This window comes from Pagrus major, chromosome 11, assembly GCF_040436345.1.
Source record: "Pagrus major chromosome 11, Pma_NU_1.0".
Classification (NCBI taxonomy): domain Eukaryota; kingdom Metazoa; phylum Chordata; class Actinopteri; order Spariformes; family Sparidae; genus Pagrus; species Pagrus major.
This window is the reverse complement of record NC_133225.1, coordinates 7,148,889-7,205,416: the sequence shown is the minus strand read 5'-3', so window position 1 is coordinate 7,205,416 and position 56,528 is coordinate 7,148,889. Positions and strand designations below refer to the sequence as shown.

General features: G+C 41.2%; 1 protein-coding gene across 2 annotated transcripts; it reads left to right on the top strand.

The window, feature by feature from the left end:
• The first annotated feature begins 389 nt into the window (after positions 1–389).
• oca2 (oculocutaneous albinism II) lies at positions 390–41,864 on the top strand. 2 transcript variants are annotated; one of them, XM_073476983.1, is made up of 23 exons: positions 390–631; positions 3,248–3,343; positions 4,302–4,499; positions 4,773–4,830; positions 5,652–5,724; positions 6,021–6,178; positions 6,281–6,363; positions 7,382–7,535; positions 10,231–10,302; positions 11,513–11,578; positions 12,362–12,418; positions 13,882–14,006; positions 15,082–15,220; positions 20,075–20,207; positions 22,177–22,324; positions 23,362–23,419; positions 23,560–23,668; positions 26,835–26,962; positions 27,763–27,822; positions 28,598–28,702; positions 30,266–30,359; positions 31,648–31,741; positions 41,642–41,864. In XM_073476983.1, the coding sequence occupies exons 1-23, from the start codon at positions 390–392 to the stop codon at positions 41,727–41,729; spliced, it is 2,538 nt and encodes an 845-aa protein (XP_073333084.1). In that variant the 3' UTR covers positions 41,730–41,864. The 2 variants fall into 2 exon arrangements, with proteins under 2 accessions (XP_073333084.1, XP_073333083.1); XM_073476982.1 differs by having other exon boundaries at positions 3,242–3,343.
• The last annotated feature ends 14,664 nt before the right edge of the window (positions 41,865–56,528 follow it).

Sequence of the window (56,528 nt, the reverse complement as noted above, 5' to 3'; positions counted from 1 at the left end):
CCAATTTGACCTAGAAACCCGGATCTCAGTGTTAAAAGACAAAACACACGGGGTGTAATCAAACGGTAGTGTTAGCTAGGAAGCAGCTGAATGCTAATGTTAGCTAATGTTGTTTTACCTTGATATATAGCCAGTGTCCCTCTAGATTTGGTCAGATTTGCTGCATTCATAGGACTTGCAACCTGGAACACAGCAACATAACAATATCCCAGCATTCGAGCTTCCTACCCTGAGCTTGACGTTGGAGGAATACGGTCTACTACCGCCAGTTTAAAAGATGATAATGTCAGTGATGTTGCTGCCCCCGAGTGGCCGTACCTGTTGAATTAACCTATTTTAAGATATCCACTGAACCCAAACCCTGCTTCCCTCCACCCTCCAGTCCCACCATGTATCTGGAGAACAAAAACAACCTGGAGATGGAGATGTCTCAGGCGTCAGCCCAAGGCCATCAGGGGAGGAGCAGCCTGAGGTCACCAGAGGCCGTCGCGGGGAACTTTGGGGAGCTGCGTCTCCTGCAGGGCATCTCAGAGAGGAGAGACACCCAGAAGCTGCAGCAGTCGGCAGTTCTGCCCTCGGGACAGTGCGTCATCCACGCTGAGGGCTTCGTCCCTGTGCGACAAGAGGATGGGTACGACTGTTTCCGCTCTCTCGTGTTGGTTTATTGACAAGATATGTTGTTAATTGTTTTATTAGTTACAAGAAGATGCTGTGGAGGCTCGATTTGGTTGAGTTCAATGTCAATGAACTGAATCAAAAGCTAGTGGCATCCTTGAAAAACCAAAGAAGGAACTGTGGCCAAAAACTAAATAAACAGGTGTCTAAAAGGGACAGTTCACCCTAAAATCCTCCTAATGTTATTTATCTATTTTAAAGATATTGGCCACAGAGATGTCCGCCTGTTGACCGACTGTTTTCTTTACACTGAACTAGTTCTAGTTCAGAGAGAGATTAACACTCGTTCTCTCTCCTCACTGTGCGTCTGGAGGTCCAGTCAGTCACACGACAGTTTGAAGTATCTGAACCAACACATGCACACGTTACACATGGCCTGTCGGTTAAACCTTCCAGGGGATCTATGAACATACGTGGAAAAGACTGGAATTTACTTGTAGTTAAAGTTAAAACACACACAGACACACAGACACACACACACACTGAGACTGAAGTGTGTGTGTGTGTGGGTGTGTCTCTCAGTCACTCAGGGGGGTGCTAATCTCAAGCCTGTGGTTGTGACGTTATCGGGATTAAAGGGGGGATTTTTTTTGCTTCATGAACTAATGAAGTCAAAGTTGCACATGATGCACACGACTACAGCTGATGCTTATGTGTCTCCTGTATACGCCTGCGGCAGCCAGGTCTGGTTGGCTGTATTATATTTGAGCTTATTGCGTTGCGTAGACTCGGGCATTATGGACTAGAGTGTTATACAGGGGCTTGGGCCAAATTTACTGAAGTTATACAATAGGTGGTTAAACACTAATGAAAGCATAATCATGAATATAATATTCCACTTCTGACCCCAAATCCCCTCCAATCATACACATCAGACCTTTAAAGCTGCTGTTATATAATAATTTGTTAATAACAATAGACCACCTGGCTTTGTGTAATGTAAAAGAAGTCGCTTGTAGTGACCAACCCACAGAAAATGATCACCCGTAAGATCTACAGAGACTTTAAGCTCAGGGTTTCACTCTCACCTTTCATTGTCGGCACCATTTTGGGGGAAAGAGTGACAAACCTGCTGTATCAAACAGCAAACAGTCCACACCTACAGAAGCTCCTCTCTCCCACAGAAAACACTGCTCCTGAAACGCCTCGTCAGGAGTCCCATCTTTAATTCAGTGACTTTGTGACATCACACTACATCACAATGTCACACATTTATGCCTAGCAGCTAGTTCGGCATGTAAGAATTGATTCAGCACAGCAGCTCTGTTGTTGTTAGCGGTGCTGGCTCAGGCGTGTGTGAGCTGACCAATCAGAGCAGACTGGGTATTCAGGAGGGGGGCCCTTAAAGAGACAGGAGCTGAAACATGTGGCTGCTGCCCCCATGTGGCCAAAAAGGGGAATAAACTGGTAAGAATCTCAAAAAGATTTAAATTAATATCCTGTCAGGAGCAGGAACTATTTCTGCAGGACATTAAATAGTAAAGTGGTATTTATATTAAAAATAAATCAGTATAAATGAAGAAAAACTACTAAAATATGACCTATTTTCCATTGGTATCCATTTTTTCCCCCCCAATATCCTTTAAAGACGTCTCTTTAAAGTGCGACCGTGCGATCTCTCCCTCACATCGAGGGGACAGGATCAGGGGGAAAAGGAGAGGGGAGAAAACATTTGTAGACGTGCAGTAAATCTCTTTATAGTTGTATAAGAGTATGTAAGAGGATTAATGCGACAGACTTCTGTAATGTAATCTACTCCTTTATCTAACACCCTCGACACATCCAGCTGATTCAAAGCACCCGACTGTCTGGAGCGTGTGTTTGGTAACGCCTGCCAGACTTGTGAGACAACAAGGGAATTACCTCCCCGATACAAACAGAAAGTTAATCACAAAACTAACCATTCAAACACAATTTACTTATAATAAACTAACAATAAACAAAATGCTTGCTGCTGTGGGATGAAGTGCCACAGACTGTGTTTAAGAACACAACCACTTTTGACAGGCAGAGGGTAAAAAAAAAACCCTTCAAGATTATGAGATTAGCCGAGGGAGACCTTTAATTTTCAGAAAGATTTCCATCCAACAGTTTTGGCTCAGTGGGTCGGTGTTCTGTTACATAACGACTCGCATGACGTCTCTGCTGTTGTCAGACTAATTGCTGAGAGGACGTTGATAATGCTTCTTCAGCACTTTTAACATTAAGTGAAGGTGTGAGTTTGTTTAGCATTGAAAGAAAGAGATGAAGACGGATATAGAGTGTATGTGTGTGTGTGTGTGGATGTGATTTCCTGTTGGGACCCAGCTGTGATGGTCCTGAGGGCGTCCGCCTGCAGGAGCCTCTGGGATACAGCGCAGCAGCAGGGTGACAAAAGAGACTTTAATGATCTCCTCGGGTGGAGAGTCACCAGCTGCTCACCCACCTTTCCGCCACCCCTGGTGTTACACCGGGGCTGGAAAAGCTGCTCAAACCAGTGACTGACAACTGTGTTGTGATCAAAGGTCACAAAAATGCTGTTTTTTGAAAGCATTATAACTTTTTATTTCTCATCACGCTCATTTTTCTTCAGGCACAGTTTCAGCGTGGTTAATTTTCTCCGAGGAAAAACAAATTCGGCCAACCTCACAGAGAGGTCGCCTCTGCTGAGATTCTCCCAAGATGACAGGTGAGTCATTCTGATGATGGAGATGGTATCAATCAAAAAATAAATCAAACACAGAAGAAAATGAATGTGTTCGATATTTAAAATGAAACCAATCATTTGTGTAATGTATAAATAATCCATCAGAATTGAGCCCATTATGTTGAAATGTGACTTATTCTTATTTTCATGGACACAAAGTTTAATACAGCCCTTTTTTTTTAAATTTTCATGTTTCTTTGTCACTGTGGTAACCAGTCACCGTCTTCGCCTACATAACACGTCCCTGGCCTCTCTTAAGATAGCGAGTTACTTACCTCTCTTTCTATTTAGCTCTCAAAGGCTGACCTACTTAGCCGCCCCTAGCTGAATGCTACTCAATCGTCCAAATTGAGAAGACAGTGCAGCAGGTAGCAGGTTAATTCAGAGATAAGATATCCTCCTAAGTAAGACACAAATTGCTGGGAGAAATAAGTAAAAATGGTAGTTGGTGGACCTGGTGAGGGCTCGAGGATTCGAGACAACTGCAACATCACTAAAAGTGACATAAAAAGCAACATTATGAAATAAAATGTCAAATAATAAGATGAGTTATAGAAATTTCCTTTCTCCTCCATAATCTGGAAGTGTGTTACAGGTTGTTGTTTGACTGAATTCACTTTTTTCAACAACATAATGTTCGTTTTTGCTTCTCATATTTCAGGCAGTCAGGATGTCATTTAAGGAAATATCTAAACTTATTACATCATTGAACAAGACCTCTGACATTGATTCAATTCAAAGTGGTGTACAGCACCAGTAATGAAATTGTGATTACATGATACAGACATGTTTCTGCTGCTCAGTATTAGAAACATTTTTTCAATTTAAGAGCTGACATCCACAGCTGGTGTCCTTAAATGCCAACGTAGTGTTTATTTCTGTCACTGAAGCTGCAGCGTTCGATGCCCAGAGGACTGACAGCGATCATTTTTGTCCCCAGTATTACCTACATGACCCTACACGACCCCGGCTTTGTTGGAGGGGAAGAGCCCTGGGACAACAGCTCCCTGGACTTTGAGAGGAGGTACCGGCTGGGCAGCGAGGTCACCAGCCTGTCCCTGTCTCGATCCAGCTCCTCGGAGAAGAGCGACCCTCTGGACAACCTCAACCTCAGCTTCAGACTCACCAGCAGTATGAGGTGAGACGCCTCAGGATGTCAGCACAGCGTTTATACTGCTGCTTCCCAACCTTCTTCACTTTTTTAGTAAAAAGTCATGTATAAGTCTTCTTTCAGAGCATTTCAAAGAGAGAATTTTCCTTTTAAGAGGTCAAAAAATAAATAAATTGCACTTTATAAAGACGGATTTATGTTTTGGGACACGATAGATTCATCCAGACCTGCAGGCCTTGGTTTTATAAGTGCTGTTTTATTTCATTCTGTCTTCTTCAATCTACGTCTTTGTCTTTTCAGATGTTGCTTCAGAGCCTCCAAAGTTGCCACCATCTTCACCATCGTTGTTCTCTGCAGTGTAAGTGGATGTGTCCTTTGAAAATAGCAAGGCTAATGCTAATGCTATCAGTTACTTATTTACTAACTTATCCTGATTACTTCTGGCAAAACATTTTACACATGTATGGAGCTCGACTTAGCTTAAGCTAAGCATAAAAATTGGAAGCGTGGTGAAACAGCTAGCTGCTAGCAGCTAGCTAGCTGTGTTTGAAGTTCAGAAATACACTTACTGGCACCTTTAAAACCTCTAAATGAGAAATAGGAATGAGAAAAGATGAATTTGTGGTTTTATAGCGTTTTACGTGCTCTTGAAAAACAAGAGTTTAGGCTATCGCGCAGCCTAGTAGCTAGCCTATGCCTCTCTAGCGTCTCTGGCTGGTTTGCTAGCAACCTCATTGTAAACAAACAAACAAACAAAACCCCACGAATTGTTGTTTTTACATTTTTGTTTGTGTACACATTAAACAGACAAGATACAAAGTGTTAAGAATTGAGATTTTAAAGTGCTGGTGGCCATTTTGTGAAGCTTACAGATAGCCTAGCTGTTTCCCTTCGCTTTCAATCTTAATGCTAACCAAGCTAATCGCCTCCTGACTTTATGTCTGTATGTCACACACAAGTTTCCCAAAATGTTGAACTCATGACACTGATCCTATTGACTAGTCTAACTGGGCTAAAGGCAGAAACCCACTCAGTTAGCACTCTCTCATAGACGTTCACTAAAATTGCCTTTACATAATGTGACTTTCACACATTTAATTGTTTTCTCCGTATTTCTTTGCTACAAACTGTTTGGACTGAGTGAATAATATATTGACGACTGTATTCTGGTGGTTTCAGCTGTTCTTCAGCATGTATCCAGACCGAGACAACCCCTGGAGGATGTTGGCAGTCTCTTCAACTGAGAGTTTCTGTATCCTTTCATCGATGTCGCTGCACATGGTATTTTTATGTAGGCCCAGCCAACCATTAATCAACAAGAAGAGAGGTGGAGCACGGGTGGAAATGTTTTACTAGACACAGGAGAAGAAAAACAACGATTTTGACAGATTTAAAAAAAAAAAAAAAAGTGTTTAATCCACAAGGATCTCCATCCTGTTTTAATCAGAGTAGATGCTGCAGGAGAAGATAAGAGGGAGGTCAGAGGGAGTGGTGAACACACATTCAACATATACCACATGTTTCTCTTTGACGGTCCGCGTCCCGCAGCAATGAACCTGACAGATTTTCGAGACAACGCTTTGCTGAAGCTCCAGGTGGGGGGGCCTTTCACGGGAGGGATGATCGACCTCACCAACCAGGAGTACGTTCTGATCCAGGTGGAGCAGACGGAGCAGCTGGGACAGAGGAGGAGGAGGACTCAGCAGGTGAGCGCGTCAGTGTGATGCATTTTGCTTCTTTTCTGTATCATCTGTGAAGTATTGCCGAGCGAAAGGTGAACTCATTTATCTTCTGCTGTGTGTGAACAGGTGATCCATAATTGGACCATTCCTCTACACAGTGAACGCAGTGACCAGATACTGCTGACAAAAACATTTGAGATGCTCAGCAGGTACTCGAGACTCTGTGTGACACTGTTGATTTGAACAGTTGGATTTTTCTACTTTCACACTGGCTGCTGTGAACAGTCGTCTGAGGGACTGTATGAATGTTAGCGGGGGTCAGAAAAGTGGGAGGGTTATGTAATTTTTGTTTGTGCTGGACAGTAGTCTGACTTTTCTTGAGAGAACAGGGGGGAAACTTTATTCACATCTTCTGCATCACGGACGGTGTTTTCATACAGTATTTTCTGGTTTCATTTTTAAAGGTGCAATATGTAAGAATTAGCCACATCAGAGTGATCGCTAACTGCTGCTAACTGAAGCTGGTGTTAGCTAGTTAGCCTAGTTAACCATGCAGGTAGCAGTCATATTAGCAGATTCTGCCCACACCTGGAGCTTGGAGCACCAGAGAAGTGTTGGTGGTGTTTACTATCAGTCTATCACTCTACAGAGTGGCTAGGGGCTAGCTGGTTAGCATGCTAACTTCAACATATTTTACATAATTTCAAAACAAAACAAACAAAAATTCTTACATATCGCACCTTTAAAGGGGCATTACGTAGTTTTGGAAAAGATATTTAATCTCAGAATTTTAATATTCATAATATTAATAAGGTAATAATACAAACTCAGAAACATTTATTTTTTTCCATAAGTGAATAAACAAGCTGTTCTCAGAGGAAAATAAGGTCCCCAGAACACTGTTTATATGTGGCGGACCCTGCCACCTTTCTAGCTTCAAACAAAGTAAAAGAGTATGAAACTGTGTTGATCCGTTGCAGTCAGAAAAACAAACACAAGTTTATTTATTTAACTGTTTAGGTATAGGAAGATCTTTCTCTGCTGATTAAAATTTCTTCCCCAGAACTACATAATGCTCCTTTAATGCCACGGTTCTTTTTTAATTAAACGTCTGGCAATAGTTGAATTCCTGTCACATAGCATCATATAGTGTCCCATTATTTTATGAGTATGTGGTGCCGTTTTCTCATGTAACAACAACATGTGCTGCTTTCCTTTCTCGCTCAGTGACCCCATCGTCATCACAGTCCAGGCCTTCCTGCAGGATAATGAGGTGGTGCCGCTGTCCATGACCCACCAGTCGCTCTACGTCAATGTGGAGACACAGGTGGCCATCGCTGGGATCATCCTGGCTGGCGTCTACGTTCTCATCATCTTCGAGGTAAAAGGCCTCTGATTCTCAGGCTCCTCTACGGATGATGGATGAGTTTGTTTTTTTAATGCAGTATCTGCTCCTTTGTTGGGAATGTGTAACACGTACAGCAGGTTCAACGAAGACACTTTGACATGTGACAGTAGGAGAATCACAGGTGTTTATAATAATACGATTATTAATGGTTGATATCCATATGGCTGCTTCAGTTCCAGGGTCCTGATATGATACCTGCGTGATGACTCACCGTCACAGCTTACTACAGAGCAGAGACATTGTTAGTGCGATTAGTAACACCTGTGAGTTTATTACAAAGACAAGTCAAAATATCTGGGAAACTGCATTTATTTCTGAGATCTCTGCTATTTGCAACTCGGGGCTTAAAGGGGCACTCCTGTGACTTAGTGTTGGACTTACATGAGACTTTATGATGAGACGAACTGAAGCCGGGGTTGATGAGACTGTAGAAAACCAGCAAAAGCAAGCTAAAGTTTGAAAGTTTCCCACTGAAAAAACTTCACCTCCTCCCTTCAGAGCCAGCTGAGGAAACTCTCTCAAGCAATAAATAGTATACATTTTCAAGTATTCATAATTTATCAATGTTTGATCGTTTGCCTGCCGGCCCATCGTGTGTTCAAGGCTATTTGTTCATTTAACAAGGTCTAATAGAACAAATACCCCCCAGAACCCCCAAAGCTCTGCAGCAGGCGCAGGTTTAGAGAGGTTCAAAGCTTCAAAAACACTGGATCCTACATTTCCCATGATGCAATTTGATAGCATTATCCATTAGACTCTTCCAGCTAATAAACGTCCACGTCTTTCAGACCCAAATGTAGTTTATGTTCTGTCATTGTCAAACATTTTCAATGCATAATTTTTAATTTTTATTGTTTTGAACTCTCTCGTACGACCTGGTGATGTTTGATCATGTGTTTTTTTTCCTCTTCCGTCTCCATCCTTCACATTCCTATGTGAATGTGTCAAACTCATTCAAAATACTAATTAGTAATAATTAGTAGCTGTATAATTACTTTAGATTGACTCATTATCATTTAATTTATAGTTTCGTCATGAAAATGCATCACCTCGTAAATTAAAAATGATGATATATCATTATAATATTCACTGGAAATGTAATTATGAACGTAATTTATTAACATACACGCAACAAGTCATTGATTGATTATCAGTCAGTTGATATTTAAGGATTCAGCGATAATTAATGAGCGTTTAGATATGAAATAATTACTAGTTTCCCACATATTAGCCGTCATTACTCGGATGTGTTGCTCATTAGCTTCTCACTTTACTCACACTTGTTTGGATTTCGAGCTCCGTGAATATACATCTGTGATTTCCCGTCAGTTTTTGGGTTTTAATTAGACAAGCTAATCTCCCCCCCGAGCGGCGACGAGGTGTGAGCTCACTAAGCTGCTCCAGCGGGGGCAATACTACGGTGTGAGAGTCAGCAGCCGGCTGTGAGAGATGACAGCACAGTTACACTCTGCACACACTCTCATGTGTCATCTCTGTTACTGACAGGTCCGCTTGCAGAGGCTGTAATTGAAAGTGCGAGGGATTGTCTGGAAAGTAGACGCGGCTACTCAGACATCAGCAAGACGTCATCTGACAGCAGCTCTCGTCAGGTGTCACTCGCCTGCTAGTTTTTTTTCTCCATCGGACTTTTACTCTAATGAGTAATCACATAATCTAGTCTCTCACATTTAGGATAATGGGAATTTTCTGAACAAGTTCAAACGAAGGGATCTCTCTTTGTGTTGGTAATTGGACACAAATTTTCTTTATTTTTTAATGGGCACTTCAGGGAAATGTCCTTGCTTTGGTCACGTTCGAGGCAGGAATAAAGGAGGTTTTTGTTCTCCTTCATCTTCCATCTGAAAAGATGTGTTCAGACAAAGAGACGTCTTTGAAAGTCTGAAGCCCGCCTGATCAAGGCCAGTATACAGTGAAGACGATGACTGTTGTTCACACCAGACATCCTTCTTTAACGTGCAATAAACGTCCCTTTCAGCGGAATAAGCCTGCCGATAAAACTGCCTCACAAAAAAGAAAAAGAGTTGTGTTTTTTTTTTACATTTTTTTAATAAGCTAGTTTTCCATTTAGGTCAAGACAAAGGCCACAGATCTCTTATCAGGAACAGCCTCTGCATTTGCCAATATTCATAATGAGTGACCTACTTTCCTGCAATTTATTGCGATGGTATGAATGTCAGAGGAGCAGCTCTGATGTCTGATAACACATCCATGCTCATCACCTCAATTTTTAATAATGGGATGCATCATCATACATGAGAGCAGTGATGGAGTGGAGGAGGGCGGCTCGGCATCATGGAGACGGCCGTAAGAGCTTCTTGAAGTTCAGCACGTCTTGATATATTTTACTCAGAAGAAAATGACGGACCATCATGTGCTAATGGAAAACAAGCACCAGCAGCATTTTCTGAGAATAACTGGGCTTTTTTGAGCATGCAATTACAGTTCAAAGTTTGAGATGCAGTATGTGGCGACAGGATTATATACAAAAAAGTGGAATAAAACACTGGTATGAGATACATGCATTAAAATTAGGGTGAGGCGAGGGATGTTTAGCTCGTTGCAACCGTTGAACATTGATATTTAAACATCTTAACATCGAATATCTTCTTCGATTAAGAGGCGTCTGTGTGTCCTTTTGAATTTTCAGATTGTACATCGCACTCTGGCCGCCATGTTGGGATCTTTGGGAGCCTTAGCCGCTCTGGCTGTCATCGGTGATGTAAGTCTGTTTTCACCTTTTCTGTTTCAGTGAGCTGTAAAATAAATATTTGAGTAATGCCGAGGAATACTCAGCTTAAAGAAACACTTCACTTCAAAATGTCAGTTGGTGTTTTGCCGGTAGTTGAAGGGGACAATAACAACAACTTTAAATTAGCAAGAAAGTTAGTTTGCTAAGCTAACGTAGCGGGGCATACGGGCAAAGTTATGCTATCATTTCTGTGAAAATATCCCTTAATGTGCTAAAATAAACTAATTTGCTTCTTATACGTCTTTTTCAGTCGGCAGTATGATGATATAGCCTGACATTATGGGCATGTTGGCCAACGCTACTTCTTCCTGTTGCAGTTTCCCAATAAAGGGATTCAAAATGGCTGCCGTGCAAATTGGACAAATTAGATTTACTTCCTGTTAACAGACGAATCTTTAGTCAGCGGTTTTTATTATGCTCCTCCTCACATACAAGTGTTTTCCCTATGTGGCAGGGGGGTTTCCTTCCCGAAGAAATGTTCACTTTTTAAAATAAATAGTCTTGATTTCAGACCGTGACCATATCTGAGTACAACAACAGGTTGAACAGATAAAAGAAAAACTAGATAATAAACTCGCTAAAGAAGTCCAGTGGATGAACTATCATTAAATCTGGTCTCCGTTGAGCGACTGATTTAACATTCATTTGGCTCGTGTGGTGCTCAAAATGACTTGGCTGCTGCACATGAATCTTATCAGGGGAAACACTTTGCAGACACGTACTTAACACGTTTTTAAGTCAGATAAGTTATTTTAACAGTATTCATAATCTTCTGCAACAAAATATTCAGAAAAAGAAAGGCAGTAAATGCAGAAGGGCTTTTATAGTCCAAAGATCAGTGACTCAAAACCTGGAAAGTAGTTTTCAAAGCTCAGACGTATGCAGGGATCACACACGTGTAATTAATAACACTAATTACAGGTTCCAGTTTGCAGGTATTGAGCCCGTGCAGCTCACTGGGACACTTCTGTGGAACAGAGCCATCATTAGTGTCACGAGCTCCACCTGTGCTTTCCTGCTATAGCAAGTCATAATGGGCTGCTGCGGAAAAGAGTCCGATAGCATCCAAACGCAGGACCGGTGCTACTGTACTGAAAATAACAGTGAATAAGGATGAATGTATCTGAATCTTTCCTTTTTTCCTTCTTTCTTCTAATTATTTTCTTTGTCTCGTCCACAGCGGCCCAGTCTGGTTACTGTGGTGGAGTGGATCGACTACGAGACGCTGGCTCTTCTGTTTGGCATGGTTAGACCTACAGTATTAATCAAAGATGTTACTTATTCACCCAATCTCCTTTTGGACAGTCTGCGCTGTAAGATTTTATACAGAAAAAAAACTAATTGTATTCTGTTATTTTATATCACCACATTTCCTGTCAGCTTCAGCACAACACTGACCTGCGAGTCTGAAGAGCTTCTATGAAGGCTGATTACATTCGTCAGACACATTGTAACTTTATAGAAGAATCCATCTTTGACAAAACATTCAACTCTCATTATTCACATGAAATAAAACATAACTCTGGCGGATCAGTGATGTCTGAATTTCATATCGATGCACGGCCACAGATGGGAGCTTCCTGTTGGACAACTTCCACTGTCAACAGCTGCCACTGAAAACTCATCTCATTCTGTGAAATGCAGCAGAGGGACTTTCTGAAAAGAGTCCAAGACGCTGTGTATTTATATCTTTTGAAATACATTTTATAAAAGGCAATTGTGTTGGACTGTCCTTGTGTGATATACGTTCAGGTTTATGAACAATTGCTTGCCGTCTCCTTAAAAGACACATTTTTTGGACCGTGTTCTCGGCCTTGGCATTCGTTTTCGCTGTCATAACCGACTGCAATTGGTGTAATAATAGAGTAAAAGAAAGTCCTTCAGTACTGAGAGTGGAGCTCAGTGGAGATATCGGTCTTACTGACCACCATCTCTTACATGAGCACCATCTTATTGTCTGTGGGTGACTGTTTTCAGGGTGACAGGGTGTTTTTGTTTTTTAAAGAAAAATGTTCTGTGTTTCTTCCAGATGGTGCTGGTGGCCATTTTTTCAGAGACCGGCTTCTTTGATTATTGTGCTGTGAAGGTGAGTGAAGATAATACTGATGGGTACGGTGGCCCTGAAGTGCAAATCACAATGGCAAGTAAAAAAAAAAACACAACCACAAGAGCAGAAAAGCACAATAATATTAAATTGTACCAGAAAAGGTGTTTTTTTGGTGCAATTTATGATCTGTTCGGTTGTTTTTTCCTATTTGCGGATGTTTTTTATCTTATTTGCCATTGTCACCTGCACTTAAAGGTCCCATCACTAGCACAGAAAATAACAAAATCATTACAATCGATCGAGAGAGGCTGACATTTTGAACATGAAGGTGAGCAGTACCATGGCCACGATTGTAGATTTTATATCCCAGTATTACACCACAGAGCTGTCGATGAAAATAGCTGCCCAGTGGTATTTTAGAGTTTTCTTAAAGGTGACAGGCTTTGAGCTATTCCTGAAATTATCACTGATAACATGACAAGCGTGTAGTTTTTATGTTGACTTATTTGACATAACGGAGATCTGTGAGGACCTTTGTGACGTAAGATGACCGAACAAGTTTTGATGCCTATCTTTACATTCTGACTCGAAGGTACGGCGCTATAACAGGCTGATAGGAGTGACATTTGCTTTGTTTTGCGGGGAAGATCAGAGAAATAGGTCGCTACTGTCTATTCAAACGAATGAATCTTGCTGCAACTGCGCTCAGTTTGAACTGTTTGAAGGAAATGACCTTTAAACTGGTTATTTCTAAAATTAGAGTTGTATGTTCAGACATTTCAGTAAATTGAGTGTGAACTGAATGCTACTGAATGCAGATCTGCGTGTTTCCTACAAATTAAAACATCTACCATTAAAACAAACAGCTACATTAGTCTGTTACTCTACAGTGGAAGATAAGACTTTCATCCTCTAGAAGGTCAAGGTTTCCTCCCATCAGAAAATCAGCTCGTTGTTTCTCTCAGCAGCTCTGTGAAGCTCAGTTTTTAATCCTGAATATTCTGTGTAGATGGTGAAGGAGGGCGAACGCCTTTGTCCTTCAGGTACTGTAGCACCTGGAGAACAGAGGGATCATGCAGGCTCATGAATTTTAAGTGTGAGTCGGACAAGAGCGTGCACTCCAAATTAAAATACCTTCTCTGAGAGCAGCTCAGCTCTGACACATCCTGCTATTACATAGAAAAGATGGCCATCCTGAGTCATTCCCTGCTGGGTTAGGGCTGATATATGAGCATTATTGAGTGTGACTCTGTGTGTAATTCATTATTATATGGCTATATTTGGATATATGAGTACACTACTTTTTGGAGTGCTACTACTCACGATGAAAATGTAAGAAGAGATTATTTGTGACGTGTCGCTGCGATATTCTTGATGCTCTCAGCGACACCGCTCCGTCATTACGGTCCTGGTAATGTACAGTGAATGAATCAAGACGTCCACTTCATTTGGTCCTAAGCACCATTAACACTGACTCACCGTCATGTTAAATCTTTCTGCAGGCTTACCAATTATCCAGAGGAAGAGTTTGGCCAATGATCATCATCCTCTGTCTCATCGCTGCCATTCTCTCTGCTTTCCTGGACAATGTGACCACCATGATGCTCTTCACCCCCGTCACCATAAGGTACAGTGTGGCTGTCCATCCGTCCTTTCTCTATACCTGCTTATCCTGAGGTAAGAGGAGGAGCACACATAGAGACAGACAGCTGTGCACTCACATTCACAGCTATGGGTAATTCTACAGACTCCAAAAATTAATTAATAAATTAACCTGCATGTTTTTGGACCCCAACATTTTGTATTCTGTTGTAGAAACAGCTGCAAAATGTCTTCCACCACCCCTGATGTGACCAGCTGCACTACCTTACTCAGTAGTTCACTCATCCGCAACATCTGCACAATGTTGTGGCCCCGATCACGCCTAGATTTGTCGCTACATTTTAAAAAATGCCTTAGAAAAGCTTATAGGCAGCACGGCATGGTCCGCCTGTTGTCAAAGCTGACTGTTTTAACTTTTATGCACGTCTACAAATCACTAGAAAGACCCCACAAGAGAGGACTACAAGCCATGCACGCTGTATGCAAACGTTTTGCTGGCGATACACTTCTAGCGACATGTTTTGCTGTGATCGGATGCTTAAGCTATCGGACATATTACAAGTATTCTTAGCTTTTATCTCAAAGTTTTTCTTTCTGATCAGTAATTCAAACCAGTAGCCCTCCAGTATTTTCTTTTAAATAGTCACATCAGTTGTTAGATCATTATCTCCTCTCTGAAACACCTTCCCAAAAACAGAACTTACTACACAGGAGGTACAGTTGACTCTACTGTAGTCTCACACATGTGTGTGCTCCCCGCCTCTACTGTATCTCGCACTTGTTGTTAATGTCTCTATTTTCTGCCTTTGAACTGAGTCCATACGATAAACCATTACTAAGTTCTGGCTTTTTCTGCCTGAAGGTCAGAGCAAAGATAATATTTGACCGACACCCGACAAACATGACAGATCGGGGCAAAACTCTGCTCCAATTTGTTACCAAGCCAGCAGGGTGAAGTCTTGTAAAGCCTCAGTGTTAAAGGACCAATGCTTTTTATCTTCCAATATCCTCTTTTTTTTTTATTCCTGTATTTATTTCTCTCTACTCGTCGCAATCTAATCAGGGCTAAAGGGCTTTTCTGTCTCTATCTGATTTTGCAGGTTGTGTGAGGTGCTTAATCTAGACCCCAGACATGTCCTGATTGCAGAAGTAATCTTCACCAACATTGGAGGGGCTGCCACAGCTGTCGGAGATCCACCCAATGTGATTATAGTATCAAATCAGGACCTGCGCAAAGAAGTAGGCACTTTTACAGCTCTCTCCCTAAATTTTGCACGTATACACAGATTTGTCACAGATCAGCTCGGTGTAGTCCGACACGTGAACCTCAGTAAAAAGACTGTACAGTACTGTACTGTACAGTGAATGACAAAATTACCTAAAATGGATTCATGTCACTTCTCGCCCCTTTATTTATCTTTTGATCAGCTGTTCTAGAGGTCAGTAGTTTTTGAATTGAAGCAGCAATATAAGTTTGATTCAAGGACTTCGTAGATTACATTTGAGTGTCACTGAGGTCATGATCAAAAGATGAATTATTAAGACTTTTCCGTATTAAGTTATTGTGTCCTTATTGATTGATTGATTGTGTTTGCTCGCCCTCTAGGCAGTGAAGGATTTGTACTCAAAAAGTAATCAATTATATCACAAAGAAACACTCAGTATACACACGAGCATACACATACACACACACATATATATATATAAGAACAGCTTTGGCAGCGCGGGTGGCACTTTACTCCTCTATAATGAGTGCAGTGCTGTTTTGGAAATCCCATCATATGACAAGGTGTTTGGTAATTAGGAAAGGGGCATCACTGTGATGGCAGTAATAAATGCACATGGAGAAAAGAGGCTGACAGTTACATTTCCAAACAACTCTGCAGCGACAGAAAGGGACAACAGCACCACTAAGAAGCTCCATTAAGCATCTTTTTGATATTAACATTGATTCAAACGACTCAATGTAATGTGAAAGGGATTGTGATGCTGCCAGTCCCGTTAAAATTCAACATTCAACTCTTAAGCTTTATAAAGCATTTAGCTGCTCTTAGCTCACTGTTTCGAATAGTTAGTCCAGACTTACATTTGACAGGAGGCAGTAAAGAGGACTCCAGTGGGAGGGCGAGATTGTCTGCCAAGAATTACAGATTGTTGTTGCGAGTCTTTTCAGGATACGACCACATCAGGCAGGTTCAGTCAACAAACAATCAAACAAACAAGCGTTTATGAACTTTTTGCAACTCACTCTGTTTTCTCTTATTCCCAAATGTCCAGTAGATCCATTTTATGTATGCTTTTATATACTTTTATTGCTCAAAAACATCCATTACGCTCCATGGCGTCATTATTTTTTTATTATTATTATACACCAGCAACTGTTTGACTGACGCATCGTGTAGCCAATTATATTTCAAAAACTTAGATAAGAAAACCATGTTTGTACTCATCCTGCAACAGCTTTGAATTAACTTTGCAACCGTGTTTTAGGAGAAACTTACATTAATTTTCAGGAATGATAAGGTTTCAACGTTAGCGTGGGTAAGTGTCATAACAATCTGTACCCAACACATATATTAGATGATAATTTTAAGTGCTTTTCAAAATATTCAACCGTTACAGTCCATACACATTTATTTTCTAGGCTACATTCAGACATGTATCTTATGAATATGTATCGTGGGTGAATTTAATCATCTGTGTTTGCTGGGTTGTACACATGTTATCTCTGCTCAGCACGGTCTCTCTATGTATTTATACAATCGTGAGTCGGGACCCTTATTTATGTTGATGGCCCGGTGATAAATGAATGTAGTGGCGGTGAAACCAATTCATACTTTTGCTGCTGCCGTCATAAATCATGGGAATTAAAAATGTCAAAACAGTGGAGAAAGAAACTGTAACACCTGACCAGTGTTACATACTGTCACTGTAGCAGCCTTCCTGCAGACAAACATTTACAAGATTGACTTAAATTTGTGCCTCCTTATTCATACTTTTATAAGCCTGAATATTACTACGTCAAACAGTCATTACAAGCAACACAGCTGCTCTAAGAGTTCCCTCTTTTAGCAGATGTAATTATTTCTGACACCTGTGTGGAGTACCCTTCCTAGTGCTTCCCCCCTCTTCCTCACCTCAGCCACAGCTCATATTGGTGTGGCTCCAGTCTTCTCCTAAGTGGTACACCACGACACACTGGAGACCTTTCTCTGGGATTAATGTCTGATTAAACTTGTGAAGGAGACAGTGTCAGTCCTGATGCAATAATGTGTGAAGCCATGTAACTGAACGCCCCAGTTCTCTTCCTGCGGTGGGTGACATACTGTACATCACGCTCTCTGGTTTCAAATATTTCTTATCACGGAGCTCAGGATCCTCATCGTGTACAGCATCCAAATTAACATGCGTCTTTTTTCTTTTTTAAAGCAACAAACAATATACCAAAGAACAGGAGAACAAATGAGCCATCCCAACCCCCCAACCCTCGACCCTTGACCCTCGACCCTCCCAGGCATTGTTACCTGATATTGTATTTGACCAGTGGGTGCCAAATCTTCTGAGTTTTTCGTTTTCCAGGATAAATGTAATTCTCTCTAACAGCTTCAGTTTCATCCCCCTCAGTTAGAATTAAAATCATAATCAGAAATACTAGGCTACCCCCTATAGAAGACTGGGCCATGACATGAGGGGCCACAAACTTAACTTTTAAAAAACTTATTTTAAAAAATTGCAGAAACGATGTCAGTGTCAAAGTGCAATCAAATTAATTGAAAATGACTCTCCTGATTGGAAGTCGGCTCCTGTACACACCATCGTGTCGCCTTCCTGTGGCAGCATATCTGTATTTAAATAGCCTATTTGTTAGTCTAATTGCCTTCTGACATTGGGACAAAAATGAAAATGGCTTCACTGTATAATCTCGTTGTGATAGTTTGGAAAACCATTCACAGACATGCCGTTCTGTATTGTACAGACTGTGAACTGTGGTGCCAGTAAACAGCAGTAGGAGCATTAAACTGTTAATCAGAGCAGCCTGTCGCTGTCTGAAAAGGGCAATGACTTGTAGGCTCTTCTCATAACCTTCACTGTTTTTATACTCAGAGGGCCATAATGTTACATCACTAGAAGACATGACATTTGCTGGCTGCTTGATGTGGCATCTGTTTACTGCGCGTGACATTTTAGCCTTTGCGGGTGCAGCAGTATGTGGTCTCCTTTCGGTGTACAAAAGCTCCCCCCCCGCACCAGGCTCCCACCAGGCCGGCTGTCCGGTTTGTCTTGGCATCGTTTCCCAGGTGACAGAACCGCAGGGACACAGCAGCAGCGCGCTCATTCAGTCATGTCTGGCCTCTGATAAGGACAGCTTGTGTCTACATGCATGGTTCGCCCGCCTGTTTGTTTGTTTGTTTGCATGCTTGCTTGTTTGTGTCGAGGGGATTTTCGGGAGAAATCCAGAGATAGAAAGAATGGCACAGCTGTGAAGTGTGTTTAGGCGATTCTGTCCCTCATCAGAGTGCCCTTGTGTTTGATTTGTTATAGAGCAAGGTAGCATGGCGCATACAAAATCTCTACCTGCTTTTTGTACGATTTTTTATTGAGGGACATCGGTGACTCTCCGTGCCAAGTGGATCTCCTCCAACCCATCGGAGGAGTCGTTGACACTGGCTCTGAAATATGGACACACCAGCTCAGGGTGTACGGCTGCAAACAGAGATACATTACAGCAGCAAACACACAGACAACATTTAAATTCTTTAGTGATTTGCTCTCTCGTGTCTTGCTACCGAACGATTGGACTGATTTATACTACAGTAGGTTTGTCTGAGCAGCAAACCCAAAGCCCTGAGGCTGCCCGGAGGGTCACTGCTGGCTGAGAGAGCAGGAGTCTTTGGGGAGGTGTCTCTTGCTCATACTTTACACTCAGACTTGATAAGATACTTAATATCTTTCAGGCTGTATGTGAGAATAGGTTCATCTTTGTCATATGCTGGTTTATCCTGCTGAATGTGTCGTTGTGTCACCCCTCCTCTGCTGCTTTATGTTGGGCTTTTGTTGCACCCTGAAATTGCAAAATCCTGTAGAGGTCACTGTTAACCAGTTTCATCACTGTTCTTTTGAGACATTGAGACAGTATAAATCACTCATGTAGAGGCTTTGTGATACAGAAATGGCATGTTACATAGACTTTGTCATACAAGGACCCATTTCCATAGGTATATCTGATAAAATGGTGTTCTTTGCCCATTTCCTAGTAATTCAGGAAGTAAGATGCACTTCATGCCAAACTAGAACTTGATGGAAAAGGAAAAACCATAAAGGTGAAACCCTGACAATTTCACAAGTGAAAGTGTGTTAATAGGTCTTGTGGAGTACGACAGCACATGTGAAAAAAAAAAGTATAAAGCCTTTTGTGGCTCCGGAGGAAGCTGCATGTAATCTGATCAATTTCCTCCAGTGATGTCAATCAGTGGCTAAGTTGCATTGTGGGTAATGTAGATAACATGTTTTTTGAAAAACAGTCCACTGGTTTAGCACTGCTTGACTGTTATGGACGGAACAAAATCGATACAGCAGAGCCAGAGATATCGCTTTTTTTAATTTCACGCATTCGTCTGCCTTCCTCATAATCTGGTGCATACATTACCCACAATGCCACCAGCCACTGAGTGACATCACTGGAGATAAATCATTAGATTACAGCAAAATTCCTCTGGAGCCACTAAAGGCTCTGTGCTACTTTCCTCACATATGCAGCAGTACTCCCCAAGATCTGTAAACATTTGGATGGATTAATTGTTAATTTATTGTTGGTTACCCTTTAAGGATGCACTTATCTCAGCCCATCCTGTGTGCTATAATCAACTTATGTGCTTTTTAGTGTCAGTCCCATATGCTGCTGTCAAATCCAAACTTTTATTGCCTAAAATGCCACTTGATAAAATGCCTTTGTACACATCTGAACACACCCACTCTTTGACAAAGAGAACTGTATTAATTTAAATTAGAGTATTACAGATATATAACAGTTCAGATCATCACTGCATGAGTTTCTCTCACAAGTCTAACACGTTATTATAATTTGTCTTACAGGGGATCGATTTTGCCAGTTTCACAGGCTACATGTTCCTCGGGATATGTCTGGTGCTCTTCACCTCGTTTCCCTTCCTGCGAATGCTCTACTGGAACAAAAAGCTCTACAACAAAGAGTCCATTGAAATAGTTGGTGAGTTCAGGTCTTCTCTCATCGGTAATGAACGGTGAATGACACTCGCAGCCGAGTTATCATGTTATTAGGCTGAAATGTAAATTGTAGGATCGCTCTGGATGACTCACAGCCTAAAAATGAATTATGATGGCTTTGGGTTTATTATTACGAAGAACATCAGAGCACATACTACCTCCATACGACAGCTGCTCACCTTCTCGGGCGATGGAGTGACCTCATAGAAACTTAATTAACTCGGGATTATGGCCTCAGCGCTCTAACTCCCACACATGATCTATGATGCGCTCTGAATTGAAGATGTTTCCCACCTCTGTCTCAGGTGAGCGCCACAGTATTTTAAACTTTGCCATTTTTATATTTTTTTGCCCACACTGTCAACTACCAAGACTCTTGGTTGCTGATGAAACACGGATACCACATGAGTCCAACGGGGTTATACTTCTGGCTCACAAACCTTGTTAGAAGCTGGAACCAGCTGTCAGAAATCTTACACTGAGATAAACAGAACAAACATTTTGGACCCAAGAAAAACTGTAAAATTATTGACTCACAATCATAAAAAAGAGATACTTTAATTATGCACCTTTCTACAGACAGCGCTGTAGATGTATTTAAAAAAAACAAAAAAGATTTGTCTACTTAATTAACTGTTAACAATATGACCTTTAAACTGTAGGAACAAAAAGAGAACCAATTATCACTGGAAGGGACTAAATTTATAACAAGCTACTTTTAGGATTTAAAGCCCAATTTTGGTCCTGAGTAAATGTGGTTAAAAATGAGTTTAATTAAAGCACTCGTGATAATAGGCTAAGTTCAGCATAATTTACTGAGGTGGGACACTTTTGGCTGCTCTTTCTGTCAGGAAAACTCTTTACACTGACAGTAAAGAAAAGACTTCAGTCATCTAGAAAGCAGTCAGGACCCCATCTTGGTTTCAATCCCCCCCCCCAATTGTGCCTTTGTATAAAATATTGAGCTCTCCTTAATTCTCCATTAACAAAAGAAACAATTACTTGGCCATCCCTCAGGACATCACATTGTCCAGAAGTAGAGCGAGATCATTTAATAAGAGTAGAAACCACAGGGTTTTTTTAGTTTGGATAGTAACTGTGTCCTCCATCCTAAAATCTATTCGCTGCTGCTGTAGATCTTTGTGTATGAGACCCCAGGGATGGAGATAATGGGCAAACTAATAAAACAGACATATTTGTGTGAAATTGTTTGCGATTCTTCCAGAAACACAGTCACCTCTTATCAGCGTTTACCCACAACGCTACAGTCCCCCCCCCCTCCGAGAGGAGCTCGGCAGGGGATCATTAAAACACAGACCACCAGGCTCCCTAGTCGTCACCACCGAGCTCCGTTTAAGGAGTGAGGAAGTCCGACTGTTAGGCGCTGTCACACTGAGCCGGAGGCAGACTGAAGGAAGCCGATCACTGCCACTGCCGACTGTTCAGTACAGGCCTGATAGCCCATCTGTAAACCCCACCCTGTGGAGTTTCCGTTTCTCCCGCCAACCTGGCCCACTGAGGAGAGCTTGTGGCTAAATCGGCTCAAAAGCCCCCGCCACAACCCGTAGCTGTGAAGATTTGCTTACAGAAATGTTTTTTTTCCTCTACCAGTTAGATCCTATTAAGGTCACCTAGCAACCTTCCTGAAAAAGGATGGCACCTACTGATATCTACACAGGCGTCCAGCTCCCTCAGGCTGCATCCCTGGCTGTTCCCGAGCCGGTCAATTTGCCCATCGGCTGACTGCATTAGTCCCTCTATGGGGGCTCACAGCATATTGACCGAAAACATCTTTGTATCCTCTCAGCCAGCCTCCAACCATATCCTCCGCTATTAACATGCTACATGCTGCTACTAAGCTCCACCGTTGTCATGACTGTGTTAGTCCATGTTGTTTAACACACACTGAACAGGCGGCCCTCTCTCCCGCTCTGTTTGTCCCGCTCCTCCAGAACTCAAGCACGAGATCCTGGTTTGGAGGCAGACGGCCCAGCGCATCAACCCCGCAAGCCGAGAGGAGACGGCCGTGAAATGCCTCCTGATGCAAAAAGTCCTCAACCTGGAAAGTCTGCTCCGCAAGATGATGAAAACCTTCCAAAGGTAAAAAAAAAAAAGCACTGAAAACATAACACACATCTGTCATTGTTAAGAATGCTTTTATCACTTTCCCCAGAAACACACACACAGACACACACACAATTTGTGAGAATGAGATAGAGGAGATATTTATCATAACATTGTTAACATTTTATGGACTTGCACATGCACATTTTTTTGATCATTTTAGATAATTTGTGTTGTTGTACTGAGCGATTTCTTTGTTTTTGGGTTGAAAATTATCGAGGAAGGAAAAAAGTCCCAAAATAGATCCTTTTTTTGTCCTCTCGGCCAAGATGTTCTCCAGACGGACATAGCAATTATAACAAATACAATTTCAAGCACTGGGAAATACAGAAGTATCATCCACAACACACACAAATACCCCGAAACAGCACAGCATTCAGCATGAATCCATAAACAGTTATTAGAGAAAAAACATTTTCCATAATTTCACTAATATTTTAAAGCTCTTAACAGAGACCTATTATGCTTTTTCATTGCTTCCTTTCCTTCAGTGTTTTATATATGTTCTTCCGCATGTAAAAGGTCTTGAAGGTTTTGAAGTCCAAACAACAGAAACTCCTCTCTCCCACAGAAAACACTGTCCCTGAACACCTCGTCAGTAGTCCCGCCTTTAATTCTGTGACTTTGTGACATCAATAATTTATGCCTAGCAGCAAGTTTGGCATATACGAATTGATTCAGCACAGCTGCTCTGTTGTTGTTAGTGGTGCTGGCTCATGCGTGTGTGAGCTGACCAATCAGAGCAGACTTGGTATTTGGGAGGGGGAGCCTTAAAGCGACAGGAGCTAAAACAGAGAGTTTCAGACAGAGGGGGAGTACAGTGCTGCAGCGCTGGACAGTACGAGAAAACTGATGTGTTTTTTAGCATTAAAGCATGTAAACTTATTGAAAATGGGCATAATATGTCTCCTTTAAGAGAGTGATGATACTCTAATTAAATGTTTATTTCAGTATATCGACACGCAGAAAAATGAAACCAATGTGAGATTAAAATGTTTTTATGTTTTTGACAGACAAATTTCTCAAGAAGATAAGAACTGGGAGCAAAACATCCAAGAATTGCAAAAGAAGGTAGGCTTTCACACTTCACCCACTGTGACTGCAGCACATTGATGCTATCTCAGTAATGAAGTTGGCCTAGTCTGTGAAAGTTCATTTAAGACAAACGCCATCAGCCGCTTGACAAAAGAATATATTTTTCTCTCCCACAGCACAGAATAACTGACAAGGTCCTCTTGGTGAAGTGTGTGTCCGTCCTTGCCGTGGTGATCTTCATGTTCTTTGTCAACTCCTTCGTTCCCAGCATTCATCTCGACCTGGGTGAGCGCAGCACTATCTCATTACCGCGCTGTTTTCAGAGGCACCACTGGCTGGTTGTAGGTTCTGTCATGTAATTATGAAACGCAGCTTCCTCCAGACTTACATTTGAAAAGAGCTGAAATAAAGGGCTGACTAGCAAATGCAACCAACAAATTACATGGATACCGAGCTGCATTTAGACCCGTCACATTACATCTAGTCATGCACTGCAATTTCAAACAAGTGGTAAAGATGTTTTCTGGTAAAACTGCAGTCTGCGCTTTGAAAAAAATCATGTTGTTACAAATTATGTTTTCTTGGAAATTTTCTTGGTGTACACTTAATCATATATAAATAACTTTGGGTAGTAAAATCACCAGGAAGTAAATTCATAAGGCTACGACATGCAGGTCATTGACTACCAATTCTGCACATTAAATAATTGCGCTTTGTCCTTAAGCTGCTATAATCAATATTTTTATAATAAGATATAACAGATCAAAGGACTATGTGTAAAGGTACGGTCACTTTCTAATGGTTTTAATATGTGTGAATAATATCAGTGGTCCGTCGGTATCCAGTGACAAATCCATTAACAAAGAGCTTTCATAGGTTGCTTTGGTGAAGGGAGCTGCTGCTGTTAGCATGAGACTGTCAGGTCATAAACTTACTGTGTAACATACACCTGTATAATTGTGATTGGATGCTACCAGTCAGCTGATTGCCAATCAACTGATGTAAACAGAGCTCTTAATCTGCCTGCTTGTATATTTCAGACATGTTGGTAGATCAGGACATGAGGGTTGAGGTTGAGGGTTACATCTTGTCTGTCTGGCACTTCTGACTGTGACGCCTCTGACACGTGCTCGGTAAATGACCTTAACAGCATCTCATTAATGCCAACACCGTCCCTAAATGAAGATGGCTGTCCTCATACGCACACTGTCATTGCTCCCCTCGCTGCCGCGGCCACTCAGTCACCAAACATGCTCGGTTAATTACAGGCGCTGCTCGGGTTACCTCTCAGTGACATTTATTAAATGGGAATGACCCCACAGCAGCGTGTTTTGTGTCCCTGTGGTGGGACAGGCGCCTGTGCAAACACGGCTCTCATTAATGCATGCGGGTCACAGTCAGGGCTGACTATCGCGTCTGTCCATTCACACGTGTTTTAAAAATTGAGCCTCATTAAAATTTCATTAACTTCACACGGTAAGATTTAAATTCAGTCCGATCATTGCCTGGTCATTTGATCCCTCTAATGCGTCTGCGGTTATGTGAGTTACAGCCGTGGTTTGGATGAAACTTTATTGATCCCTCTGTGGCAATCAGGAGATCTTAGACAGGGAAGTAAAGAATCTTTAGTCAAGACTTTGGCAAAGCAAAACGATGCCTGAAACCGTCACAGTCACTTATCTAAACACACGCTCACGAGTGTACAAGATACTCGTGCCACAGCACAAGTCTCTTTATCTTTTGGCTTTGGCCTTGTGCTCATTTACTTTGTTGTGTTCCTCATTGAAAACTGCGATGAGACATTTTTCACAGCACATTTCTGCTCTCAAACACTTTTGTCTCGTGCATGACGGACGAGTCTATCAGAAACTGCTCAGACTCGCCTAAAAGCTCCTTTTAATTGGAGAGCTCTTTAGGTTTGTTATCTGCTGCTTGCTCTCGGATGCAGCCTCGGAAAATATCAATGATGTGAGGGAATCAAAAGTGTCATATTTTTGTCTGTGTGTTTTTGTAATCTGTTAATGAAAGAATCATTGAATCTTTGCAGAGGTCTCTGGGTCACTTATTAGTTATCTACAGTGGTGTTTCAAGTCTGTTGGGGCCGCTCCAACCAGCGTTTATCATCATTACGTTATAAATAATCTGACAACAACAAGAAATGTACAAAATCCAAACCTTTTTTATTTCCAGTGTCACATTAGTAGAATTTTTGAATATAAATCACATTAAAACCAAAACAATACAAATCAAAATTAATAACTAAACTACTTCAACAGTGTCGTCGTGTAAATAACACTTATTTTTAGGTCCTAAACTGATTTTCGGGGCCCCGAACATTTGTCTGGTTTGCCTCTCCTGCCTCTGGTTATGTGTTGCAGCCAGCAAGATACTTCTGTATCTAATGTTTCATGTTGAAATCTGTTGTTTGCATTCATTATTTCAGTGTTTTTGACAAAAGGATCTATGAGCTCCTGACGGAAAGAGCTATTCACCGAAAAAAGACAGCTCAAATACAAGTTTTTTCGAGGTGACACATGCTTTAGAATAAGTACATTTAAATAAAAGATCAACTTTTTTTGTGTTGGTACTTTCATTGCCACACTAAAGCTTCACTATAATGGGTATATTAGCTAGCTTAGGTATAAGAGTTGGCCTTATGTGACATTTTATCCACAAGGACCTTCAACAGACATCATCCGTATGAGACAGAAATGTCCCACTTTTCCTCTAATAAAGACCAAGTGCAGTAGAGTCTTCTAACCCTGTCGACCTCCTCTTTGTTGCTGCACTTGTACTTGTTAGATCTCTCCTCTAAACTCAGCTGATACATTTTATCAGATGTCAACTCAAAGTTCCCTCAGAAAACTGTAAAAAAACAGAAATGAATTGTAGTTCTGTCTTTTTGGAGAAGGCCTCTACCAACAAGCAGTTTTCTTTTTATCTTGTATAGGCATATTAAATCAACATTATGTATGTATTATCATTCTCCCTGTCTTCAATCTCTGTCACTCTTCTTTTTGTGTCCTTCCGCTGCTCTTCTTTCTTCAGTAATTCTCATCAGTAGTGCAATTATTTCCCCAAGGGCCTCGGCCAAGGCAATTACTGCTGCTCACCTGTTTTAATCAAATTTGCTTCAAGTGGATGCACACTCTTCCCCGTTTTCAAAACACTGGCCGGTGCCAAATATTGTCCTCTTGACTACAATGTGTTGAAATGACATTTTCAGTGATAATGAACGCTTCATCGGACCCACCAAGACAGAACAAATGCTTTTTCTTTGTTTCAAACAGGTCCCACTTCATTATATGGTCTATGTTTATTACATTACAGCAGATCGACTTCTCACATGTTGAATTTTTGGCATTTTCCTTTTAACGCATACTTTTGTTTTATATATGGGGCAGGAAAGTATCTCCATGTGTCGTGTGTGACGTTTCTTGTTCTCTTTCAGGTTGGATTGCTATCCTCGGTGCACTTTGGCTCTTGGTTCTGGCCGACATTCAGGATTTTGAGATCATCTTGCACCGGGTGGAGTGGGCCACGTTGCTGTTCTTTGCTGCCCTCTTCGTTTTGATGGAGGTATTTAAAGTACAAACATTTGTATATGTTTGTATATGATTTCAGCCCTCATACTTCCCATGTAGCACACATACGTCTTGCAGATGTTGGCCTGACAAATAGAAGTTAAGCTGGAAAGACGTAGTATGGGGAGCGTTTGCTAATTGGGAAGACGGTGGCATCTGGACACCGTCTCGCCAACATCGTCCCAATTAGCAAACGCTCCCAAAACTATGTCTTTCCAGCCTTACTCGCACCAATGTCTGCAAACCGTATGTGTGCTACTGGGGTAAATAGTTGAAGCCAAAAAAGCCAAACAACAACTTTTGCTTGGAGCTTTCTATTTGTCGCACAAGGTAATTATAACTGTGACAAATGTAGCTTTAGCTGGGCATCCTTACATCCTTACAAGCTACTGATTGAAAACAGGATGAGTTCTCAGATCTATTGACAGCGTACTGGTCAGTCAGCTAACAATGTAAAAAGTAATCATCTATTTCTTTACCCATGAGACTCCCTTTGACAGGATGAACACGAAAAACGTAATGTCAGCACAAAATCTGCTTTGTTGGTCCCTCCTCTGACGTGTGTTAAAGGCATTTATAGTGTCAGAGAGCAGTCTCCATAAGAAGCGACCACCAGTATGTGAATATTTTGTTCTCGGTGTCAATAACGATAACAAGAATAGATGTGTCTCTGTCTGCTTAATGGTCGCTTAATAAAAACCAAATTGCTTTTCTTCTTCTAGGTTGAATCCCACCTACAACTAATTCTCTTCACACTTTTTTCGCCATATTAATCTTCCTCTCTTCATTTTTCAGGCTTTAGCCCAGCTGCAGCTTATCGACTACATCGGAGAACAGACAGCGCTGCTTATAAAAGTGAGTTTTTCCCCTTTGATTCTCAGCCTAAAATTATCTCTCAGGGCTCCGTGACACTGGTATAATTGATAATTGGGCACAGGTGACGTGATATTGCATTTCATGCAGATCTGAATTCAATTATTGTGTTTACATCTGATTCCTGTCAGCAGCTGAAGGCGCCTGAGGTAATTTTCACCCATATTCTAGCCAGTGTGCATCATGCAAGCGAGCTGACTCTGAGCGGAGAATTGTACCAGTAATAGGTACGTCAGCTTGCGTTTAGACTGCGGGCCTCTATAAGTCTAATAATCACACGTGACAGGTGGTGTGCCGCTCACGGTTTCTGACCTGCTCAGCCTCCCCAAACAAAGGACAACCTGCTGCAGAAGAATTGCGTGGCCTTTTCTCTCCTGATACACGGAGAGGACAGGTGAAAGCAGCAGATATTGCCTCCTTTAACCTGGCTATGCATACCTAAGAGATAACTATCAAGAGGGTTCAAACAACATCATGCTTGTCACGTGGAGAATTGGCCTGGATGTGTGTGGTACAGCAGAGCTCCGAAATAAAACTCACCACCACCACCACCTGCGATCGTGTGTCACATTCAAACAGCACCGTCCTCTCAGGCTTCTCCCTGATTAGAGGTTCAGTGTCAAAGTGTCAAGGAACGAACATAATTGGTGTGTTTGATTTAAATCAGTGATGGGCTGAGAAGGAGGGGGTGGGCGTGTGCATCTGAGTGGCAATGAAAGTAGCAGTTATCTGTCGCTCTTATTATCTCCCCTCTCAGGCGGTGCCAGAGGACCAGCGCTTGGCTATAGCCATTATCTTGGTGATGTGGGTCTCGGCTCTGGCCTCGTCTCTCATTGACAACATTCCCTTCACTGCCACCATGGTAAGAGGCTTCGGCGTGATGCTTTAATTTCACACTTCAGTATATCCGCACACAGAAAACACAGTTAAAACAAGTCACGTTCGTACACGGAGTAAAGAATGAGTCACAAATCTGTACAGTTCGAAAAGGTGAAGGTTGAAGCAACAGCTGTCATTTTTAAAGAAACCTGTCGCTGGCATCAAATTCAACAGAAGCAAATATTTACAAAAAATAATGAAGTTGATGGTGAAACATTAAATATATTGTCTTTGCTCTGTTTTCAGTAGAGCATGTGTTATTACATAGCGTCCCTGACTCCTAGCTGTATTATCTGTGAACAGTTCTGATGTCTGTAACATCATGAAAAGCCAGCCAGGACTTTCAGTAATATTTTCAACCCTAAACTGAAGGATCACTGCCTCATGCAAAGTTAGACAGTGACTGTACTTTTACCTACAAAATGGTGCTTTATCTGACTTCACATATAATATAACTGTTATCTTAAAATATAGAAGGGCACAGAGAGATTCTCTCAGACACTCATGAATTATGCAGCCACGTTCTGCCACATCACCACTTGTGTTGTCAGCTGTCTGTTTTGCTGAGAATTAATAGATTGTACAGAGATCAATGTTTCAGAGGGGCACCAGTGTGCTCAATTAAAATGACAGTGAGAAGAAGGAAAAAGATATTATCCCACTGACAGAATGAGATGTTGCTTTGCTGGAATTAAACTGCCAGATTTTTGACTAGTCAACTGGTGTATCCAGGGGTTTTTGAAAATGTCCTTTATCTCTGGTTGGTTTTTTTTCTCTCCATATTTTCAGGCCCATGCAAATTTGCTCTACCTGTAAAATAGGATTTCAAACCACATCAGTTTTCATTTCAGTGCACAGCTGATAAGAAAAGCTCGTCCTGATTGTCACAATAGACTGAAGCCGAGAGACCAGAAAAGTTTTCATGAATTAAACAATTTAGAGGCTCTTTTTAAAGCTGCTGTTTGCTTTATTTTCTTATTAAGATAAATGGCATTATATTCCAACAGTAATCACTCTTATCCAGTGTTTGGTCAGTAACCCATGTCTCTCCTCCTCCGGCTCCTGCAGTAAAACAAGCCAGGCTCAGTTAGTGCGTTCCAGTCTTTGCACATAGCCAAGTTAAGAAAGTCTACTGTAAACTCTGGGCAAGACAGCGATTAAGTATATTTCTCAAAATGTTGAACTTTAAAGGATAAGTTCACCCACAAATCAAAATTCAGTTATTACTCACCCCAAGCTGACAGAAAGTTGGGTGAGGTTTTGACATCCACAAAACATTTGTGGAGTTTTGCAGAAAAACAACTTTGCAACATTCTCCTAAACAACTGAAGTAGATGAAGACTTTATACTCATTTTAAAATCTTCACTGTCACTCTAAGCTAAAATTGCTAGTGTTGGAACGTTTGGGATTTTAATTTGTTTTGGACACCAAATTCTACCGAAATAATGTTAAAAACAGTATTTATATTTATTTTTGGCAGAGGGGTTGAGGCACTGAAAGCAGTGTATATTGTCAATGATTTCCAATCCATCTCTGTACTCATAGATTCCAGTTCTCATCAACCTAAGTCAGGATGCAGATGTGAACCTGCCGGTCAAACCCCTCATCTTTGCCTTGGCCATGGGAGCCTGTCTTGGTGGTAAGCCTCTATTTCTATCCTCTTCATGTAATCAAGTATAAACTGAAGTAAAAAAAAACAAAAATATGAGAGTAAATATGAGTATGAGACTGCTAGGTCTGGGGCTTAAAACACATCTACCTTACAGTCACTGGGGACTTTATAGTTTATCCTTGTTGAAAGGTGTGGATCTTTATTGATGGCTCCTGCCAGAAGAAGACATCTTGTGCTCCATGTGACAGCCACACTTTGTAGGGCTGTGTCACTCCCCGGGGAGGTCAGGCTGTGCTTTTTGTGGGAGCAGCCCAAGGCCCTGTAAGCTCGCTTCATTCAGGCTCTACCACACGCCAGCGACCGGCCCGTCAGCACACTGTGGCTCTGTTTGGCTGGGAAGGACACAAAGGGAGAGAGAGTTAGAGGGCTGTCATAGTGTTTCAGTTTAATCAACTGCACTGTGACAGGTCCACATCGATCGGCAGTATGATGTCGCTGCCGCCCAGCGCCATCCCCACACTGACACCCTTTGAGCTGTGAGCAGGACTGAAAGGCAGGATGGATACACATCCTGACTTTCAAAATGTTGCAGCAGCAGATTAAAAAAATAATAAAACTTTATACTGAATTAAGGCTGAAAATACTGAGGTAAAAGTGAAAGATGATAATGATTATTATTACTTTAACAGTATGAAAATGTTAATTACTTAGCTGAATAAGCTCTTCATAACTGTATTTTTTTTACTTGACATTAAACTCAGACCTCAATGATATAAAAAAGCTAGATTTTGTTGAATAATTTCTTCTTAAAAGAACTACAAGGAACTGATTATGAAACAGTCTCTTTTTTAAACTAATGCCTCTTTATCACCTACGTAAGCAACAGAGACCATCATTGTTATTATAGTCTATTATTAGCTGCCATTGTCCTGCTCATGTCCAGGACAAGATGATCTCCATCGTGCTCCCATAAGCCAGGGCCTGGCACAACTGACCTGGTGCCGGTGGCCCTGATTATAGTTATTCTTAATGCCAGTCAGTGGGTCACATTTCAAGCTACAAGCTCTGTAGATGTATTATATAAAAAAAGAAGACTTGTCTACATAAAATGTTGAAAAAGGAAAAATAGCATTTAAACTACGTTGCTTCTTTCTTTCACTTGCTTCCAAAACAAATGCACAGGCGAGCCGGATCAACATCTTTAGACACTGAGGGGTTGTGCTCATACTGCTTTTGTCCATAAGAGCCACTGCAACAATTAAAAAAAGTGAAGGCTCCTTGTCGCTGCTTTAACGTTGTTTTCCTGTCTGTTTAGGGAACGGCACATTGATAGGAGCATCAGCCAATGTTGTGTGTGCAGGCATCGCTGAACAGCACGGCTACGGCTTCTCCTTCATGGAGTTCTTCAGGTAAGCCCTCCGTCCTTTAGTGTTACTTTAGTAGGAATAAGAAAAAAATCATCTTTAAACATCTTGTTCCCAAAGTTGCTTTATTTATGGTTTGTCTCTTGGGGTAATCAGTCAGACTTGTGCGTTACTGTGACTCCTGTACCATAGGCTGTGCTGCCTAAAGGGCTACTTACATGTTAATGTCCATCATATGCTGCAATAAGAGATGCCAACAATGTGAATTTAGACGCCTGCAAACATTTAGATAAAAGCCAAGAGTGTCATGAATCAGATTCTGAACTGCAAACGCCTGACGACCCCGTGTTTACTTGAATCTGTACCATGAGGCAGAAGCTGCTCTCCTCTTCGAGGGGTTTGGTGGAAGTCAGAGTCCTGGTTTTTGGAGGGTTCCTGCAGCAGGTGTACTTTTTTGTTGGTAAAATAACTCCAGGAAACAACCTGGCAGACATGAGTTAATGTCATCTGGTCTTGGCAGTGATTTCAGTTTGTGTCCTCTCCAGTGACGCTGTGAGGGCACTGAGAAATGTTTACAAAAGCGAGAGTGGAGAAACTTCATAGAAGTAGAAAAATGTGCTCCATAGTCTGCAGAACAATGACTGATCAGGGGGGGAAAAAAGCAACAAACATTCAAACATATGTGTGTTTGATTGAATTGATACTTAGTGAAACACTCATAGGGAGCTTGATTGAAGAACTCTTGTGGTTTTAAAAAAAACCCACAAACCCAGAGTGAATAGTGAAAAATGTCATTATATCTGAAGCAGGATGGTAAGTAGGCTGCCTCCCAAGTTGCCACCTGCTCACTAATATTTTTTTTTACCCCAGTGACGTAACAGAGAGCCCCACTTTGCAATTTTCTCGTTGGAGTAGTGGAAATGGTCAGTGATGTTGAAAGACGGATGAATGTGAGTCTGATTAGACTTAATGTGCAATCACTTGGAAATAGCCTGTCATTTGATCCATGGTACTACTAAGTTTTCTGTACGTAATGATGCAATGAGAGCCGAGACCATTCCATGTGGGATTTGTTTCCGTAATCTAAGAGATTATATTTAAATCTCATATGTCTGCAGGTGGGATTAACATGAAACACAGACTTCTTTGTCTGTGGCTGAGCCAACACTATGTAGACTTTCATCACCTAATGTATTGCAAAGAATCACGTGGTGCAATTCTGCCTTCCTCTGCACATTTACCTTTTCTGTGAGCTGTTTACATTTTTGTTTTTTTGGCCATGCTATCTATGGATGGTCCGGACTGGAATATCTTAACAAATATTAGATGGTTCACACATTCATTCCCACCTCTTTGTAATAATCCTCGATGGTCTCTTAACTTCTCTGTTATTTCTAATAAGCGATGAAACATTTAAAGAAGCCAAGATGCTGGTTCCAGCTTCTCAAACTTCAGAGAGTGTTACCATGACTGTTCAATGAAGTGTTATGGTTAGTTCAGACTTGGTATAATGAACAAAAGTAAATTTTGATAAACTTATGGATGGTGAGTAACAGAAGCAGGCAGTACGACACAAAGTAACTAACAGCAGCTGGGAAGTCCAGGTACAAAACATGTGCGAGTAATCCAAAAGTGAGTGGTCCAATAAAACAACAAAAGGTATCCTGAAGGCATACCAAGAAATACTAGTAACAAAGAGGGAAAGACAAAAATGGGAAATGTTTAGCTAAACAAGAGACATGACAGAGAAACTCTCTAAATAAACCAGAAAAAAACAAAAAACACAGAAAACCATGACATAAAGACTAAAAATGTATTGAGAAAAGTCCGAAAAACATGAACAAGTGATGAATTTCATTGTTGGCTGCAAGTGTAACTACAGTAGGCTTGTGTCACCTCACCTGATTTCAGTTGATACGGTGGTAACACTTGAAGACTAGTAAATAATGATTAAGTAATTAGTAACTGATAAGTCTATATTGGGTAACTAGTCAGTATGATGTTTCACTTAACTTGAAGGAACACAAAAAGAGTAACTAATGATTAAGTAATAAGTTATTAAGGAGCTGGTTGATAGTTATTCAGGAATAACTCATAAAGAAAGTGGTCAGTATGTCAATTCACAGATATTTATGAATGATTACTTAATGAGTCATTAATGTAGTATCTTCCATTTTTTATTCTCCTTTATATACCTTATTGTAAAGTGTTAACGATATGGTCTCTGTGTATTTGATGCATACTATATTAAGGTATGGTCTCAGTTTTCTGTGGTTGGTTTATCTTTTTTGAATCTTAACGCCGGAGGGCCAGATGACAGGTAGTGAGATGGATTGACTGGTGTTGGACACCGTTGCCTCGTCATTTCCAGTTTCTTGTTTCCTTCTCAGCTGGCTTTAAAGTTCCAGTAAAAATGTGAAAATGTCCTCACAGTTAGTTATAGTGGTGTATGCTGACAATTTGTTATTGCACTGAAAAGATTCAGGGTTGTCCGTCTGCATGGGGTTTCATTGAAATGGATAAGAACAGTTGCAGCCTGTCAGCTCCACTTCCCTCACACTGTGGCTGTGTTTACAGTTATTGGATGGAAGCATTGCTCTCGGGCTGAAGCACTGCCTGTAATTGGCTGTCTGTGGCAAGGGTCACAGCTGTTCAGAGAGACAGGTAAGGGGGAGAGAAGTCTGTCTGTGACTCCAGGCAGCTGGGACTGACTGGTTCTGTGTCGGGTGGTTACATTCAGGGCCCAGATGAGTCCAGGGGGATATTGATGCCTTTCTGATAGACCATCATAAAGGAAAATGAATGGCCCTGAATAGCTCATCAGTTAGTTGGTATGGTCCCTGTTGCTTCTCTCATGCCTGCAGGCCCTTATCATCATCCTCCTCTAAAACCATTAACCAAGGGAGCTTGAAGGAGGACCTACTATATATGTACTGTACGGTACAGCTGGGCAGGGTATGAGCAATTTTAAGTGCATGCGTGCTCAGTCTAAGAAAAGCAGCTACTACAGTTAAGGGCCTTGATAGGGATTTTTTTTTTTTACCGTGATGTTTGATCAGCGGTGGAAGAAGAATATGATTCTGGTGATCATAATAAACTTCAGTTATAAAACAACTTTCATAACAACGATGGTCTTCATGGGAAAAATCAAACTAAAGCCATTGAGCATTACAATGAAGTAAAATCCATCGAGTACACAGAACGAAACGGAAAAAGAGAGTCAGCAAGAGAGCTTTAGCGAGAACAAAGCAGGGAATCATCTAAATAAAATGTCATCTCGGATTTAGTGTGAATGCAGCAGAAGTGCACACTTCATCCTGTCCACTGTTTGCCTCTCTGCTCTGCCTGTGTGTGCTCAGCCCCGCCCTCAGTCAAACAGACACACAGACCCAGAGCTCTTTATACGTCTACTGTATAGCCGATCACAAGCAGAGGGGAGAAATTCAAACAGTGATGTAACCTGGTTGCCACATTTTTAGTCCCAACCTTGCACTTTTATTGGCTAGGGACTTCCTACCCACTGCCCATAGGCTGATGCCAAGAAACTTCCTACACAGCAAAACACTAAGAAAATACAGGCAGAGGGCTTCCTCTGTGAAGATACAGACACCACCAAATGATGTTTGAGAGGAATTATTACCTGTTATTTAATTATTACCTTATTATTGTTGTTTTTTTAGGGAAATCAAGTATAGTATACTTTAACTAAATGTAGGTTAATGACAGGGCACAGGTAGGCTGACATACTATAGCTCTTGTTATCTGAGGTCATTTTGTCCGCAGTGCCATTGTAAGGATGTTTGTCCTGAGCCTTGGAGGACGAGGACGATCAAAAAAATGAATCACGCTGAAATACTTTCCCGTCTTTGATTTTACCTTGGTGGAGCTTCTGGTCTGCCATTCACTATGCACTGACCACCAAGCACAGTAAACAAACAGGCTCCAATCCAAATAACATTAAACATTGTGAGCTGAGTTTGACAGCTTGGACCATTATTCAGTTTCTCCACACCTTTTGCTGCCTCACTTTGTCGCACCACCTGACAGAATTATTAATCCGATTCATACAGCTCTCTGCATCTGCAAAGAAGACCAGTGCTGGGTACAGTGGTCCCCTACACTAGAGACGGCAGGTGTGCTGCCTTCATTTGAAAGAAAAAAAAAAAACCTGAAAAAAGATTACATAACAACAAAAAAAACCTTTATTTTTTTTTGTAGTAGCCTGCACCCTGAGCACTGCACATTTGAGGATTTTGCAAGTCAAACTGCTCATTGAATTGTCCAGGTCAGGTATTTTCATAGGAAGCAGCCTTGTCCTGTGTAATGTATACAACCTCCACAGTCAGACAAGCGTGTTGGCTCGGGTTTATCTAAAGAAAGTCTTTGAGATTACATCAGGACTTTCAAAGAGTTTCCATCATACGCAATTAAACCAACGTGTGTGATCACGAGGTACGATGGGAATTTCGAGACAAGGTGAACCTCGCTCCTCTCTGCGCCGTATTGTGGCGAGTTTTTTCATCTGCCCCGTCCCCTCATGCTGTGCCTGTGATGGGGGAACGGCTCAGCAGAAAGAGATTCACTCGTGTGGAGGTGACCTCAGCTTGTCTGATTATGATAAGAATTTAGAGATTCCTCACTCCATCCATCTTAAGTGGACATTCATCCCACAAAGATAAAAATCACAGTAGGCTCATGTTAATGGGTAATTTAAAGGCCTTCAAGGTATAAAACCATACTTCCAGTTTTGAAATATTATAAGTAATAGGAATATCATTCAAATATATTACACTGGGCAAAGAACATAGATGAGCAGCACAGTATTGAGTGAACTGTATTCTCCCTTTACAGATCATTATACATGCCACTGAGTGTTTCATAGCATCGATTCTTCAGCTTGAGGGTCAATGGTGTGGTTTAGTGGTCAGAAGTTTTCTTTTCAGTGGCACCACTTAGCATAAAAGGTCTAAGAGTCTGTGTGCAGTGAAAAAAAACACAGGCTCAGCTTCTAACACAGCTGGACGACAGTATTTGTTTCTCAAAGTAGACTGGTCTCTTTTATTCTTGTGATTATTTCTATGGTAAGCCTGAAATAGCACCCTGTTGTGACAGCAGTTAAAGGTTTTGCGAAGGAAAAGCCTGTTAAATGTGCTTAAGTGGTATTTCCTCGCTCAGACACTATGTGTACTAAGTATAGGCTACTAATGTACTACTAAGTGTAGGCTAACGTTAGCCACTCTGTCCGGCTCTACTGGATTCAGGACATTTTAACCTCCAGCAAGGCAAACTTGTCATCTGAGAAGAAACACATTGGTTAGTGTACATCCTGAAAACTTTTTATTATTGTAACATGATTGTAAGTGAAAAATATTGTTTTATATAAATAAGCTGTTTGATCTACACCGCAATTAACATCCATGCTGTCTGTTTATTTTGGATCAACCTAGATGATCTTGATCTTGATGTTTTTGCCTGATGCATGTTACCTTTATGTGAATCTTTAAGCACAATACTATGTGCATAATCGAGACTGCGTTACAGGATTCTTGCTTTAGAACAAATCATCTGGAAACATTAAAAAGTCACCTGGAGACTGCGTTCTCAATCAATTCACCAAGCTATTGTTAGCTTAATTAGCTAGCTGATAAAAATCTGTTGGTGACAGCTGTCATCTTAGCATTTTGGAGTGTGAAGCTGCAGAAGAACATTAAGAAAGTGAAGTGGAAGAAGTTTGAATTGAATCCGTTGTCGTACATAGAGCCAGTTGGAGCCTTAAAAGGTTAAGTTCACCCGAAAATTAGAATTCAATCATTCTCTATTCTGAAGTTTCGTAGTCTGCAAAAATGTTACTGGAGCTTCACAGTTAAACGGTGTTGCAGTGTTGCAAGTGAAGTTGTTTTAAAAACGTATAAAAAATTAAAATAAAATAAAAACAATGCTAAGGGTGTAAATAACGTATTTTAACGTTTTTTTATTTGGGATCTGGGGCATCCTGAGACTTGGATTACTCTGGTGAACTGTTAGGAGCATTTTTCCTTTCCCCCCTAATTTTTTATGCGTTTTAAAACAAATCCCCATATACTTCACTTATTTGGGAGAATTCTGCAACACTGTTTTGCTGTGAAGCTCCAGAAACATTTGTGGACTGAAAAAAACTTCACATGACTTTCCATCAGCATGGGGGTGAGTAGAGAAAGACTGAATTTTTGGTTGTACTTAACATTTAAGAGCAGTGAGTGAGTGTTCAAATGAAAGGTTTCTCTTGAAGATTACTGAGAGGTTATAGATGTGAAGTGGCTGATCGTATCAGATTTGTCACATTCATGATTCGTGTTGAGTTAGGGAAGTCGGTCAGGGTGGACTGAGTTGCAGTGATGACAGATTTAGTGGATTAGTAGAACAGGACATCATCGACATAGAAGTGGAGCTCATGGCAATGATGAGATTACTGCAGGGAGGCATGCTGAGACTGAACAGGAGACTGTGGGAGAGGATTCAATACATCACTGTTTCAAACAGCACAGTGTGGTTTATTACTAGAATGACTAGAAATTGGAAATTTGGAGTGAATTACAAATGGTGAGTTGACAATTGATCCTGCCGGCTCAAGTCGTTTCCGTGATGGATGGGACAGGCCTATTAAAACACAGGAAGTGAAAGGTCAGGTTCTTGGAGATATATTGTAATAGACAGATCATGGCAATTTTAGCCGGCTTACACTTCTACTATTCCTTTTTTTTTTTGTAGGATACCCCTTGTTATTCACCCACTATTACCCTTTGATGTGTAAATAATGATGATAATCACCCTGACCTCTATAACTCGGTTCACTTGGCTACTCAGACAGTTTGACTCTGTTACAATTAAAATGCACCACCATGCTTTATTGAAATCATTATTAATGAGCTTAAGTGCATGACTAGCCTCATTAATCCTTAGTTCAAGTACTAATTTGACATTTCCACATGCATATTAGATGGAAACTGCATAATTGTATTCGTCCGAATGAAGAAATACTTGTAGCAATAAAGAGTAATAGACTGACACACAGTTATCAGACATATACATTTACACTTTTATTTAAGGTCCTCTGCTCTTCTTCTACCCAAAGACTCGATGTATTGCACATTCTGAAAGGTCATCTTAAAATAGGGCTATGAAATGGCTTCTGATTCAGAGGACCTTATATAAGAGAGATACAAGAGATAACACATACCTCAGGCCAACAGCTTCAGCTGCTATTATCTGTAATGTGTGTGGAACAGCTTTTATTAAACTCTTTGTTATTTTTGTTGTTGTTTTCCACTTCTGGTGTCGATATTTGTTATAATCCAACAACGGATAACAGTGATTACTGGCTAACTGGGTCACAGCATTTAAAGCTGATTTTTCTGTGAGATGTGAAGTCTTCCAAACATTTAACTTTTCCCAGCCGTCAGAAATCTCTCAAATGAGGAACTCGCGTAATTCGGCCTTAATTGGCCTCACGGGGATCTTTAATTAAAGTCCAAAATGTTGCCACATTTAATGTCTGCAACTCTGACACCTTTGATCAGACCTGTGGGGAAGCTGGTACACACAGTCCAGTGGGCTGCTCTGCAATTTTGATTTGTCACAGATAACTTTAACATAAATGTCTCTGAGTAAAACATTTATGTTTAATGCAGGCAAGTAATCAAACAAGCAGCCCATTACCTGACTGTTATCATGCCTCATCAGTGTTATTATAACCCATGCATTAGAAATAACTTGCTGCTATTGTTGTCATTCATCTCAACAGGAAGATTAGCACAGTTAATGTTAAACCACCACCATCAGTGTGAGGTATTGCCGCTGTAATTTTGCTTTCTGCTTTATTTAGTCCCGACTTATTCATTGAGTCCATCATCGACCCACATCTCACACTAGTGAGCAACATCTGCTCTAAATGACATTTTAACGATACGGCTGCTCTTAATTTTTCAGTAGGGGCGCTCTACTTTAATTATTTCTTTCCCACTTTGAGCTAAATTGCTGTCCTACTGAATAAACACGTATTTTTCTTTTCTCTTGTTTTCCTCTGAAACTGATCTGTGTCAGAGGCCGGGGGCAAACAGATCTCTGGCCCTCAGAGCAGCCATGTGTCCATATAGGACATGGTAGACATCCAAATGACAAACCATCTGCAGGAGTCAGCTAAGGACGCATTGTGATACTAACTGAGGAACGAAAAACTGGGGAAGCAGTCTGACTTATCATCTGTTTAGTACAGTTTTACTTACAGCTACTTTTGTGGCAGTTATCGTTGCTCTTGAGTCATGAAGCTCACTAAATTTCAGTCATTGCAATGAGAAAAGTGCTGGCTTTGTCACAGGTGCCCAGCTTTAGACTAGTCCTTTGTTTGTGCGCACTTGAAGGCTTTTTAGATTCCTGTGTCGACCATGATGTGATTTCATTTGACAAATAATATGCAAGCCCATGTTAACGTCTCACTGGGCCTGTCTCGGAGCTGCAGATAGCGAGCAGGAAGGCAAAACCCTCACCTGCGGGCTGAGGTGTGATCGAACCAGACACTGAATTTGTACCGGCTCCATCAGGGCTGTGCAGCTCTGACCTCCCTGAGCAGTGGGCTGAGTGAAAGGAGAGGTCTCCCTGTGGGGCTCAGCAAAGTGTCACGCATCAGAACAAGAATCAGCTTTGTTTGGCAAGAAAGGTTTTCACATGTGAGGAATTTGACCGTCACACAAAGAGAAACGGTTGACATTTCTCAGTCAAAGAATAAGTGGGGAAATATAAATGGAAAGATGTTATTAAAAAAAGATAATAATACATCTGGTGAGAGAAATGAGGCATCTTCAAGGTGCAGCATGTAAACACACTTTCTCTGAAATAACCATTAATTTCCATCGTAATGTTCTTCTCATCTCTTGACGTCAGAACAGAAAATTAGCTTCTGAAAAAGACAACATAGACGCCTGTTTATAAATATCAGGTCCTCTGCTGCAGACAGATAATTGATTCAACATCGAGTGCTGCTCCACTTGTTTATTCTAGACTGTCTGCAGCGTGAGTTACAGTAGGTACAGCAATCCACTCTGTTTATATTGTATATACTGTATGATATGTTACTGCTATGCACGTGTTGTATGTGCAAAAAAGCCTCCATCGCATTATCATGTAACAAGTATGTAACCTTGGACAACAACCCAGATAACAAAAATGTTTTGCGGCCCAGATCTGGCCCACAACAGATGATAACTTTACTAGATATCTCTGCAACGTCTTTGACGTAACGTCTAACTGCTATTTCTTTACATTTTGTTGATTATTTCAGGTATTTTATTTTTATTTTTTTTAACTAGAATTCTTACATGTTGCACTTTTAAAGGGCAGCTCCACCAATTTTAACAAATAGAGTGTGTTTACAGGTCTTGGGGAGCACTAATACATATGTGAAACAAACGTAGTAGAGGACAAGGAAGCTGCATGTAATCTGATGAGTTGCCTCCAGTGATGTCACCTTTTTTATTCATTCTTCTTCCTTTTCAAAACCTGCTGCCTACATTACCCACAATGCAACCACTGGAGGCAATGTATCAGATTACACGCAGCTTCCTCTGGAGCCACAAAAGGCTTTATACTACTTTTTTCAAACATGCGGTAAACACATTTTATTGTGTAAAACTGGTGGAGTTACCCTTTATTACGTACGGTTACATGATAATGACGCTTTTGGGAATTTGATAATCAGTTTTAGAATTATTCTATCAAACGAGTTACTGAATTACAAGGTTTGACCTGTGGAGACGCTTTATTAAAGGTCTGCAGATCATCAGGCTGTTTAGGATTCATCTCGTCAACCTCTGTGTGACCACATAAGTTGAATGCACTGTATGAACTTTGAGGTGAACAACATTTATCAGTGTGAAATAAATGTTAACAACATGAATCTGTTGGTATTTGCAGGTTAGGATTCCCCATGATGATAATGACGTGTATGATCGGCATGTGCTACCTGCTGGCCACCCACATCGGACTGGGATGGAACATGTGATCCTGAGCTGCTGTACAGAGCCAAAGACACAAAGCATTCAGCTCTCTGTAATGTGAAATGTAATCGGACTGACTGGTCTGATTACAGGCACTGTATGAAACACAGCAGCCATATTTTTTGTAAAGAGGTATTCGACTAAAGTGCAGGGACCAGAATAATGGGAGCTTTGACCAAAACGTTGAACCCAACATCCGACAATCTGTGTATGAAGCATTATTTCTTGGTTCGCCCTGTTGACTTTTAAAAGCTTTGTCAAAAACTTGAACCTTTTTGTCCTCAACAAAGAGTCAATCCAAGGGTAGGAAATGTGTCTTTACTGGAAACAAAAGTCCCATTCCACAATGCTGTAAATGGTGCTACTGCCTCCGTTGGTGTCTGTGTGGTCTGTTTACAACAAGACTTCTCTAGACGTGTATCACACTAATCTGCTTTTAGACACACTTAGGACACTGATCAGCTCATTGTAGGAAAACATTTCACCCATGGTTTACCTGCTTATGTTGATGTTTTAAACGAACCACCCAGTGAAAGGGATTTTATAATGTCTAATATTTTTATCAGCTGCCCGAATCTCAACGCCTCATGAGTGAATTTGAAAAAACAAATACAGCATCAAATTAAATTTGAGAGAACGCAGAATGATTTTAATAAAACAAATGTAGATTGTTAACTTAACATTGTATACTATCTATTGTACTGTGTACACAATGATCTCATGTAAACTCGATGATTTAGTGTGGTTAACCGTATTCAATGTAGAAAATGTTTAATCGTGTAAATGCTCTTAAATGGACTGGACGACATGTTTGTCCAGTTCAAACCATCACCTGTATTTATTGTACAGCCTGACGACTTGAACGTCATTAACTTTAATTGTTTAGACTTTCAGAACGTTCAGACAGAGATGATGAAACATGAACAATAAAGGTTGTGATGTTTCTTGTTTTCATTCGGCTCACTTTGAGTTTTTAATTCTTTCTAGATTTCTGGTTCCACTTTCTGAAAAAGGTAGCCTTTGTAAAGGGCTCACAAGTTTATTACTGGTTTATACATCATTTACTAATGCTTTATAGATAACTAATAGAGACCATTAAAGGATAAATCCATGTAAGAATGAAAATTAAGACATCTACTCACCCTCATGCTGATGGAAAGTTGGGGAAAGTTTTGAACCTAACCCACAAAACATCTTTGTAGCTTCACAGCAAACAGCATCTTCCGAAACAACTGAAGTAGATGGAGACTTGCACAACATAATTGCCTCTCACAGCTCGTCCGGCACAATCTAAGTCTCTGGAAGCCCAGAGATCCCAAATTGCCAAAAAGAAAAGTCATTATTTGCACCCTCAGTTGAGCTTCTGCATCCTCCTCAGATGGTATGCACGCTAACGCTTTTAGCTCGGAAGCTACAGTGAAGATTTCAGCTTAAAAGGGATGTAAATAATGTCTTCAAATCAATTTGAGATCTGGAGGCTTCTGGTGACTTGGATTTCACCGGACGAGCTGTATGGAGCCAACTTTATGGTTTTTTTTCAGTTGTTTTGCAGCCTTTTGAACTCCCCATCTACTTTAGTTGTTTAGGAGGTCGCTACAAACACCAACCACAGGGATTTTTCACAACATGGCAACCCAAAAGTTCTTCTTATTAACAGCCTTTAACTTATTTACACAGCATTAGTAAATTATTAATTCATCATTAACGAAGCCATTACTTTCAGTGTATAAGCTCTACACAAATGGTACCTTTTTATATAATGATTCTTTCAGGGGGTCATTTTGATTTCCACCCTTGTGAGAAGATCAAAATCCGGCTGTTATCTTGCCTGTACTTTGCTGACAGTATCATAATTGCTCTGTCCACCTACACTTTCCCACTCGAGCTCTGGGAGTTCTCAACATCTTAAAAAAAAGTCAAATATCACTAAATGTAAAGTAGAGGACAGAGAGGTCAGTGGATACTCAACAAAAATAAATTACAGCCCTATCACATATTAACTCTCACGGCTGGTACAGTATCTACAGGATCGCTTCTTTCACGTGAAGAGCTTTTCTGGTACTTCACTGTGTTTCCTCGGTTGTTCTCCTGCAGCTCTGCTCTTACTGTGTTTATTGGCAGTGACTGAGAGTAAAACTGACTTTCATGCTGCCCTGTAATGAGTCAGGCTCCAGGCCAACTCAAACCCGACTACACAGATCGATGTATGGAGCTCCTGCAGGACTGTTGTCTCACATTAAAACTCCCAGGGGGTCGCAACAGCTTGAAGTGTGGGACACCCCTGTTCGTTGTCATCGGGAATCCATTTGTATCGTCCACTTTGTTGCCATTACACAGCCGTGCTCTGGATCACAGCACTAATTAGCATCTAATTAATTAGAGGCACTTCCACCCTCGGAGAACTCTACGTGGTTATACATCATTAATGTGTTTAATGTGTTCCTGGAGTTACAGTCTTTTGTGAGCTGGAGGCTCAAATCCTAATTTTTGTTCGTCTGCACTAAAATGTGCTGCAACTCAAATCCCATACATAAAAAATGTTCTCTTCTGCACCACAAACCCCAACTCCTCCTGCCCTGCGGCAACTCTGAGGGGACACACTACTGTTGTGCACTCTGGTGAGGGCTTTTAAATCACAATGTTACGATGGTACAGGGCTCAGTAATCCACAAAGACTATTTGTTGTTAGCTAGTTAGCTCAGTTAGCCGTGCAGCTGTCCTGACTACTGGGGGAGTGTTGGTTTTTACACCATTAGCACCGGGCGTGGGGGAGCCAGTAGGGAGTGCTGGCGTGGAGCAGCCTCAGGATGGATGTCAGAACCAGAGCCAGGTGAGTGGGCAAGAAAAGCAGTGGCCGGACCGGGACCGAACATAGCCTCTGACACCAACAGAGGCCATATTGAAGACAGGGTTTTTAAAGATTTATGTTTTCAGTATCAAGACCAATGAGCTGAGGGCTGAGTATCATAGACAGCATAGGGAGTTTGCCACGTTGCTGTTTTTGGTCTTTTCATTGGATTTATTGACAATAAGCAAAGTCTAGATTCACACCAGACTGATCCTTTAAAGCCTTATCTCACCCTGTTGTACAGTATGATAGATGTTGTATGACTGTTGAGCGTCTGGTACAACGCAATAAGTGAGTTGTCCTCCTTCAGTTGTTATGGACCGATGCCAACATCTGATTTCTGCTGCTTTGGTTTTAGATCACTGAGAATGTTTTTTCTATTAAACTCACACATCACACTGCTGCAGAGGCTTGTTATATTGACTGTCTGTCTCTGTACTCAAGCCTGTTAAAAAACAAAACAAAACAGGATGACTCCTGCTGAACAATTTTTGCCGTGTTTGCTTTGCTCTTTTCGCATAACTGCTGACATTTTGTCGGAGCTGGAGCAAATCCAGCAGCTCTGTGAGCCACTTATCTGGTGCTCGCTGAGGCCGTCCGCAGTGAGAGTTAGAAACATAATGTGGTCACTGACCCAGACGCCTCCCTAAAGACAGCCAGTCCACTGAATATTCAATCTTTGTTTCCAGGAATCAACAAAGACTCAAATCAATAATAAAGACCGGGGTGTTAAATTATTGACATCAGACAAATCTTTTGAGACTTCGTGGCCACTGGGAACTTCTGAGTGCTGTTTGCTTACTGAAGGATGTGATGAAGAGCTCAACGATCAGACCTGAAAGTCATTACAGATTCTGTGATTTGAACCTGGGGCGTCACAGTCCGGGTCCCTCATGCCATGAAATCATTGCATAAGTGAGATGACTCCCGAGGCTCCAATACAGCAGTCTGGTCAGGGGCCTTACTCTTCTAAGTCTGACGCTGTAGGTGCCCCTGTGCAAGTGCAAGGGAAGTCCAAGTTAGGGGACGGTTGGGGATGACTCATACACTGCATTTGCCGTCCGGAGACCGGGGTTTGTGACCAGGAGTGACTAAAACTACATTATAAGAGCCGAGAGTGATCCAAAGCAGTACATATGAGGGCTAGAAAAACAGAAACAATGAGCTAAAAGATGCTAAAATGCACAGTAGAGCTGAGGGGGACTGCAGAGTCGGACAACTATTCACAACCTCTTTCACACACTATTGACTATATTATTAAAGGTACGATATGTAAGAACTGGCCACCTGTTGAATTCTTACTCAAAATGAAAAGGGGGCAGCATCTTACGAGAGCAACTGCTGCTAACTGTTAGCTGCCGTTAGCTAGGTAGCTCGGTAAGCCATGTAGCTAGCGGTTGGTGTTCATGCTCACTTCAGTATGTATCTCTGCATCACAACAATATGTTATTATGTCACTGTTATTCCTTCAGGTTGTGTTGATAGTTTTCTTTTTAAAGTTCTCAGAAACTAACATTCTGACATATTGCACCTTTAGACTTCTGTTATGGACGGATCAGAGATTCCCCAAGGTCCTGATGTGAACAGGGATTTCTCAGGATCTAGGTCACAGGTAATCAGAAGCTATTGGGTGCACCTGTGATGTTCTCCCTCACCTGGCTGCAATCAGTCAGCTGGGAGGCTATATAAGGGGGTCTCAGTTCACCTGCTCAGGTGGTTGTGTGTTTTCAGGGAGTCGACACCTTCAGTCGGCTCTCTGTGTTTTCTGTTTGGGTGAAAGTCTGAGTTGAGCGTGTTTGAGATTTCTTTCTTTTGGCCAGTTTCTATACATTTTGTTTCCCCCCTGATCAGTGACTCCCACTTCACCTTTGGTTTTTGGGTCCATTCATTTTGATAGAGTCAGTGGGGAGACTGTGGGTTTTATTCCCACCGCCACCTTTTAGACACCAAGGGACCAGTACTGATTATAGCATTTTAAAATTTTAAATTCATAATAATGTGACATGAGGACAACAATGTGTCATTGTATGGTTTATATAGGACGCTACGTGTTCCTTTTAATTAAGACTGAGACTATAGTTGTGAGGCATACTGTCTCTGATATTATATCAGGCTGTGTCAATCAATGTCTGAAACCTTACTTTAATGTGACAGATGGCTTCCACCCCAGCTGATGCGTCAGCACTATACTGAAACAATCCATATACATCATAATCATTTCTCATGTATCCCATTTGCCTGTTGTAACGCACCAAATGAGATTTAACATTACCAGAAAATAAATGTATATGATGCGAGATAACGCAGGTAAGTAGGCCAGGAAATAGTGTCTATTTATTGCTGAACGTGACACTATTGTTCCTCTGACCATATAAACTAATTAATTATACCAGTTCAATGAGAATTCATTCGATTTCCTCTAGGAAGTCTCCTCTATCCAACAGCTAATGCTCTTATTCATCAAGAAAGGATTAAATGAGTTCTACCTGCTGTAATTAAGAGCTGGAGTGAGGCAGCTTAAGAGGATTCAGTTTAAAGGCTATTTTTAAAAAAACGTTATCCTCCTGTTACAAGACGATATAGACCCGAAATAAACATTTCCCTCTTTGATCACCCTGACATCGAGGAGTGACCTCATAGAAGGTCTCCCTTTTTTAATTAGTCTAAGTGGGAAAATGACACAGTGCATTATTAAATACCATATGGAGGAAGTCATTATGTGCGATGTTGTTGTTAGATTAACATTCACAGATAATTAGAAGGTTGTTGTTATAATAGCTGTGAAAAACATCTAAAATAATAACTTGAGAGTTGAAACAAAATGTGAGAGAGAGCAAACAAATGACAAAATTCTGCAGTGCTCATATTCATGTGAACTTTAGTGGACTATTCTTAGAAGGAAGAACTTTCACAGCTTCCCAGTGATTCATGAAGCTGCTGTAAGCAGTTGTAAATAACAGTTCTGCACCAAGGCCGGTGTTAGGTCCAAACACAGACTCCAAGATCGACTGCAGCCAGTTTGGGGACAGGGAATATTGTATCGAGATGGTTTATGGAGTTTAGCCGCTGTCAGACAGTTACCGCTTGCTTGTTCCCGGGTTGCCAGGTGCTAAACCGGACAAGAAAACCACCTTGGTACTGTATTCACTGTCGTCAAATCGACAGCCGTCACTCTTGGATGCTGTGTTGGTTCCTGTTCAGGTCGTATTTGGGCGGTCCTCCCGTCCCTTAATCAGCTGTGTTAACTGTGCTGAGCTCCCGGTGATCAGCGGGGGGTTTAACTCACATTCAGCGCTAACGCTATTGGCTACAATAACGAGCTCCTCCCCACCTGACCATTTTTACAGGAAACATGTAAATATCAACTAACATGTTCACAACAACATTGGTAACATACTGATGTTTAGCAGGTATTATGTTGACATTAATCATGTGTTAAATCCTAGTCGAATGTGTTAGCATGCTAACTTTTTTTTTACATGTAGCAGTGAACACAAAGTAGAGCTGAGGCTGATGGGAATGTGACTAGTTTAGCAGTTATTTGGCCACAAAATCAAAGTACTGGACTGATTAAAGTTTGACCTGATGACGGCACAAAATGAGAAATAATTGTTCCACCAAAGTTATTACTGTTTACAGTTAATGGAAGATAAATGTACCAGATTTCAGTATCAGTCCATCCAGTAGTTTTCGAGACATTTCACTGAAACCACATATGTACACATACTGTATGTATAAAAAAGCTGTAGGGTTCATCTTCTGGGGACCATCAATGTCTGTACCAACCGACCACCCAACTTCATCCAAAAATGTGAATTAGACTTCCAACTTTCCATTTAGTGACACTCTGGCACTTGTTTTGCTGGATCATCGCTAAAAAGAAGTGAGCGAACAAGAAATTGTTGCAAGACTTCTGGTTTCCTTTGACTTAAAACTGACAGTAAGTGTCTGTGTTAAGTTACAGAGGCTTTTTACATTCCTGCCAGACTCTCATGAAAAAGGAAACGAGATGATTACCAGCACAATAACAATCCCACGGTGTGTGTGTGTGTGTGTGTGTGTGTGTGTGTAGCTTTGTTATTGTGGTAGGAGGGTATAATCCTTCAGGCTGCTGTGAAAAGTCATTCAATCTCATCGACCATGCCTATCGAGATTGTGAATTTGTTCCACAACACTTTCAGAACAGCAGATAGCTGCTTTACAAGGTCATCTCCAAACATGTTGTGGCTGAATAACATTGAAGTTATATTAATTTTGACTCGGAGGAGAAAATGGACTCGTCTGTTTGACAGCGCTCGATCATTTTCTATTACTTGATGAGACAGAATAATTTAAAGACCTCACTGCAGCGTTGGCTTTGGTTACTTATGACGGCCGTTCAACCTCACTTGTGACATTGTATGAATGTCACTTGATTGAACGATTAAATTGCAGAGTTCATTATGACTAATTACTTTACTTGAATTCCTTCTTTATGGAGTACCTGAGCTTGGTGAGCCATAATTACAATGTAATTTCTTGTTCCAGGTCAAAAACACATCTACAATCACTGCCACAGCCTTTAAAGAGCAAAGCTTTCGACCACTCGTTCATTAACAGGTGAACCACCTGACATTTGGCTAAAACAGACTTGTTTGCTGTCTTTGTTTGAATCAAATGAAAAGACAGATTTATCTCTGTCTGTAGCAGCTCCGTCTCAAATTACACGATCAACATACTGCACATGTAATATGGTTAGACTTAAAAATATTAAAATTAGGTTGCGGGGGGGTGACATGTAAAGGATTTCCGGACGACTGCTGGGTGCAGTGATTGAGCCCAGCGTGCAGCTGGCTGCCATGGAGGGTCAAGACACTGCAGGTATTCTTTCCATTCAAATGCTCGAGCAGCTGTTTCACTGATTAGGAAGTTTATCCAGACGGGAAGAAGTAATCAGACGGATCACCTGGTGAACCGTGTTTGGAGGCCAATTGTACAAACTCTCACACCTCCAGGACACAAAGCTTCACACTCCACGCTCCACTATATTCATCTTTGAAACACTTTTACAATAAGGTGACAGTAACTACTAACTAAAAACGGTAACTAATGATTAAGTAATCAGTATTTAATGAGGCTATTGGGTAACTACTCTGTATTATGTTTTATTTTACTTGAAGGTGCACAAAGAGTTTTATATTTGGTAATTAGTAATTGAGTCTCCAGTAACTCATCATCATCTAGTATATAGTCCTCGAAACACAGTTATTAAGGAGTTACTCATTAAACATTTAATTAGGTAGAAAGTCGTTCCTGATTCATTCCTTACCTGCTCCTCAGAAACTACTCACATTTTTGTGTACCTTTTTATTATTATAAAGTGGTACCGTGATAATTATCCGTCACTGCACAAACCATCCTAACAGGAGTCATCACAGGCCCATTATTTTCTTTTCAAACCAACAGACGAGAGGTAAACAGAGTAAAAGCTGCAGCGTCTCTTCCTGGTTGAACAACAGTTTTGGTCCCAGCTCATAAAAGCTCTCGATACCGTCCCATCCCACTAATAACACTGCATTTGCATATCTATCACAAAAATGTATTACACTTTCAATGGCTTATTGTTTATAGACATGTACAAGATGATTGCAGAAACAGGAAATAAGACTGTGTAGCATCAACTTAATTGGATTTCTTATCTTGGCATTGTGTTCACGATGAAATAGACTAAGAGTGCTGAAGTCACATGCAGGGTTCAACTTTCAACAACTGTTGTGGCCAAAGTTTGTTGCCTTTAATTATTTAAACAATGTGATTGAGATATACAGGTGTGACAACGGTGACATATGTTGTTTTTGCAGTCGCTAGCAATCAAACGATTCAGTTGCAAAGGTACGAGGATGTGTTGCGGTTGCAGTTTTTAGCGTCGTGACCTGACTGATATCAGTCTTTTAACTCTCAGCAAGGAAGTGAATAAACAATTTCACTTCAATTATTAAACCATTCCCTTAAAACCAGCGTCCTCCATGCTAGAGGACTCTGAGCATGAAAAGATACTGCTGAGCAGGCAGATATGTGTCCTGATTATCTGACATCCCAGTGGGACAGAAGGTCCGGCTGTCTGGCCTCTGCACCGGTCCGACCCTTCTGCCTGACAGAAAATAAGAGCTGCTGTGTGTGATTTGCTTGAATAACCCAAAATTTGACAGGACACTGAGAAGACTTTATGCTCGAGCTGCTGAAATCCACCATCAGTAAGTGTAATAGTCTAATATTACGTATGAATACTGCATTTCTTGAGGAATCCTCATGTCTGATTTCTGCGAACTGTTGCCTGGTAACCTCCATACAGAAGTACAGTCTAGTCTTCAGTCTAATGTGGACTGATTAAACTGTCAGTGAGAAACAGTGCAAAGCAGCTTACTGTCTGCATCCTCCCTCCTCCTCTACACCTGCTCCCAGCTGGCTGCACCCAAAAACACAATGTGCAGTCGCTGTAGTTAACTACACAGCTTCCTCATCGCTTAAATGCAGAAGCTGATGATCTTGTTAGAGAGCTGTTTAAACTGTGAGGGTAAAAAAAAATCTGTTAATTATTTTACATTTATTTTACTTGAACGGGGTCAATCAAATAGAGCTCATCTACTGACTTGACGCAGAATCGCAGATTTTACATCAGCTGCCCTTTTTTTTTTCAGGTTGGAGATGTGTGAGACTGAGTGGAGGGCAGTGGACATCCTCTGTGGGTCTTTTGGGTTTTGTTTAAATGCATACTGGTGAGGGTCCAGGCTGGCAGGGATGTTCTGGAGAACCAGTTTCTCAAAGCACCTTCACCAAATACCTGCAAAGCTAATGACATTCCCATCAGCCTCAGCTATACGTTGTGTTTATAGCTAATTAGCAAATGTTTGCATGCTGTCACATCAAACTAAGATGGTGAATATGGTATGAACATGACACATGCTCATGTGTCTTGGTTAAGTCTGCAGAGCCTTTTCAAATCTGTGTCTGGATTGTTACGGTACCAGTGGAAGGAAAGTTTGAAAGTTACTTCATAGTACAAAAGGCAAACTGTTGTCAAGGCCAGTTGACAAAACAGATTTAGATTCCTGCTGCTGGCTGTGATCCAATCTTTTGTCGGGGCTGGTACATGTAGCGACACAATCCTCCCGGGCTTTTCTCCTTTTAACATGCTCTCAGCTCTCTTTCTCTGGCGCTGTCCATGTTTTCCCGACACTCTCTGGCCATGTGCACTCCGTGAGGCTGAAGGTCGACCGTTCAGACTGCTGCAGCTGTCCTGTGTTGTTTTTATCTTTGTTTCACTAATTTCATTAAGCATTTTTAACACTGCGGCCAATCGGCTTTGCTCGGCCAACAGGAATTCTGCAGATTCCCTCGACGAGCCCGTCCGGCTCCGTCTTTGAGTTCATTATGTCAGAGAGAACACAGTCACCATGGCAACGGACAATTTGTAGCGTGGAGTGGGCAGGACAACCAACACGGCGCCGATCTGTGAATGAGACGGACTTCTTTTGTTTCGGTTTACGGCTGCATCGCTCCTCCACTGCTCGTCCACAGAAAGAGACTTCTAATGACTCCACAGCCGGAGTGATCCTAGAGGCTATTAGATCCAGTGTAGTTGTTATTGCACTAGATTGTTGCACCTTGGTGGTTCTGATGAGTGTTTTCTCCTCCTGCCCATATTTTGCACCACTTTGCTGTGTCCTGAACTGTCTCGGAGGCATTTGCAGTCTGAACCTTGACTCCTGACATGGGAGACCCCTGCTTTTATACTACCTGTGACCGCTGATGATGCCTTAGAGGGATGTCCTGTACTAGAGCTCACAATCTGTTGTTGTACAGTAGATGTACACTTAAAGATGTGTTTTGTAAGAAAGTCTCATTCCCAACTCGTCAAAATCTGACGCTTTGGGACTGCAGCCGGCCCGTCCTACTCACTCAAAAATCAACTTTTCTCACAAATAGCACCTTTAAAGCTGCACCAACCCTTTTTTCTACATTAACAATGGATGAAATGACTATATGTAATGTGAAAGGGGTCAGTGATGAACCCACAGAGAATTATCACTTGACTCTGCAGTTCCCCTTCAGCTCTGTGGAGAGTTTCGATCTCTTTCAGCTCATTCAGTCTGGTCCATCCGGTGCAGCAGAATAATCTCTGTTTTGGTTTAAGCTCATCAACCCTGTTCACAGCCACAGCACACAGCTTTTACCTGTCTAGTACCAAATGACACAAATGCAACTAGTGTACATAATTGAGCAGTTAGTGCCAGATATTTTTGGCATGAGGAGCCCAAAACAGAGCTACATCGAAACAGGTGGCCTGACACACTACTCCAAAAATGGCAAAGGCAACTGCAATTCAGTTTGCCAAATCAACTTTATATGGTATCAAGGCTCAGGATCTACAGCAGCGCTTGCAGCTCTGTGACTTAGTATGTAGGCACAACTGTTCTTCGGGCTAAATCATGCTAACATTTCCAAAATTGTTGATGTTCAGTAGGTTTAATGTACCGTGGTCACATTCTTTGTTTGGCATGTTAGCTTGTTAAATTTGCTAATCAGTGCGAAACACAAGTTGAGGCTGAATTCTGCATGTATTTGGTTATAAAACAAAGTAATGTACGCATTCGATTTTGATCCGATGGACACGCTAGATGAAAAATAAGAGGAGCAACACTTGTTTGCTTAGTCATTATCTACCCACCCTCATGCTGATGAAAAGTCAGATTATGTTTTGTAGTCCACAAAACATTTCTGGAGCTTCACAGCACAACAGTGTTGCAGCATTCTCCTAAAAAAGAAAAAAAAAACAGCTGAAAGAAATATAAAATGGCTCTATACAGCTTGTCTGGTGTACCGAAGTCTGCAGAAGCCCCGAGATCTCGAAGTGATTTATAAAAGAAGTTATTGACACTTTTTTAAAGTCAGAATCTTCACTTTAGCTGCTAAGCTAAAAGCATTAGCGTGCAGCCCGTCAGAGGTGAGTGCACAAGCTTGACCGCACATCCACCCTGGATAAATAGAGTCTTTTAAAATCAATTTGGGATCTGTGGGCTTCTGCAGACTTTGGATTACACCAGACAGACAAGTCTGTTCAGCTCACAGCATCGAGAAAATAGAAGAAGCAACAGCGACTTCTTAAAGGTTAAAAACCTCAGCTGGTGTCTTGTCAGTTGTTTAAGCTTCTCGCCTTCATGAGAAGCTTTACAGCGGACATTTGGACGAATATACATTTTTTCATACTTGCTGGAGTTCTGACCCTTTGACCGAACACTCACCACACTGCAAGTGTGCGTTTAAACAGGCTGACCAAGTTCAACGCAGAGGATCACATATTACACGAGGCCGTTATTTATTTATTTATGGCCGTCAGCAAACTGTTTTCCAAGGTTCAACCAATTCTGTTACTTCCCTCCTCCTTTAGTAAAAGCTTTATTGGATTTTAGACACTTACAATTGAATGTGAAGACAGATTCAGGGTCAGTTTGTTTGATTTTAGGTTTTAAAAACCAGGTCCTTTGTCCGTTTGAAGACGTTTTCTCTCACAGGGCAGGAACGATCCACAGCAAATAACTGGTTTAAACATTTTGCTCAGGTGAAGACCGGACTCCATTTTATCTTCCTGTTGCAGGTTGTTCGACCGACAGGTCCCACTGTGCTCCTCACTTTTCCCAAAATGCATCTTGACAAAACGCCAGCGGGGCACAAAGCACAGATGAGGTAAGATAAAGGTCCATCGGGACAGGAGACACAACATGAAGTTCTTCTAAAAGAGATTTGAACAAAAGAAACTATTTTTACATTTTTGAAAAAAACTTTATTATCTTCTGGTCCTTGGTAGTAATGCACATTTCAAATATAAAAAGGAACCATAGGTATGAAAATAGCATGGGGGCATCAGAAATGAACTGTGGATGCTGGAACCGAAGGAGCAAAAAACAAAAAATCATGGAGAAACAACCCCACTCACAGGACACCACGCTGCTGAGGAGTACAATCTCAACACTTGCACTTGACTGTACCATTGAGTAATGAGATATCTATGTCACACTGAAGCCACGAATATGAAAAACACAAAGCAGAAGAAAGTGTACAGTTGAGTATTGTGTGTTACAGTAAGTTAGATAGGAGATAAAACATGATCCACCACACTGGTGATCGCACACGTCTGTGTTGTCGTACGGCAGCGGCCACAAATAATACAACAGTGGATGTGTACTGGCAATGACACCTACCATCTTTAGATCACTCACAGGCTAATTATTTCTGTTACGCTCAAGAGTTTCCAACCAAATGACACTTCACAGTACTGCACTGAATACATGAAACTGGACCCAGAACACAATTTCCCTTCAACGTGATTCAAACTATCAGAGAATCAACAGAAAATCTTTGGCTTATTCGTCACAATAACACTGAATGTGGCTTAGAATCAAGTTTATGAAATGTCAAGTCACCAAAACTGCACTAATACTTCAAAAATGTTTGTCCATAAAACACAACTTTCCTCGCAAAAGGATTTACAGAGCACATTAGTGACAGACAGATATGTTTCAAGTCTAAATGTCTGTCCCATCTGCATAATCCCGCTGATCCTCAGATGACATGGTGCCCAGAGCTGGTTCACTGGTTCAGTCTGGAGCCACACACATGCCCATACTGGCCTGGGATCAATTCCCCCAGCCTGAATCGCTCCCTTTTTGTTTACCCCCTTAGCCGTCCCACAGTCTGGAAAGATAATACTGAAAAATGCGGATGGTCCAGTTGGATAAACATGATGCAAAATCAACAGCAACTAAGACGAGGAAGGGTGGGAGCTAGGCTTTTTAATCAAAGCGGGGACAGCTGATGGGAAAAAAAATCTGTTGTGTCAGTATAAAGGCACATTGACGTAATTTTCAAATCTGTCGTCATGCTAAATAAAGCATCGTGGCAGAGCGTGAATGTGCTGTGTAAACCCCGTAAGTCAAAGGTTTACAGGATCTTTGATATGACACAACATGTCGAAGTCATCTTGATAAAGATCTGACAGAAAATGTGACAATAATAAACTTTCAAAGATCATCCAGAGTAACTCATGACCGTATTTTAGTCCAAGTCGAGAAAAGAGTTAAAGGTCATATTGATAACATTTTTATGTAGACAGGAGCAGAATCAAAGTATTTATTTTCCTTAAAATCATTATTATGTGTATGAATGCTGCTGTTGGGTCCAGCTACTAATAAAGTTTGTGAGCCGGTAGTGTAACTCTGTTGGTGTCACATGGTATCTGTGTTTCAAGATACCACTTTGTGGAAGAAAATGTAAAAATGTCTGACTTAACAGTGTGCACCTAGCATACTGTTCTGCCCTTATGGTAATTAGCTTGGGTTAGCAACATTCACATTAGCTAGCATTAGCGATGTTACTGTTATTCAGCGAACGGTAGCAACATTCATGTTATCTAGTGTTAGCAATGTCAACGTTAACTAGTGTTAGCAATGTTTACATTAACTAGCTAGCGTGAGCAATGTCAATGCTGGCTATCTTTAGCAGTGTGAGCAACACTGGCGTTAGCACAGTTAGCATTAGCAACGTTAGCTACTGCAACAAACCGGCTTTAAGGGGGCAGAGAGTGAGACGGAGTGAATGTTATCAATAACACCTTTGATTATTTTGTATCCGTTCAGTCTGGATCTTTGACAAAACATGTTTAAGTTGTCTCGATAAGATCTTACAGAAAAAGTGATAATAAAGAACGTTCAAAGAGCGTCCAGAACCATGTTACAATAACTCCTGACCTTATTTATTTGAGTCTTGAGCTCAAGAAATGAGTTAAATGAAGCAGGAACTTTCCTCTGTCTGTTTCAGTGTTTTAGACACTATTGCCTGATAATACAGAGCGAGATAAGAATGAGTTTAGTTGACAGTCAGGATGTTTTTTAACAGTCAGGGCCCTGTTGTAAGTCTCATG

Coding starts and splice junctions, on each gene's coding strand:
- oca2 (XM_073476982.1), top strand. CDS start 390: ATGTATCTGGAGAACAAAAACAACCTGGAGATGGAGATGTCTCAGGCG. Junction 3,344..4,301: donor AGATTCTCCCAAGATGACAG/GTGAGTCATTCT, acceptor TTTTGTCCCCAG/TATTACCTACATGACCCTAC. Junction 30,360..31,647: donor CATGGGAGCCTGTCTTGGTG/GTAAGCCTCTAT, acceptor CTGTCTGTTTAG/GGAACGGCACATTGATAGGA.